This window comes from Mustela erminea, chromosome 6, assembly GCF_009829155.1.
Source record: "Mustela erminea isolate mMusErm1 chromosome 6, mMusErm1.Pri, whole genome shotgun sequence".
NCBI classification, from domain to species: Eukaryota; Metazoa; Chordata; class Mammalia; order Carnivora; family Mustelidae; genus Mustela; species Mustela erminea.
In genome coordinates this window covers 27,594,295-27,666,383 of record NC_045619.1, presented here as the reverse complement: position 1 = coordinate 27,666,383, position 72,089 = coordinate 27,594,295, and positions in this window count along the sequence as shown.

Here is a 72,089-nt window from a genome sequence, read left to right as displayed (position 1 = left end):
AATTACCTTATAAATATTCAAATCATGCATTGCTTTCATTGAGACGGTTTTAGTTTTCCTGGAATTCCAACAAATTTCAGTCAATCATTCATACTATAAAAATGTGGTTAGAAAACTTTGAATAATTTGTCTAAAATTTAGGTTCCTTATAACATTTGGCCTAATGTTGACTGAAGGGATGCCTGTCTACACAATGTCAAAACATGTAGGATTTCAATCTTTTCCATAAAAATTGTTGTCATTTTGTAAGACAGAAAAGGGAGGGATGTAAAACTGATTTTTGAGTTTTATACAGAGAAAACAACTGATTTATTAATGAAATATTTTCCTTTTCTCCACGTTACTTTTTTGTTGTGTAAATGTAAGCACAATCATAGAGAACATATTTACTTATGGTAAACAACATTAAAAAAAGAGAGATTCTCACAATCTTGATGTAGTCAATACATGTGCTGAATCACATACTAAGAGTAAATGTTAGGTGGGAGGAATAGAGCTTGTATACCAAAGGTTTATTATTTTCGAATTGAACTTGACTTCCAAGTAAAAGCCAGCACCAAGCTTTCAGTATGAAATACAGAGGATGGCAGTTGTGTGTAAATCTAATTACTAACCTATTCAAAATCCTTCTTACACAACTGGTTAAAGATGAAGCTGATCATTTGATCAAAGGGAACACTAGATCTCTAAATTATATAAGTAGGCAGAAGAGGTAATTGTTTTTTTAAAGATAAGGCTTTAAACACTAACTGATGCTACTTTTCTTGAAACAAATGCAGCCCAAGATAGATTAATAGTGGTTTCCAAAACATCCGCAAAGATTTATTATTCTAAAACTATTAATTTTGCTTCATTCTTTTTCCTTTCTATAATTATGATACAGTATATTATTGCTAAGGGGATGTTAAAAATGTCTGCTTTACTTACATCAACCATTATTCCTCACAGGTGGCAAGAACTATCTACAAATTGTACAACATGTTACCAAAATACTTATTTGAACTAAATTTTTTTTTAAAGATTTTATTTATTTATTTGACAGATAGATCACAAGTAGGCAGAGAGGCAGGCAGAGAGAGGAAGGGAAGCAGGCTCCCTGCTGAGCAGAGAGCCCGATGTGGGGCTCGATCCCAGGACCCTAGGACCATGACCTGAGCCGAAAGCAGAGGCTTAACCTACTGAGCCACCCAGGTGCCCCTGAACCAAATATTTTTAACTGAAAAATTGAACTAACATTGATGAGCTGAGCTTTAAGACTTCATGCAATTGATGGGACAGAATCCTTTTCAATTACTGGACAGCTCTCCTTGCACCCCTCACTGCCCTGTTCTGTTTCACCAAAATAACTGACTGCTTTAGAAGAGTTCAGATGGGATCAAAATTCATATGAAATGGGTATCTCAGGTATTGTTTAAACAAATAATTACACAAAAATGAGACCAGTGATTTTGGATGGATTTTTGGCAATAGGCAACACAAAATTATCCTAGTTTGCTAAGAAATGAACAGCTTAGCTCATTTATCACTACTGTTGATATATCAGGAATAATTGTACATTCATGTTTCCCATGGGTCATACAGTTATTTGCTCCTTGCCTTGCATAGTGCGGGGGTATATAAATAACCCAGTCAGCTGAAATGTGTTAAGCTACCTTAATATTCAATAGGAAAATTATGACTGTCCTTGACCTTTAAAATCTTTTGTCAAAACATTAACATTATATTGTTAAGGTTACCACTAATGTACCATTTATCTTACCATTTGTTATAAATGTGTAAGGAAATTTTTAAAAGCAGTAACACTAACAATTATCTAGTATACTATAATTTAAAATATTAGAACCTTGAGAAGTGAGTTGTTTTACTTCTTGGTAAAAATAACTTATCAAGGGATGCCTGGGTGGCTCTGTAGGTTAAGTGTCTGCCTTTGGCTCAAGTCATGATCCCAGAGGGTCCTGGGATCGAGTCCCAAATTGGGCTCTCTGCTCAACAGGGAGACACTTCTCCTTCTGCCTGTTGCCCCCCATGCTTGTGCGCTCTCTTTCTCTCTCTCTCTCTCTCTTTCTCTGACAAATGCATAAATAAAGTCTCTTTAAAAAATAACTTGTCAAGAGTAGTTTGAACAGCACCTCTCTCTTTCTCATCATACAACTTAGTGATCCAGAGCAACCACCGTTTCCATGCCCCGGCTCGCTGTCACACACCTTTCTAACTGGTTGACTCCAACATTTTCTCTTTCGCACTTTCAGTGTCATGAAATATCTTTGATAGTTCCTTCATTGTGAAGATTTTCATCTCTGCCTCTGGGGCATCTTCATCCCTTTTGTCAAACCAGTCTCCTCATTTAGGAAGTCAGCTTCACTAAGTGCTACCTCCACGTCTAGAGTCTCTCCACCTGCAGCGACATCAACCTTCTTACGGGCAGCCAATTTCTTCTATAACTCCATTGACATTAAGGTCAAGAATCACTTAAAGTGCTCCTACTTTTGTGTCTTTGCTGCTTTTTCACTTTTATTAGCTGGTTCTCTCTTTCAATGATCTATTCTTGCTAAAGGCTATAAGAGTCTGTCTGTGGGAGACAAGGAGGCCGGCCAACCACATGCTTTGCTGTCTAGACTTGAACTGAATAACAGATGTGTGGTGACCAAAAAAGTGATAGACTTTGAAAGAAACAATGGGATTAGTCCCTGACCATGAAGCAAATCTGTTACTGCCATAGTGACTGGAGACTGAAGAGCCAGCAGCAAAGTTCAGACTTGACACAGTTGCTAATATACTGTGGTAACTGAAATTTGGAGTGTTGTTGGAGGACTGGGATTGAACTAAATCATGGCAACTGAAATTTGTGTGTGTTAGAACCACAGAAAGCAAGGACTACCTGCATTTGATCCCTTAAAACAACTGTTGGGCCAGAGATCAAAACTGCCATTTCTGGTATTCCAATATGAGGACTTAAAAACACTTCTTTCTGTGTGTCACCAGAGCTTGTGTCTCGATTTTAAATCTTCAATAAAAATGTGATGTCATCCCTGATTTTTCTCCCCATTGTGGAAGATGAAGAAAAAAGCCAATCTAATTACCAGTCACTCCTTAGAATGAACAAATATAGATATTGATCAAACGCACAATTGAAATGTTTTGGGTTGACATGTAAATGTCCTATTTGTCCTAATAGGGCTTACTGTACATGAGCGTAGATAAACACACATGCGCATACACACAGTCTCTTATTGTCCGTTTATGCTTAATGTTCTATAGAAAACAATGATATCGAGCTCACAGGATAGACAAAGATCAGCTTTCAAATGTAGTAGTAACACTTATCTTTGGAATTTTTATATGCAACTATAACATTATACACACACGCACATAGAGTCAGCTCTGTGATAATGCTTGTTTGTATAATGCTTTCCATTAGGGAACAATCTGAGCATAATGCAAATTTTGCATTTGCTTATGCACAATTTCACATGAGAGAAATAGGATGTGAACGCAGAAAATCCAGAGGAACCAAGATGCATATGAACACGCAAAATGCACCGAGCACAGGCCTCAAGCACCCATCAGCTACGTTATTTCACCACAGGTTTCATGAGTGACATTCATCCACACCTAATGTTACAATGTTTTGTCATGTATCACATAACTCTCTTGCCTCACAATAACTCAAAAGCTATAGCCCTGATGTTCACTTCCACAAGTGAACTTCAGGTCCCTTTTGAGATAAAATGCCATGATTATTGTATTACCCATGCATTTATTAACCATTTAAGGTGGGGAAAGCTATGTTTCTGTTTTTATTAGGTTGATCTCTCTTTCTTTTTAATGTATCACTGACACACCAATTTCACCAGGCCTGCGGTTTTTATTGTGAGAATTTTCCTAGTGCAGTGATTTTTAAAACATGTATAAATATTACATATGTATATGTAGACTGTAACTAGAATGTATGTGACTCCCCCCTCCCCCAAGAAAACTCATTAGTTCGAAACCATATAAAATCTGGGTGGTTGGGTCCATTGTATGATGTTGTTTTTCCAGGCTTTAAATATCTTCTATGTGATAAAGCCAATTGGACCAATAGTCAAAAGGATGAGTGCTCTCTCTGACCTCTAAAATCAGATCCATAATAGTGAAGGTTATTTTCCTTATCTTGTTTGTAAAACCTGGAGCTGGTGAAGAGAATTTTAAGCTACCTAGCTAGCTTTGAATTGTCTAAACCAATTTTTGTCAAACTTGTATGTGGTTTGGAACCACCTGGAGGGTTTGTTAAAACACACATTGCTGACATTCTGGTTCATTAGGTCAAGGGTAGGACCCAAGCATTTGCATTTCCAAGTTCCCAGGCAATATCAGGACCAACTTATTCATTAAGCATAATAGGTATAGCCCCTATGGTATACTTCACTCTTAGTGGCCCATGAAAATGGTTTGATTTTAATCTCTCTTAAAATCAGAAGAAAATAGTTAATATAATAAGAGTGAATGTATAATGATGAATCCAATCTTTATAACAGTCCTGCCTAAAAATATTAATTCTAATTTTATTTGATTTTTTTAATGAAGGAAGGGACACACAAAAGCAAAAGTGGCCCTGGTCCACCAAAGTCAGGACGTGGCCTTACGCGGTGTGGCTCTTGCTGACAGGAAGTGTATGTTGAAAACTGCTGCTCTAAACTTATCCATCTTTGGGAATTTGTTAACATTCCAGGGTTCCAGTTTTTATTCTTCACTGTTTTGACTTTGTGCTGTTTTTAATCAGAAGAAACAATTTTTAGGCACTCTCTCCAGTGTGAAGGAAGTCAACTGAACTACAAGCTCATTTAAGTTCACAAGGTGATGTAGACCACCATAGTCAGAAATGTTGTATCCAGCAGGACTGTGTTATCCCTTGCTCAGCTGTAAGCTGTGCCTCCATGGTTACAAAAAGACCAGTTTAAAAATTCAACCAGTGAAGAATTCGGATGAGAAGACAATGCTTAACCAACAAGCGCCTTTGTAAAGAACTGTACTATAGGAGAAGGACTTTCTCATTTAGGACCTATTTGTTCTTCAGGACCACCTATTGAATAAGTGTTGCAAGAAGAATAAACAGAAGTCATCCCCACCCCATAAATCACTCACAGGATAAACAGGGTTGAATCAAATAGCCCTTTAGTAACACCAGGCAACTCAAGTTCAGCTCCAGCGCCCCTCCTTCTTCAGAGATCACTGGGGCCACAACTTCAGAAATGCAAAAGCTACAATGAGTGCATTAGAACTACACCACAACACCTTGAGCACTTTCAGTGCTCTTCCCCACTTAGTAGAATCACTCACAATAAGGAGGGCCTCATTAAAATTAAATTTTAATTTAAAATTTTTAATTTAAATTGAATTAAAATTTAAAATTTAAATTTCAATATTCAATTTTTAATTTAAATTTAAATTTAATTTGTTCATTAAAATGAACAAAATTCTTATTGAATTTTTATATTTAAAGCATTTCATAAGTTTATTTTGGAACATAGAGAACCTACTGACAAGCAAGAAGGAGGAAATAAAAATAAGCCATAAGCTCGCCCTTGAGAGGTATCCATTGATAATATTTTGGTCTATTTTGCAGGTATTTTCGGTTATTTCATGTGCATTACTTTAAAAAACAGATGATAGAATTTATACTCTCTGCAATTTTACTTTAAAGCTTAACAATATATCACAAATATAATAACATAATCATCAAGGTAACTTTATGCCTGATATTCAACATGGAATTTTTGTTCCTTTTTGTTGAAGATTTCCGTTATTCTTTTCTCTGGTACAAACAATGCTTAAATGAATTGTGTGTGTGTTTATGTGGTTAAATATTTATTTCTTTAATTTATTATAGAATTGAAGACCCTAGGTTAAAGAGACAGGTAATCTTAAGGTGTCTGACTCATATTTCAAATTGTGCTTTGGCTCTAAGACTTCTCTAATTCACACTGAGAGGGAGGTACTATGTAGTGAGATTGATTCCATTATCCAGTATTTTCTAAAAAAAGTAGTTCTAGAGGTACATTTAGGAATAATTGTGATCAGGACAACATGCACAAAATGCAGCCTTCAGTTAATAAGAGGTGTGCCAAGGCAGGCTGAGGAGTAGGGTAGGGGAGGCAGGAGAGGAGACAGGGTCCCCCGCCCCAGATAGCCTGCTCCTGATCTCTGTTCCTTAGCAGTTTCCATAGTCATCAACTACTGAAAAGGCTTCGCCTAGCCAGGGGAATCTAACTCAACTTGACAGCGGGAGGCGAGGCAGCGATGATAAAGGAAAAATTTCAGAAACTTTAAAAATGATTAAAATTTTACTCTCTTCTGTGTTGGGGCCTTGGGGCAAAGCCTCGACCAGCTCATCCACGTTCTAGCTCTGAGAGACTTTCCTTTGACTATTGACTTGTGGTCCTAGGCAAGTGGGGCCACCCGGCCTCAATATCAGATGACTCCACAAGAGATGCTTCGAGGACCACAAGAGTGATCAGTTTCACCCTTCATGCCAGTGAATAGTAGTGGCTGTCTGGGAGTGCTGTGTTGAGAAGGGTCCTGGAGCCGTAACCAGCATAGCTGGGGCAGGGTTGTGACCAGCTGGCAAGATCTGTTATGGGGACTGGCACCATACATATCCCGTATTTATCACACTTTTTCTAAAAAAAGTTCTCTTTTAATTAATTCCCTCCTATTGGTCACTGGAACAATACCCCATTCAGCTACCTACAGCCTGGTCCTTGTACACACCTTTTCCTCTTACAGTGATAGGAATTCATCTGGGCAAGGCAGCAGATTCCTTTCTTTTTCTTTTCAAAAAATAAGTGAAAAAAAAAAAAGAGAGAAAAGCACTTTAACTTTTTTGGATGTTTGCAGTGTTTTCCTAAATCTTCTGTTTATTTTCTCTTTAGATAAAGAAGGTAAAATGGGAAGAAGACTATTAAAATGTATTTCAAATCCATGTTATGACCATCAGGTATCAACTAGAAAAAGAGGGACATAGGGAAGGGGGTAATAAAAGGCGGGAGGCAGGAGAAAGACCAAAGGTGAGGGAGATACCCGCTGGACTTTGAGGAGGGGTGGAAAGGGTATCATTTATCCTGAAGAGGAAAAAATGAGGGTTAATATGAACATAAGCTGGGAAGCAACAGGGGATATAGCAGGGAGTGAGTGGGGGAGGAAGAGACGGGTCCCATGGTTCTTGAAAAAACTCTTCTAAAAATGAGCAGACTGACCCAGACAGAATGAAGTCACAACTTAATCTTATGGAAGTCACCTGAAGTAAACTTTGAGATGTCATGGAGGGACCCAGAGGAGCTTCGGTTGAAAATGCAATTACATGTTAAATGAGGAATCTAACAACTTGTATTGGTCAGTTTCTTCTAACAGGTTGCTTCAGGGCGTCCTTAGCTTCTATTAAGACTGAGAGATTGCTTGGTGTGCCTGGGTGGCCCAGTGGGTTAAAGCCTTTGCCTTCGGCTCAGGTCATGATCCCAGGGTCCTGGGTTTGAGCCCCGTATCGGGCTCTCTGCTCAGCAGGGAGCCTGCTTCCTCCTCTCTCTCTGCCTGCCTCTCTGCCTACTTGTAATCTCTGTCTGTCAAATAAATAAATAAAATCTTTTTTTTTTAAAAAAAAAAAAGACTGAAAGTTTGCTTAATGAATCACAATGCTGACATCTCATAATAGTCTCATGTACAAATTCCTTAAATTCAACAGAAGGAATAAATGCAAGTCCACTGTCAGAAGCTATAGCCTTAGCAAGACGTGTGATGTAAATAATCGGTGTGGGGCTGTCATTGTCACAGCCAGCATGAAAAATGGAACTCAGGCCACTGGGGCCATTTTGGCTCGTTTTAGCACTTAGAATAACTCTCTAACATCGAAAGGTAATTTTGACAAAAAAATGTCTCTAGTCATTTGCTATAAAAATACAGGTGTTTTGGAAGAATTACTTTTAATTTCTTGGCCGGTACTAGACCTCTATGTGGTCTTCTGTTTTCGGATTCTTCTTTGAAAAAATAAACCGGCTTAAAATGTTATAAGCCATACCTGTCTATATTAATAGTCAAACATTATATCAGTGCATAAAATTAAAACTGAATAGCCCTTCAAAAAAGGAATGTTCCTCATTCCCCAGGAATAAGTACTACTGAGTCTGATGGGTATTTTTCTAGACTTAGAAAAAATTCACACACCAGTATATAGAGTTAAATACCTTTCCAAATGCTTCTTCTATGCCTCTTTTCCTCACTCACTGCTCCAACCACACTACTACCTCACAGCTTCTCTCACACATCAGGCAAATTTCAACCTCAGGACCTTAACACTTTGTGTTTCCACCACCTGGAATGTTTCTTTCCCAGGTGTGCTGGTGGCTTAACCTCTCTTTTAGATCTTTATTCAATTGTCACTTTTTCAGTGAGGCTTTCTTTGACCACCCTGTGCAACATTGTTCCCCTTGTTCAATACTCTCTACACCATTTTCTGCCCATTTCACTTCTTAGCACACTCTATCTTTAAGTAATTTTATTTATCATCTGCCTTTCTCCAGTGGGATGCAAGTTTCATGAGGGCAGGGACTCCTTTTCTCTGTTTTGATTCTTACTGAATCCCCAGAGCCTAGAACAATGCCTGACACAAGCCGATACTCTGTATTTGTTAAATAAATAAATTCACATTTACCTTGGGAATATTGGAATATATTATATGCGCAGTTCGACACCCTTTTTTTTTCTCTTCAAAGCTATGTTATAGGGCGCCTGGGTGGCTCAGTGGGTTAAGCCGCTGCCTTCGGCTCAGGTCATGATCTCAGGGTCCTGGGATCGAGGCCCGCATCGGGCTCTCCGCTCGGCGGGGAGCCTGCTTCCTCCTCTCTCTCTCTCTGCCTGCCTCTCTGCCTACTTGTAATTTCTCTCTGTCAAATAAATAAATAAAATCTTTAAAAAAAAAAAAAGCTATGTTATAGACATCTTTTCATTCTGGTATTTAAAAATATTCCTCATTCTTATTAATGCCTACATAGTTTTCCTTATAAAACACGTACTTGTAATTTAGCCACATCTTTTCTGATGGACAGAGGACATGATTTGCTCCAACTTTTTTGTGCAGAAAATAATGTTGAAATGAATGTCCCTTTTTATATATTTTCTTTGGATCCTCTTAATATCAAAATTCAGGCCATCAGACATCACTTCTTGGCACAGATTTCCTGTATATAATTTGCAATGTGCTGCATTTTTTTTGTAGCTAAGAATATATGATAACGACTTTATGAAATACCATATTTCTTCTTTATTATTCATTCCTCAGAACTGATCATTTTTATTCTTTAAATTCTTTGATATTGCATCCATCTGAGTCCCCAGCAAGAAAGAAATGACACATTCAAAAGGAGAAGCAGAGGGAAGTTTAAATCATTGAATTATTTATGAAAGTGTGGGCAGGGCTAAGGGAAACTCACAAGAGTCAGGGAAGTACCCCAGAGCTGGCAAGAGTGGGAAGCTGTTATCAGTCCCAGCTGAATGGGAAAGGGAAGGGATATATACTGGAACCAGGTAAGACCTGCAGGCGGAGGCTAAAACGTCTCACTAGAATCTGTGGTCTCAGAATTGTGAGCCTCTGCTAAACAACGGCCAGGCAGAGAAAGAGCTGGGAGGGATAAAGACCTGTACCTCTTTCTCCTCTTACCCTTTAGGTTCCAACCAGAGGCTTCCATTGGCTGGATACGACCAGAAGCTGTGGTGCAAGGAAACCCAATAAGCAGTTCATAGATTGTCAGCACCTTGAGAGCAGAGAGTGGAGAAGAGCAGAAAGGAGATCCAGAGGGACAAACATTAAATATCTAGCACCAGTAATTTCTCTATTAGTCTTGTTTCCAACCTTCACATTTGGTTAGCTTGGTGGACGTAGCCAGGGAATTCTAATACCAAGGTATCCTTAGCAGGTGGCACTGCCTAAGCATAAAGAATTTTCAGTGACAGACTGCTCAAGGCACCCACACTGAGTGCTCTTCTAGATTCATAGACAAGAAAATTGCTCTAAGCATTAACCAAAAGGTGGTAATGGTGCAAACATGACAATATCCTTTAGGGGGTCCCAAAAGGTACTGATTTTTAAAACATGACTCTGGAGCCCGATAATCCCTGGATTGAATCCCATCTTCTGTTATTTACTAGCCTTTAGAACTTGGTCTTCATATTGTCCAATAGGATAGCCAACTAACCACATGTGGCTATTTTAAATTTATACTTACATAAACTAAAAATAAATGAAATTTAAAAATAAGCTCTTTATCTGCTCTTGCCACATTTCAAGAATTCAACAGCTAAGGTGGCCAGTGGTTTCCCTATTGGACAGCACAGATATAGACCATTTTCATTATTGTAGAAAGTTCTACTTGACCCTGATGGACTGGATGCTTAAACTCTTTGAACTCATCATATACTAGTACTTAACTTGTAGGCTTGCCTGAGGATTAAATAAGATAATACAGAGGAAGTTCCTAATAAACTGCAGGGCACAGAGTAGGAGCTCAATAAATGACAGTTCTAGTAATGGCAACAACAACAACAGAAGCGGAATCATGATTGTGTTGTATCATACCCCTGGTAGATACTTCTGGCAATATTGCTATGCAAGGCTCTTTGCCAAAGCTGTTGAGGCTGCCAGGCTTTAACAATGATCACACAGCTGCTGCTGCTGAGACCTGTGTGTCATTGAGCCGAGAGGCTCCTTGTTGTGAGATTCTCAGCGTGGCTAGGAGCTGGCTAGCAGGCTTCCATCTTGCAAGTGTGGTTATGCATGTCTCTTGCTGAAAACACTGTTCTATGGTGAGACATTTTGTCCTAAATCTTCCAAATATGCTGTGACTCCTAATTTTTTCAGGTGATTTGGAGTGGCATGGTCTGTAGTAGATGGTACTACATGGTTCATCATCCATTTTTTACAGAGAATCTGATTTTGTTTTCCTTGTATCTGCAGACAACATGTGGCTCAGTCCTCTGTAGGACTTCTAACTATCAGCCTGAGCTGATACCTAGTCATGCTATTGCCTCTCTGTATCATCAAATGACCCATCTGATTCATGTTTTCATGGCATTGTTTAGGCTCCATGGAGTCTGATCTACAGAATGTACTAGTTACTTGGAAGATTATAATCTCTAGAATGGACTTCTATTTCTTTCTCTTTTTAAAAAAGAAATACTGATTTGAGAGCAAGAGACTGAGTGAGAGACAGAGAGCACAAGCTGCGGGGAGACGCAGAGGGAGAGGGAGAAGCAGCCTCCGTGCTGAGCAAGGAGCCCAACGTGGGACTTGACCCTAGGACCCTGGGGTCATGACCTGAACTGAAGGCAGATGCTTCCCCAACTGAGACCCAGGTGCCCCGGATCTTCTATTTCTTTAGTGGAGCGAGGGGACTACTGATTAGCAAGCAAACATAATTCATTTCCTTCCATTTTTCTCCATTTTCATCTCCATCTCCCTATTCCAAACCATCATACCTCTTGTCCTCCGGCAATCAGTTGTCCATCCTGCTTAAGAAATTACATGGTTTCCCAGTACATCTAGAAAAGCCCACCCAAATGCCTGTCCATGCTCTTTTATTTTCTTCATAGAATGTACGTCTATTTGTAATTATTTATTTGGTCTCCTATTTTCTGTCTCCTCTCTCCTTACCTTATCCTTCTAGATGTAAGCCCCATGAGAGCTCATTGAACTGCTCCTTGCTTGTTCAGTGACCATCATCTTCTCTGCACCTGGCAAAATGCCTGGTACAGATTAGAAGCTTTCATGAGTTCAAGGCTATCTTTAGGCAGGATGTAAAGAAGAAGCTACAGATCTCTAAATTACGAGCTAGCATCATGTTTACTACATTCCCGTGTCTTTCTCCCAAACTCCAATAAACTTAAAGGGCTTCTTAACTTTGTTGTATTTGTGTCATGGCCCCACTGGGGGAACCTGATGAATTTTAGGAGTTCTTTTTCTGAAAAATGTTTAAATGCACAAAACTAAAAAACAAAAAACAAACAAACAAACAAAGACAACAAAAACACACACAAAGGAAGCCAATTATGCTTACATACAATTCTCAAAATACTTAGAAACTTCAAATCTGTGATACAGCAAGAGATGTGCTTCTTTATAACCATGTCGAAGAATAAGATCTAGTACACGATCGAAACGGACCTATTTTGAAGGTAGAGAAGTTCCTAAGAAATAGGAAATTTTGAGATGTCTGTAATGATTGCAATGAGATATGAAAATATCTGTGATGTATATTGGTGACAAAATTGCTGGTATAGACTTGTTGCCTGTAAATTTTAGAAACCGCTAAGTTCCAATTTAAGATTAATAAAAAGCAGGTGTAATTTTTTTTTCCTTTCAAGTTCCCTGAATTCTATACACAGCTCTTTGCAGGTCTCTAAGTCCCAGGTGAAGGGGCCTGAACTAGATTATGAGAGATAGCATGTGTTCAGGAGGGCATGCGTGTAGGTCTGTCTTGGCTACAAGTGTGTCCTCAGCTGTGGTGCTTGCCTTGGATATCATCTGTAGCCTCAGAAAAGACCGTAATCCTAGAATAGTCACTGGCAGGTTTTTGTTTGTTTATTTGTTTGTTTGTTTAATACTGAAAAACAAACAAACAAACAAACAAAAACAAAGGTCAACCATCGTCCTACCATTTACTAAAATACATAAAGCAAAAAGTAAGAATCACCTTCTTCCCTACCAATCCTACTTCCCCAAGATAACCACCATTAAGAATTTGGTGAGGGATGCCTGGGTGGCTCAGTGGGTGGCTCAGTGGCTCTGCCTTCACTTCAGGTCATGATCCCAGGGTCCTGGGATCGAGCCCCATGTCGGGCTCTCTGCTCTGCAGGGAGCCTGCTTCCTCTTCTCTCTCTCTGCTTGCCTCTCTGCCTACTTGTGATCTCTCTCTGTCAAATAAATAAAATCTTAAAAAAAAAAAAAAGAATTTGGTGAATATCATGCTTGATTTTTAGCAAGCTGCTGTGTGTGCATGTGTGGCTGGGGCAGGGGGTGGTGCGGGGCAGGAGGATTGCTGCCGAGGATGCTAAATATATATATATATATTCATAGCATTGGAAGGGTATTGAGCAAATTTGTTTGCTCCCGGCTTTTTTCACATAATACTGCATTTTAGACATGGTTTTTCAGATCACGTTTTATTTTTTATGACTATTTGATATTCCACTGTGTGAACGCACCGCATTTACTGAAGTGTTCTATTAAGCTTTTTTATTTGCTACTGCAATTAATGCTATAATAAGCGTCATGTACGTATATTTTTATGTATCCTTCGTAGTATTGCACAAAATAGACCCTAAATATGGAATTGTAAGGTCAAGGAGTATTCTTACTTTATTTTACTTTAAAGATTTTTATTGATTTTTTTTAACAGGGAGAGACACAGCAAGAGAGAGAACACAAGCACGGGGTTTGTGAGAGGGAGAAGCAGGCTTCCAGCAAGCAGGGAGCCCGATGTGAGTCTTGATCCCAGAATCTTGGGATCATGACTTAAGTGGAAGGCAGACACTTAACAAATGAGCCACCCAGGCGCCCCGAGTGTGTTTATTTTAGATTTTAATATAGATTATAGATTAGTTAGCAAAAAGGAACATAATTTTTATACTCTATCGAGAGTGCCCATTTCATCAGACTCTTTTCAAAAGATAAACATATATCCATTTTGCCAATATGATGGGTGAAACTGTTAGCTTGTTGTTCTAACTTACTTTTCCTTAAATACTAGTGAAGTTAGATATCTCTTCATAGCTTTATATACCATTTATATTTCTTCTTCTCAATTAATAACCTGTCTTCATAATCTTGTCTCTTGTATACATGAGACAGACATGCAGATATAATACACAACTATTTATGAATGGCGGTCTCCAAGGAGAGTTGATACAAGATGCCGACTTTTAGCGACTCCACTTTAACAATGGACTAAATTGTCCTAGTAAATATTTTTTAAATGATTTTGTCTTTATATTGAAATAAAATGAAGATATGGATTTAATTTTATCTTATGTTAACTGTAATTTTAAACATTAACTAACCCTTAAAACATTCAAACACAATTATACTTGTGCCGGCTTTGGCAGCATATATAAAAGCACAATTGTTTTATTTTGATAGTGGATATGGTGTAAGTCAAATCTGTATTCTAGCACTTTGAAAAGCCTTCCACAATATAAGTGCTTTCCCAGGATGATTACAAAGAGGACTTGCTTTGCAAAACTATTAGAGGACTTTATTCTCTTGCCTAAGGACTGCTGAGATGGTTTTTAACTCACCCAGCTCTTTTGGTTCCTCATTTGTCATTGACTTTGCTTATGATTCAGATAATTCTCCAACATCACTGTAATCAACCTCACAAAATCCTGAAACATTTCTAAGATTTGTCATTAACTTCTACAGAATTGAAATTGTTTATTCATTGTTGGTAACATGAGATAATCATTCATTCATTGACACAATGGATGGAAATAGATATTAGTATGAATCATGGAAGAAGTAAAGGTGCACATATTTATTAATAGGTATTTTTATATTATTACAACTGAGCTTTCTGGAGAAACTGGAGGGATTTGGATAATGAATACTCTGGGAAGTGAGGCCCTTAAGAGCACATCTGTTCCTTCATAACTTTTACCCATTATGGCTTCTGGATTTCCTGTCTTGCTTAGAATTTTTTCCCCAACCTTATGGTCATATCTCCCTATTTACTTTTTCCAGTGGTTTTTATTGTTCTGCCTTTTGTGATTACACATTTACTGGATCTGGGGTTTATCTGTGAAATATCTGTGAAACTTTGTTAAATGACTTTTGTCTCTTTATCCCCAGAACAGCCAGTTTTCTCGACCATTTTTGAATACAATTTTTGGTAGCAAACTTTGGATTTTACAGATCAACCATGTCTAAATCATTGTGGAGCTGCAGAGAGCTGTCAATCCTTAGTTTTTCTAAGAAGAGTACTCAAAACGAACATAGTACCATCTACTACATAATTTTGTACCAATGATACCATACAGTAGAATTTCAGAATTAAAATGTAATAATGAGGATGTATTAAAACCTCCCGACCTTAATGTTATTTTTTTCTTGTTTCACAGTGGGTGGGTAAGAATTTAGTCACAGAGTAGAATCAGTGGGGGGACTAGAACCAAAGGCTTTAAAAAATAACTGAACTCTTCCATGTAATTTAAATGCACAAATGTTAATCCTTAGCCAGGAAGGCCACATTAACCTCCCCATCTCTGCATCTCGAGCAGACAGATCCCGCCTCCCAGAACTGACCCATGCTCTTATATATGATAATGGCAACACTCCAACGCTTTTCACATTGTAAAGATTCTGAAGCTCAGAGCATGACCACATTTACTGGAAGAAATGAAAAGCTGAAATGGATGGGACTCATGAGGAATCACGTAGAAGACACTTTCAATAGAAAGCACCTAATACTCAGCACAGTTCACAAAACCCAATTATGAACAATTGGTTGTGCTGAATGAGGTCAGTCCCACTTCAGTCTGATGCGATGAGAAGGTCATTAGAGATCTCTAGTTGCTCAAATAAAGGAAACGGGTGAAACGTGACAAGAAGAATCAGGTATCGTTAGCATTTATTGTAGAGGATCATATTGCTGGGTGATAAACTGTTGAAAATGTGTATTTGGTTAATTCATTTTTCTGTTCTTCTATACACATTTATATAAATTATTTCTTCCCATACCCAAGAAGATTACATTAATGCAGTAATGAGATTTGAATGTCAGTTGACATGTTCCTTTGTTTATGCCTATGTCTGGCTGTGTACGCCACTTATTTACATAGTAGTTTTGAAGAGCACTTGTAAAGCTATCATTTTATTCATCTTGAGTTCTCTGTTATCCAAATAAAAACAAATCTCCTCAGGCATCAGTTTGGGGTTGTTGCCTTTGAAATCTAATAGTAAACTGGCTGCCTCAGCATCTGTGGAGCTCAGCTCATTCCATCACCTTCCAGAATTATAATTCTCCATTTGGAGTCTGAGGAACGTAGAGATGGGGAGGGCGGGGGAAGGCTATGAGGAAAGAAACAAGCGATCAAAGAATTCACGGTGCTACATAATGAATTTTTCTCTTTGCTCCTTTTCTTCTCGGTCTGAGCAGGTCCTGCGTTTTGCAGAATAGCATGTTTTTTAAAAAGTCACCCAGAAGGTGAATTTCTATACAGCAAATCACAGTCGTCTGTTGATGTGTGTAAAATTAAAGGTATGTTTTTCAGGGGGAAAATATTGATCTCCCATATTAAAACTTTCGCATGTAGCACGAGTGCTTTTTAAAAGCAAATGCCAAAAATTTTAAATAAAACATGAGGAATAACTCCAGGAATAAATTACAGAATGAAAACACAAAGGAGCTTAGGTCATTTTTGCATTTGGAACAAGAAGCCTGAAGATTTAAAAGAAAAATAACAACAACACTGTACTGAACGGAACATGCCAGGGGCAGAGCTAACGATGGTCTTATGAAAGACATTTTTCATCCTTAACCAGAGCATGCCTGTGTGTACAAGATGACAAAATAATCAAGGGAAGAGTGAATAATTCAGCTCATCACCAGGTTGTTTCGTGTTGAACTGATGCAATGCCAAGCAGTTAGTTTGGATATTTTTCCCTTCGGAATATTTGTCTAAACAAATACTCCTAAAGGAAGAAAGCAGCTGAACTTCAACAAAATAAGCCCCAAACCTCAATTCGGGAAGCCTGGATTCTGTGCCTGGCTTTGTCTCTCTAAGCCAATTACTTGAGATTTCTGAACCTCCATTTCCTGATCTGGAAATGGAGGGCATGACGGCCTCACAGGGCTGGAGGGGTAAAATGAGATAAAGGACATAAAAGTCTTTGGCAAATAATACACATTCCACCCACGGCTCAGGGATGGACCCTGCCTTTGTCTTTTATGGCATGCTGTGTGTTTTAGAAAATATTTTATAGTGTGGTTTCTGTATTAAGCTAATAGCTTACGTATGACACACAAGGAGAACCATAATAGAGACAGAGTTCCTGTCTTTCCAGTGAAGAGCCTGCGTGTGTCCTCAGACCAAAAAGGGAGCTTGGATACCATTAGTCTAGATCCAAATCACAAATAATTTTTATTTATTCACTAATTCATTCACTAAAGCATGCTTTTGTTGTCTGCCACATGCCACATACCACGGGCATGCTAGGGCTGCCTGGACAGGCCTCTGTCTTCTGGGCCCTTATTCTGCTGAGGAAAATAGATGATATGCAACAAACTATAATAAAATGTCATAAATGCTATAGCAGAGACTAGAAAAAAGTATAAAAGGGAGCAATCTCTATCATCCTGAGAAATGTCACATACAAGCTGATATTTAATACATGCTTTTGGTAAAGATAAAAAAATTTAAAAAATAAATAGATTGAACGATTATGGATTATGAAATTATTTCACTATTCCCGCAGCGATGTGTATATGCACCTATGTATATGTATGTGTGTGTAAGTCGTTCCATTTTTTTTCCTGCAATTTAATTTTTACATCTGATAATCTAGAAAGTCTTCCTTGATGCTTGGTGTTCACTGTCTTAACTCCACATGAGCACTGATACTAGGTTTTGTATCAAAAACTAGATTCTGAAGATTCTCCTATGTGTTTTTATAAAAGTTTTTAAACTTTATGTTATGTATCAAAACATAAAAACACAAAGGGTAGAAAAGCAGCTAATGCAATCCTTTCTATGTTGATGTGACTAATTTTGCTGTTCTGTCAAATGACAGCGACTCTGTGCTGAGTGCAATGATTAATTTACACAGTTTAGATGACTGCTTTTTAAGGTAAAGGAGAACTAAAAAACAAAATCAACCGTGGTGTATAATCTATATATGATCTCTATCCTTATATTTTTATTGCTTGACATTCAGAATAAACCACAACCATCAATTCCCCAGATCCCTAGATTATAATTACCTGGAATTTTTTTTTTGAAAGATGTGAGAATTTTGAAGCTTATCTGCTTTTATGCAAGTTTACTTGCTAAGGAGATTTCATGAAAAGCAATTTAATTCTGGGCCTCTTAAGGATGTATAAAATGAAAGAAGGGCATTAGATTTTCAGTTTTATTCCCTCCACCAACTTTACTCATCTGGTTTCACTTTTTTATCCCCAGAAGATTCTAAAGGCAGTGTTCTGTAGAAATGATTTTGTTGTACCATTGCACAGTTTGCATCTAGGCTTTCCCTAAACCCGGGTGTGAGATAATATGTGTATAAAGGGACAGAGGGTAAATGGAGACAGGGGCTATTGAGAACCAGAATCATTAGGAGGACAAAATGTACATCCTTATTTACCTACTTATTTACCTACCACCTAGAACAGTGGTAGACTTAGTGGTCAAATGAGCTAAAATTGTCAGTGTGTTCTTACAGAGAATAGGGCTTAAGCCATTCAGGTATAGACATTACACATCTTGCCAAGGATCAGGTGTTTACAGGGGGCAGAAGGGAAGTTCAAGAATATAAAAGAACAGCTATGAATTTATAACTATAGTTTTTTATCATCAAAGAAAGATTTTAGTTACTATTTGCATAAGAACCATTAACCAACAGTTAGGAGACTTCTGACCCAACTTATCTTACTTAGCAGCTAATTGAAGTTCCCTTCTGAATCTGAAACAAATAAGTTCACACAAATATGTTGGTAATGCATTCCAGAGGGCTGTCTATCCACAAGTTTTAAAATAAAACCACTGTTGAAGCCAAATCAACTGATCAAGAAACCAAATAAACTTGATTCATCCTTGTACACAATGATATAGACATGTGGGATGTAAAACTCTGTTAAACTTCAGTAAATGCACTAATTCAGACTCATTGATAGGTAGAGTCAGCCTGGGTTTCTCCAGAAGCAAATCTTGTTTGCGCGTGGATAGTTACTTCAGAAACGGATCCCCCAAAACAGGCGGGGAAGTGAAATAAGGAAGAAAGGAATGGATACAAGGGTGGTTTATCCAGTGGACCATTGCTGTGGTTAACAGGCACTCATTTCTACAGATTCTTCTGAGGAGGGTTAGCAAATGTCTTGGGGAACTGTCCGCTGGGTGATGTGAGGGGGAAGTGGTTCGTTGTCTCCTACCCAACACTGGTCAAGGGTGAAATCCAGGGCATGAGCTCTCTGGTGTTTCTGGATTGTGCAAGCATGAGTGATACGACTTCCCATGAATGTCCTAAGCTGTGCACAGACAGCTGAAGCTGTGTACCAGACAGCCATCTTGCCCCCACTAAAGCTAGTCAAAGCTTCATGGAACATTGAAGAATATAACATCTTTTAAAATTAAAACAGCTTTTTCACATGTGTGTATTCAGGACCCAGACCAATACTGGGAATGTTTAATAAACAGAAAGCATGAGAAATTGATTTGGAGTAAAAACATGTCCTAAATCTGATACTTTCTGGCAGTGTGAACTTAGAGTATCTACCTTCAATTTTCATGAGCCTCAGTCAGTTTCCTGATCTTCAAAGATGGGGATAACTGATATCCTCCTTGTGGGATTCCTAAATGTTAAAGGAGATGGTGAATGTAATAGCACGATTAGCATTTCAGCAAATGGGCACTCAAGGTAATAATGATTAGCATTCAATCAAAGCCAGTACACAAGCCAGCATTCAATCAAAGCCAGTACACAAGGGGCCACACCATTGTTAGTGGCTGCAGATTTCAGTTGGCCACAACCTGGACAGCGAGAACAAAGGAACTAGTGAAAGGGCTTTTCTGGACCCTGGGGGACTATAGATTGGGCACTACAACAAAAACCAAGTTAGGATTCAGAAATCACACTGAAGCCAGAGGTCAAGTGTGGTGACCTCTGAACCAAGGCTAGGAAACAGAATGCTCAGAAGCTGGAGGTCAAGTGGTATCAAGGGTCAAAGGCAGGCAAATGGTCATTCAAGCATGTGTGTTGCTCCATTGGTGGACTTCTTTGTCAGAAAGTCTTGTCATTGCATTTCCTGCCACACTGAAAATGAGTAGCTGATTTCCTAGTTGTGCTCAGCCAGAAGTCTGAGCGATCAAGAATACAGAGCCCTGCACATGATCAGAGCATGCAGCTGGTAACAGGAAAAATGCAAAACAAAATGTCTTTATTTTGTACTTACTGAAAAAAAATTATGCACTATTTCCAAAGACGCCTAGTACCTAAGGAGTTCTTGTTTGTAGTTTACAGGGTGTGATTCATTTTTCTGTTTTTCTTTGAACTTCCTGCATTTTACCGCCCTGGCCTAAGGCCTTTAAATTGGTCTTATGACCCAAATTCATTTAAAATAAACTACTTGACTTCATGCTTGTAAATGCCCCATGCTTTCATATTTTTTTAAAAGATTTTATTTATGTATTTGACAGAGAGATCACAAGTAGACAGAGAGGTAGGCAGAGACAGAGGAGGAAGCAGGCTCCCTGCTGAGCAGAGAGTCTGATGTGGGACCCGATCCCAGGACCCTGAGATCATGACCTGAGCCGAAGGCAGAGACTTAACCCACTGAGCCACCCAGATGCCCCTATTTTACATGTTCCACACTTCACTGATTCCAAACATCCATCATCCATCCATCTATCTTAGTTCGTTTGGGCTACTATAAAAGAATATGGAATATAATACCATAGACCTGTTGGCTTAAACAATAGACATCTATTTCTCACATTTCTGGGGACTGGGAAGTCCAAGATCAGGATACTAACAGATTCCAGGTCTGGTGAGGTTTCCTGGTTCATAGATGACCCTTCTCTTGATGTGTCCTCACAGGGTAGAAATCGTTGAGGGAGGGAGCTCTCTGGGATCTCTTATATAGGCATTAATCTCATTTACGAGGACTTCATCCTCATGACCTGAGCACCTCCCAAAGGCTTACCTCCATATATAATCACAGTAGGGATTAGGTTTCAATGTATGAATTTTAGGGGGAAACACAAGCTCAGTCCATAGTGCCATTCATTCATTCCTGCATTAATTTATTCATTCAACTATTCAACTATTCAATAATCTAATAATTTAATCATTTAGCCAGAAAATAATGACTATGTGTTTTCTACATTACTGCTGCAAAGGGTTATGCGAGCAAAATAAGATAATTCACATAAAAATATCTGGCAAGGGGTTCCTGGGTGGTTCAGTGGGTTAAGCCTCTGTATTCGGGTCAGGTCATGATCCCGAGGTCCTCAGATCGAGCCCCATATCGGGCTCTCTGCTCAGCGGGGAGCCTGTATCTGCTTCTCTCTCTGCCTACTTGTGATCTGTCAAATAAATAAATAAAATTGAAAAAAAAATCTGGCAAATAGTACAAAGCCCAGGGATGGCCCAAGATTTTTTCTTTTTTTCCAAAGATTTTATTTATTCATTTGACAGACAGAGATCACAGTAGGCAGAGAGACAAACAGAGAGAGAGGGGGAATCAGGCTCTCCACTGAGCAAAGAGCCCAATGCGGGGCTCGATCCCAGGACCCTGAGATCATGACCTGAGCCAAAAGCAGAGGCTTTAACCCACTGAGCCACCCAGTCGCTCCCTCCCAAGATTTTTTCTTTTATAATATTCTGTATATTTTATAATTCTCCATACTTTGGTCTCTATATTAAGCTCATAGTACTGTTGACCTTTGAAAATTCTTCATAGAGTCTAGATATTAGTCCTTTGAAGATGTGGGTCACAATATTTTCCGCCAGTGTACAGTTTGTCTTTTCACCGTTTTAGCAGGATTTTTCACAAAGCAAACGGTATAATTTTGATTAAGTCCAATTAAGCTTAACTTTAAAAATTTTTTTGAGTTTTGCTTTTGTATCAATTTTTTTAATGAATTTTGCTTTTGATTTCAAATCTAAGAACTCCACCTAGCTCCAGATTCTAAAGATTCTCCTATGTGTTTTTATAAAAGTTTTTAAGCTTTGTGTTGTATTTAAGCCTACAATCCACGTTGAGTTAGTTTTTATATAAAGTATAAGATTTAGGTAGAGTTTCAATTTTTGCCTATAGATACAACTGTTGCAGTACCATTTGTTGAAAATGCTATCTTTCTTTCACGAAATTGCCGTTGTACTTTACTCAAAAATCAGTTGGGCGTATTTGTGTAGGTCAGTTTCTGGGTTTTTTTATTCTGTTCCTTGATGTATGTGTCTGTCTCTCTGCCAATATCATACATTTGTAACTACAGAAGCTTTATGATATCTTAAAATCAGATAGATGATTCCTCCCACTTTATTCTCCTTTCTCAAAATTGGTTTGTCTATCTTAGTTTCTATGCCTTTCCATATAAATTTGAGAAATAGTTGTGTTTTTTTGTTTTGTTTTGTTTTGTTTTATTGAGTATCTATAAAACTCTTGCTGGGATTTTGATAGGAACTGAGTTAAACCTGTATATCAGTTTGGAGAGAAATGATATCTCTACCATGTCAAATCTTTCAATGCATGAATATAGTATGTCTCACCATGTAAATTGGTCTTTTTTTATTTCTTTCATCAGCATTTTGTCATTTTCAGCACCTATGTCCCACACATTTTCTGTTAATGCATAATTTTTTATTGATTATAAATGGTATTGCATTTTTTATTTTGATATTTATTGCTAGTGCATAGAAATACAATTTTTGGTATGCTTTTTGTACTCTGCAACCTTGATAAATTTATTTATTAGTTCTAGGAGATTTTGTTTTCTTTTTACTTCATGGGACTTTCTACATAGAAAATCATGTCATTTGGAAATAGAGAAAGTTTTATTTCCTCCTTTTTGATCAGTGTGCTCTTATTACCTATTTAAAATCTAATTTTGCTTATATATTTCCTCAATATACATTTAGAAGCACATAAGATAGTATTATACTTTTGGCTTCAAGCATCAAATATAATTTAGAAACCTCAAGAGAATTAAAATCAATTGTATTTAAGCTTATTTTTCTTATCATGTTCTTTCTTCCTTCCTAACATTCCAAGGTCAATTTTTAAAAAATCATTTCCTTTCTTTTTAGAGAACTTCTATCTATCTATTCTTTTATGGAAGTTCTGCTGGTGATATTCTCCTGTTTTTTCTTCATCTGAAAATTTCTTGATTTCCCTTTCATTTCTAAAAGATATTTTCACTCAATATAGGATTCTCCACTAACAGGTTTTTTTTTTTTTTTTTTTTTTTTTTCCCTTGCAGCACTTGAAAAAATGTTGTACTGCTTCCTTCTGTCATGATTTCTGATGAGAAATCCACTGTCATTCAAGTTACTTTCCCCTATGGGTAAGATATTATTTCCCTTTCACTGCTTTCAAGATTTTTTTTTCTTTAGTATTTAGTAATTTGACTATGCTTTTCTTAATGTAGATTATTTCTTTGCATTTATCCTTTTCGGGGTTAGCTCAGCTTCTTGAATCTATAGGTTATATATTTTGGCAAATATTGGAATTTTTAAGCCATTGTACTTTTTCAGTTCTAAGCTCTTTTTCCTCTCCTTCAGGGACTCCAAAGACATTGTATTAGTTCTGGTGTTAATCTTACATATTCCTGAGGTTCTGTTTGTGTTGTTCCTAGTCCATTGTTTCTTCTTTATACAATTCATTTTTTCCTTTTTCTCTTCTTTCTTTCTTTCTTCCTTCCTTCCTTTCTTTTCTTTCTTTCTTTCATAGAAAGAGCATGTAGGTGTGCATGTGTGAGTGGGGTAGGCAGAGGCAGAGGGAGAGGGAGGGAGAGAATTTTAAGCAGATTCCACACTCAGTGCAGAGTCTGATGTGAAGCTTGATCTCACGACCCCGATATCATGACCCAAGCTGAGATCAAGAGTCAGATGCTTAACCAACTGAGCCACCTAGACACCCCATTCATTTTTTAAAAGGTAAACATATTCAAAAATCAAAAGGTAAAATATTTTGAATGAGTGAGATTAGAAAACAGTGCTCATTAGCCTAGGAAATCTGTGAATTTTAGCCCTGACTTCACCTCTGTCAGAGGTCAACCCATAGGATGGGTCTGGGTCACCTATTTTATGGAAGAAGTTGGTGCTTGCAGGCCCAAGAGTCTCAGAGGAAAATAATAATATACTCATCTCATTTAATGCACACAATAGAAAAGGCACTGCTATGATCAGCATTTTATCAATGAGGGAGATGAGGCTTAGAAAGAGGCAGAGTAATTTGCTAAAATAACAGCTAATTAATGGTGGAACTAGGATTTGAACCATGGGGTAACTATGATCTCAAACTACAGGATGCATAATTGACCAAGGTGCTCAGCTGCAGTTCCCTGAAATCCTTTGCAGGGATGCTATGACAGGTCCATTTCTGGATGATATGGGGTTCTCTGACACTCACTTTGCCCTAAGTATGCCTCAAGATTCTTGCCAAATCTCTGTTAGACTTCACAAAAATCTGGGATGCTTCCACCCAACTCTCCAAACAGTCTAGGATGCTTCCATCCAACCCTCCCTCATTCCCTACTTCACTTAGGGTCAGACAAGCATCACTGATGATGGCTCCCCCATTCTTACGTGTTTAATCCAATTTGACATCTGTTTTCCAGGGGACCCAAACTAACACAATCAGGCAATTTGATTTAAGAGTCCAAAGTATACCATTCCAGAAGTGCTAGAAAAAAATGTTTTTGTGAAATTCCTTAAGATTCCACTAGGAAGATCAAATAAAATACGTGGGAGTATTTTATAATCTCTTAAACTGAATTCAAGTGTAAGTAGTCCTTATTACTCAGGGTTCACACAGCATGTTTTGCCTTGGGATCTGCCTGCTCTCAGCCACCTGCTTAGGTGTGGATGATTTCCAATTTATCATTTAATCTCATGATTGCCTCTTTGTGAGAATTGTTGTCTTATCACTTTAATCTTTACTTAGCATAGCCATGATTTATGAGACATGTTAGTGACATTAAAACTCTAAGTTGCCTTTTATCCAAATAAAGTAAGATTTGGCAACAACTTTGTAAAAACTGATATCATTTGCACCCAGCAATGATCCCATTCATTACCATCCCAATTTTCTAAATTGCCTTTAAATAAGGGTGTGGTGATTTGTTGGAGAACTGATAATAAACTTCATAATCTGCCCTGTCCAAACTGCATAATCTGTCCTATCTGTCCCATATCAGTCATAATTGAAAGCCTACCTATTATTATCTGGCTTCCTCCCCTGGGAAACAAGAGCCTGAGTGTGAGAAGCTCTTTATTCATTTAGGCCACACAAAATAATTTGAATGAATCACTTAGCTATTTAAAATAGCTCATGTAAAATGACTCTGTTAGTGTTTTTAAACAGACTTCTGACATTGAATAGCATCAGGATGAATTAACTTTACTAAAATGCCAAGAACGTTCAATAGAATATTTCAAAGTATGCTTAGAATAGGAAGAAAAACATGAAAAGGATAAGCTATGTGAGGTAGATGGTACATGATTAATGTATGACAAGAACAAGTAAAAGTTCCCCATTTCTACATGCTTTCATCTTCACTGTCAAAAAGTGGTAAACAAAAATATGGAGATTCATATTTCAGTTGAAGAGAGAATGAAAGCCCAAGACAGGTGAGCATATGATAAGAAAGCACATAACAGTTATATGAGCTCTAGTGTGGATGAATTATATTCCAAGGTGGCAATAGTGGCAAATACTAGTGATCAAATTCAGAGTACTGCTCTAAGTGCCTGATATATATATTCCCTAACTTAATTCCCACAAAACCCTAGAAAGCCAGTGCTGTTATCATTCTTAATTTTCAGATGGAAAAAACTGAATCCCAGGAGGTTAAAAGGTTTGCCTATGGCAGGACTTGGATTTGAACCCAGATAGCTTGACTCTAGAGCCTTCCAGTCAGCATATGGTTCCACAGACCAGCAGCATTGTTATTACCTGCTTCCATGTTAGAATCATGGAATTTCGGAACTATGGAATCAGAGTTGGCATTTTAACAAGAACTCTAAGTCATTGTTCTACATGTTGCAGTTTGAGAAGCACTTCTCAGGAGGCTAAACACTGATGCTCAACAATACGGTCTATACCTCCCATGACACTAAAGACCAAACCAACAATGAATGAAAGTTTCTGTTGTTCCACATCCTTGCTGGCCTTTGGTGCTATCAGGGTTCTAGATTATGGCCATTCTAGTAGATGTACAGTGGTATCTCATTGTTTTGTTTTGTTTTGTTTTATTTTAAGTAGATTCCATGCCCAACATGGGGCTTGAACTCACGACCTTGAGAACAAGAGTTGCATGCTCTACCAACTGAGCCAGCCAGGTGCCCTGATTTTAATTTTAATTTTCATTTCCTCGATGTGTGTGTTTTCTTTGGTGAGGTGTCCATTAAGGTCTTCCAGCCATTTTTAAATCAGGTTGTTTATTTTCTTATTGTTGAGTTTTAAGGATTCTTTGCATATTCTAGATAACAGGTTTTTGTTAGCTGTGTCATTTGTAGATATTTTTGCCCAGTCTGTGGCTTGTCCTTCTCATTCTTTTGAATTAGATGCTTATTTTCACTTTTCATATGTGTTTGGGGGTATATTTAGTCTCAATCTCGTGGATATTTTTGAGATGAAAGGAAAAGAAAACACTCCCTCCCACTGAGGGCTTTACAGTATAGTGTGGGAGATGGACACAGGCAGGAACATCAGGACAGACAGTGGGAGCAGGAAGCATGGGAATTTATGACAGTGTCCGAACAGGTCCTAACAGAGACTGGTAGGGAAAGGGTAGGATTTAACCAGAAGGAGGGGAAAACATTCCTGGGAGCAAGTGCAAAGCAATGTGAGAATAATGCAGTAGGGGAATTTCATGTTCAATATGGCTGGAGTACAATGACAAATACAGACAGAAAAATGGACAAGTCGTACATCATCTAACAGTAGTTAAACTTTTTTGAATAATTATTACGTGCCAGGCACTCTTCTAGGTTCTTGCCATGCCTTTTTATTGTCATATCACTTCATGAGTAGGCACTGTTCTTATTTTATTATTCCCATTTTACAGGTAAGGTAATTGAAATGGATAGTTATATACTTAGCAAGTATCTGGGAGAGGATATCAATACAGTCCAATGCTGGTACACACACACTCTGTCTTCCATGCCATAATGTCTTTTAGGGATGTTATATCACAAGGAGTTTGATCCTGAATGTAATCAAGGGAGATAGGAAGAATTTTAAAGCAAAACCATAACATGATATATACATATTTGGATTATGCATTCAAGAACATTTTCATGTTTAAATTCCTTGCCTTGACTACTGCATTCCAAGCCTCTTATAGATGGGGGTTGATTTCTTAATCCCAATTACATCTATCCTGTGATATATCCAGCAGGTGGACACAAAGATTTAACTGAGATAATGAAATGCCAGATACTCTTTTTTAACTATTAGACAAGCTTGCAGAGGGTCCCTTCCCGATCTCAGATAGTCTCTAGAGATTTTTTATGTTCCAGCAGTGTCTGTGTTGTGTCCCTGACACAATCTAAGATGTTATTTTGCTAGTTTGTTTTGCTCATTTGATGTTCTGATGATTGTTTGTGGAACCCCAGAACTGCAGCCAAGAGAATAAGTCATTTTAGTCAATAGGAAATGTCAGTCATGTTGGAAACATACTTGTTTCCAATCCATACTCAAGAGAGACACTTGATTCGAAAGTCACTTTTCAAGAACATCAGTGGAATTGAAGAATTAGATATTGTGGGTTAGAGGGAAGATGTGGAGATATTAAAGACCCTTGGAGATCTTTAGACAGGGATGTTCCATGTACAATAAGCTCTGATATGATGACATTTTAACACATTGAAGGAATTTGATGGTAGAATTAGTAATATTTTGAGGATGGAGTCTAAAAACACAAAGATATTAAATGCAAAATGAATTTTTTTCCATGCCCATTGGCATTCTATTCTAGGAAATCTGAGAGTAAAGATTTTTTAAAAGGGTCCCAAAAATTCAGTGAGAGAAATGGACAAGTGGGGTAATAACAGAGATGTATCTACAGAGTGTTATGGGGAATAATAGAGAGGAATGGTACTTGTTCCATTCGGAGAGTTCACAAGAGGTTTCCAGGAAGAGCTAATGCTTTAGTTGAGTATTAAAGATGAGTCAGGCATAATTAGCCTGTGAAGGACGGTGGGATGAGTGATCCAGATTGAAGGAATAGCTCCCGCAGAGGCATAGAGCAGGGAAGCTGCTTGGTCCATGTGGGGCATTAAAAGGGTATTACAAGAGTGAAAAAGAACAAGGGAAGTTATTGGAGATAATACTGGAGAGAGTAGTCAAAGAGGACCTGGATAAGTAGCTCACTGCTTAGTTTGGTGCTTACTAAATGATGGGGAGTTTTTAAAGATTGAAAGCATTTGAGATCAATTATTTAAACTGTTGTATACAGAATTAAACAAACTTAGGCAGGAGGAGACCAGTTATAAGAAAATCAGGATAATTCAAAGAGTTTGGATTTTGGTAACAGTTGTAGGAATGGGAAGAAAGAGATACATTTAGAAAAAATACCTCTTCAGAAAAAAAACCTCCAAATAATTTGGTGATAAATTGGATGTGTGTGACAATGGGTAGACGTGGAGAAGTAAAAGGTAACTAGTTCCAGTGACTGGTGAAGTGGGATGCCACTAATGGAGCTAAGAAATAAAAGAGAACACATTTGGGGTGAGTTCATTTTTGAGCACATTTGAAGTGTCCATTTTACATTCAGGTTGAGAAATCCAGGCTGAAGTTCTGAAGAGAGTTTGGGTCTCCGAAGAGAACCATGGATTTGGAGGTCATCAGACCATTGGTGGTGGCTGAATCCACAAGACTAGAGAAGGTTATCCAGGGACAGTGAGGAGAGGCATGATGAAATTTGCTTCCTCCAGATTTTCCAAGCAGAAGTCTGGTGCCAAGATAGAACAGAGTCACAGTGGACTTAAGCTATTTGGGTCTAGATCGGGGAGAATGTCATCACACGCTCCCTGCTGAGGGGCTCAGGAAATTGGTTTAGGGAAATGGCAAGTGGCTCCAGCACTAAGGAAGAGAAATCAAAAGGCCTAAGCCAAAAGACTGAAGCTAGTTGTTTAATGAAATCCCTGAGCTCCTCCTCTGAGGGATATAGCTGATTCACACACCTACAGGGTGTTTACCTTTGGTTTGTCCTTGTTTCACAGAAGTTATAATGACTTAGACATGAAGGTACAAGATCACACCCTTTCTCAATGGTGAACAATTTGTCGTGCACAGGGTGCCCACAGACCATATGTTGAGAAGCCTCTCCCGACCCAGATCATTAGGAAGGATTTTCCAGGTGCCAAATAGTTGCTGCTGCTGTTGCTTGTTTCGAGCTCTTTAGAGAAGTGAAAATGATCCCAAAGCCACTGGGCAAATGCCATCTTGCCCGCAGGAGTAGCCTAAGTCTGGAGAAGAGTCACTTCGGAGACATCAAATTCCCTAAGCTTGTCCACACATGGCAGCTTGTGAGGGCCCCTGAGGCAATCAAGGCTATTGAAGACAGTATCAGGATCGGTTGGCATGCGGGTCTGTCCTTCCCACCTCCTATGCCTTTTGCTACGAAGCAGATGGTGCTATGGCACTTGTTAGAAGCCTGGGCCTAATTCAAGAGCATATTTTTGCTTTCACTGAAGCTACTGAATTTGAGGGGGCCTGGGGAGAATTAATATACCTCAGTATTCCTCTAACATCTTTTCCCTGTGTGATACATCCATTCTCACCTGCTGTTTTCATATTGTACTCCTTTCATCCCTCTGTCTCACACTGAAAGCCTGCTGTGCTGGAACACAACCTCTATCATTCTTAACAGGCTGCACACACCGTCAGAGCTTGGCAAATGGCAGCGCCCTTCTAGTGGAAATCTTTTTCCAGGGCCTTCTTTGCAGATGCTCCAGTCTAGCAGGGGTTAACTAGAGGCCCGCTCATGAGCCCATCTCCGGGAAGCTGACTTGCTCCTACTTGCCTGGTGTGGAACTTCTGCAACCTGTTTCAATACCTTATTGAATTGGGCCAGATTGCTATGGGATAGCTGTAGGACCATTGCTAGGGAGAAAGTCAAAGCAAGAGTAGCAATTAGATAATTAAATTGGAAGGTGATTTTAATAAACAATTCACTACAGTTCCCAATTATATGTATACTCTGCCTCTCCTCCAAACTCACTTACAGATCCCCTTCTGCCCCCGGAATAATTACTCCCCTTAATTCAAGGGTCTGGAAGGAGTCAGGATGGAAGGCAGGACTCAACTCCCCTCTTCAATGGAACTGCTGCATTATCCCACACTCTCAGAAGAATCTTAATAGCCTAAGTCAAAGACTCGTCACTAGGTAAAACCCCAATTTAGCACCTTTATTTTTGGGTCACAAGTCTTTTTGTAATTCGTTGGTCTAGATATATATGTAGATGATAGTTAATTTTGTATGTCACATTGGCCGGGCCATGGTGCCCAGATATTTTGTCAAACATTTTTCTGAATGTTTCTAGGAAAGTGTTTTTTGGATGAGATTAATATTTAAATCAGTGGATTGTGTGTAAGGCAGCTGACCCTTCACAATGTGGATGGGCCTCATCCAATGAATTGGAGGTCTTACTAGACCAAAGACTCACCTTTGCTGAATGAAATCTTAGCAAAATGCTTTTGAATTGGGATTGCAATTCTTCCCTGAGTCTCAAGCTTGCTGGTTTACCCGGTATTCTAAGCCGCCATAATAATGTGAGCCAAGTCCTTAAAATCTCTCTCTCTCTTTCCCCACACTTTTTGCTGGTTCTGTTTATTTGAAAAACCCTGACTAACAAGGATAGAGAGGTACATACATACATATATGTGTAGATACACAGACAGAGAGATGATAGTGAATGTGTCTTATAAATAACATCCTAACAAGGTTGCCCCAGGTAGATGGAGAGCTGGATACAAGGGTGAAGGCATGTGAGGGAACAGTTTGCAGTGAGCTATCTTTTTAGTGTAGACCCAAGGAAAGCCCTGCTTTCTTCCTGGCAGATGAAGCTAAGGTTACAATGGCCTCAGCACTGGTTTGATAGCTTAAATGAAACCTTGTATTTTGGTCAGTTCCTATAATAACAAACTGAGTACCTTAGATAAGCTGTTCCACCCAGCACTGCAAGGTAGTCTCTGACTGAGGAACAAGAACCTCCTTCCCCTTCAAAAAAAATTACCTCCGGCACCTGGGTGGCTCAGTCAGTTAAGTGTCTGACTCTTGATTTCAGCTCAAGGCATGATCTCAGGGTCCTGGGACCAAGCCCCACATCGGGCTCTGCACTCAGTGCAGAGTCTGCCTGTCCCTTTCTCTCTCTGAGCCTCCCAGTGCTCTCTGTCTGTTTCTCTCTAAAATAAATAAATAAAATCTTAAAAAGGAAAGAAAAGAAATTACCTCCCTGCCTTTCTGGGACACAATAGCTTCACATTTGTCTTTCTTGGCTTCCATATATCTGTTTGAATAATTATTATTCATCGGCCAGGCCCTTCACAGAATTCCAGCTGTAAATAGCACTCATCATCACCCCCATCACCACAGCTGGTAATGAAGAGAAATGTGCGGGGTCATGAGGAGAGTGGCCACCATTACAGTAATGAAGAAAAATGGACAGAAACGCTGCAGGAATGGCACCTCCACTATTTCCTGGTATAATTGGCATGAGGTAATTGCTTTTTTATCCTCCCTGCCTTCATCTTCGCAAACTATGTCCAAATTCCTTACATTCATCACAAAAGAGAAAATTGAAGTAGTGTAATAAATTAAAAAGGCAAAAGAGCTCAGCTTCGTGGTGCCAGTCTTAAAAGACGGAAGAAAGAACATTTACAGGATTGATAAAAGGGGTACTCTTGGGGGTAAGGGGTTATTTCTTCTTGTTGTTATTTTTGTCGTTATAGTCTAAGCCTTCTTTGAACTACATACAAAGACGGACGCCAAACGGAATAACTCTGAGTACGTTCTGAATACACATGCCTCAGCCACTACCGCCACGGAAACTTGCCCCCTCACATTCAGTAGAATGAAACACGGCGCAGGTCTACTCTCATTCTTTCTGCTGGTAAATCCAGGCCTGAAAGCAGCGTATCCATATTGCCTCAGGTACCGAAAAAGACCTTGTTCGGATATTTATCAGGCATGTCATTTTTCCGGTTTGCCTATTTTCATTCTGTGCTCTGGTTGGGGCTGCTCCAGGTACAGTCCCTAGAAAGATTCTTAAACTCAGGATTTCATCAAACCTACAAGAGAATTAAGGACCACAAGCAAGCCCCATGTAAAGCATCATGTGCAACTGGTAAAATTAACTGAAATATTTTCTCTTCTCTTAGAAATGCACCCACAGATTTTTTGATATTTCTCTCCTTCCTTTCCCTTGAGTGTGGGCTCAGTTTAATGACTTGCTTCCAATGAACAGATTACACTTCCAGACTAGGCTATAAAAAGACTGCAGCAAAGGTTGGAACAACCCAAAAGTTCACTGACAGATGAATGGCTAAAGAAAATGTGTATATACATGCAATGGAATGTTATTCAGTCATCAAAAGGAATGAAATTCTGATACATGCCACAACTTGGATGAATCTTAAAAACACTGTGCTAAGTGAAATAAGCCAGACACAAAGGGGTAAATATTATGATTCCGCTTATGTGAGGTATTCAGGGTAGGCAGACTCACAGAGACAGAAAATAGAGAATACCAGAGTTTGGGAATAGGAGGATGGGGAGTTATTCCTTCATGAATACAGAGCTTCTGTTTGGGATGATGGAAATGGATAGTTGTGATGGTTGTGTAGCAGTGTGGACGTAATTAGTACCACTGAAGTGTACACTTGAGTACTGGCTAAAATGGTAAATTGATATGATATATATTTTATCACAATAAAAAAATGTTAAAAAAAAAAAAGATCCAGCTTCCATGTTAAGTGTTGTGTCTCTCTCTTCCTGTCCCTTGGACCACTTACTCTGGGAGAATCCAGCTACCATGTCCTGAAGCCCCCTAGGTGGCTGTATGAAGATGTCCATGTGGCAAAGAACCAAGGCTTCTGGACAGCAATAGTAAGGAGCCTTCTTGGAAGTAGAGCCTCCAGGCATAGCCAAGGCTTGGATGATGCAGCCATGGTCGGTAACTTGACTGGAATCTCACAAGAGACCCGGAACGAGAACACCCACCTTAATCCCCACTCTGATATTTCTGGCTCTCAGAAACTGTAAAATAATAAATGTGTGTTGTTTCAAGCCACTAAGTCCTGGGATAACTTGTTACACAGTAATAGATAGTGAACACAGTATGAGTATATATACACAAATTCACAATCACATTGAATCATACAAATTCATAATAATATTCATTTTTAAAAACTTTCTACTTCTTCCTACTCAGCAATTGGAAAATCCTAAGCACTGAGGTCTAGAAAAATGTCTCTGTCCTGATCCTATTTTGTATCTCTTCCTTGCATTCATTTGGTTCTTTAAAATATGGCCCTCTCCTCTCTCGTTCCATATGGTTCCCTTTCCCACATTTTTCTGTGTGGGAATGGGTATTTTTATATCAACTGCAGAACATTCTTTGTTTCTGTCTGGAGTAATTCAAAATTCATAGTTCAAGTATAGAATCTGTATTTCAACTTTTATATCTAGAACTCCAGATACTACTTGGTTGTTGCAAAGATACACACCAAATGGAAATTCCATAAAAGAATCCGTACTGTCTTCTCTCTCTCACTCTTCCTAAACTCAGCCTATCTTTATTACAGTGATGATGAAGGTAATTTGTACATAACTCTGGGGTTTATTATAATAACTATTACCAGAAACATTCTTTCTCACTCACCAAGGTCTGGTACAGACTGAATGGGGCCCTCTACGAGCAGCATATAGGAGATAAGGCCTGGGAACCTGGTTGAACCAGCAATGGTATTACCTATCTGACTTTTTGAGGAATCATTCAACCTTTGGGAAAGATCTCAACAGCAGCAAACCAAAGTCATGGGGCAAAGAAGAGAATGCTAGGAGGAGGCTCTAACAGAGAACCATGTATGGAATAAAGTTGACAAAAATGGAGTAAGAAACAACATGCTATGCTATAAAGACAGGAATCTAAACCATTAACCTATAAATATGACTATGCTGCAGGGCATAACTTTAATTGAGTTTGGGTCAGATTCTTAAAGAAGCTAAATTATGCTAGTAATGAGAAGGAATTGCTATCACAGGACTTCCTATGCTGCATTACTAAGTATCCCATTCTTTTTCTCTCCTTGGAAGACACCACATTTGCATATGTCATTATGTTTTGGCATCATACATTTCTGTATGTATTTGTAAAGTAGCATAAAGTAGGAGGTAAGAGATAAGAGCCCTGGGACGCCTGGGTGGCTCAGTTGGTTAAGCGGCTGCCTCTGGCTCAGGTCATGATCCCAGCGTGCTGGGATCAAGTCCTGCATCGGGCTCTTTGCTCAGCAGAGAGCCTACTTCTCCCCCTGCCTCTGCTGCCACTCTGCCTGCCTGTGCTCTCTCTCTCTCTGACAAATAAATAAATAAATAAAATCTGAGTGAAATAAGTCAAGCAGAGAGAGTCAACTATCATATGGTTTCACTTATTTGTGGAGCATAACAAATAGCATGGAGGACAAGGGGAGATGGAGAGGAGAAGGGAGTTGGGGTAAATTGGATGGGGAGGTGAACCATGAGAGACTATGGACTCTGAAAAACAACTGAGGGGTTTGAAGTGGCAGGGGGGTGGGAGGTTGGGGTACCAGGTGGTATAGAGGGCATGGATTGCATGGAGCACTGGGTGTGGTGAAAAAAATAATGAATACTGTTATGCTGAAAATAAGTAAATTAATTTAATTTAAAAAAAAATTTAAAAAAGAGATAAGAACCCTTACTCCCCCACCTTTCAGTCTTAAAGACAACCAGATAACCCTAGATATGGCCTTTAGTCTTTCTGAGCCTCTATTGTGTCATCTGTGAAATGGGGTCATTCTACACAAGATGTTTGAACTGTATCAAATGATCCATTGACATTTCCTCAAACTCTAAACTCTGCAATTCTGTGGCTGAATTCTGATGCCCATATTCTCCTCCATAGGTTACATTGAGGGAAACATTCTAGCATGCCTACTTGGACATTTCAACCAGTTTCTCCATCTGCATATTACATGTCCTCAAGCTCAGAGAAGAAGCAGAGTTTTTATCCTGAAAACTCAAGAAATATGAATGGTGTAAGAATAAACAGTGGGACTGGGAGCACCTTAGAACTTTATTTCCAGGGAGGTTCTTACCTAGCAAGAAGATGGCACTCTGAGAGGTAAAAGCTAGCTGAATGTCCCATTCAATCAGGACAGCAAGCCAGGAAACTGACAACAAGGGCAACAAGGGTACAAACACTACCTGCCAGACATTGCATTAAAATTGGGCTGGCATGCGCACAAGGATGATACAAAACTAAGAAGAAAGAATTCCAGAGCCTAAGCTGTGTTAGCTTCACTGTTTTGACCAACTCTGGTGGCAAATAAGTTTAGCTGGTACTCGGAACACGTTCTGGGAAGTGAAAAAGTAATTGCCCCCTTCCCTTCCCTTCCCTTTTCTCTTTTTTCCTTCCCTCCTTCCTCCCTCCCTCCCTCCCTTTCTTTTCTTTTCTTTTCTTTTTTCTTTTCTCTTTTCTTTCTTTCTTTCTTTCTTTCTTTCTTTCTTTCTTTCTTTCTTTCTTTCTCTTTCTTCTCTCTCTCTCTCTCTCTTTCTTTTTCTTTCTCTCTCTTCCCTCCTTCTTAAGTTTTTCCACGTCTCATCAAACGAAGGAGTCCTTATACATGAGTCCTCAACCAGTTGGTGAAAGTCTGCTGGTAGACCTCAAAGGCTTATCTGATAATGCTCCAGTGAGTGGTTTGAGGATTGATAGCTTACCCAGGGAGGAATGAAACATCTGCTGGAAACTCCCCACTCCCACTCCTTGACCTTAAAGCTTTAGGGGAAATAAAAAGCAGCTTCTCTCTCTGCAGAAATATTGGGAATTTCTGCTGCAGTGTCTTGCTGTTTAATTAAGGCTTCCATGGAAATGAAAGATATTCCCAAGCAAAGATAGGACAAATCTGTTAAGAGAGGAGAAGAGGCATTTCCCTCCTAAAAGCTGGAGAATAACAGAAAAAACCTTCTCGATGAAACAAGAGTATCATTTTGTTTGATTTGATTTTGTTTGCTTGTTTCACATTTATTTACTGGAAGTTGGGAGAAATGATTTAATTTGGGTATGAAAATATCTAATTAGGGACACCTGGGTGGCTCAGTTGGTTAAGCCGCTGCCTTCGGCTCAGGTCATGGTCCCAGCGTCCTGGGATCAAGTCCCACATCAGGCTGCTTGCTCAGCGGGGAGCCTGCTTCTCCCTCTGCCTCTGCCTGCCACTCTTTCTGCCTGTGCTCACTCTGACAAATAAATAAATAAAATCTTAAAAAGAAAAGAAAAGAAAATAGCTAATTATTAGAGAAAAGAGGAAGGGATTTCCAAGATGGAGCCCCTGTAGTTTACACATCATGTAAACCCTGTTCCTTCTCTCAGCCTTTCCTACCTCCCTTCCCTCAGCAATTCTGTTTCCATCCTCTCAACTCTTAGAGAATCATCAAGAAGTTGGTTACAGGAGCACTGGCCTCAAAGATGTTTTATTCTTCTCTCCAGCCCCCAAATGGACCATCTTACCAGAATTTGTTCCATCATTACGGGGACTGGGGACGCACTGAGCAAGCCTTTCTCCAAACTACAGTTTTATATTAATCTGACACCTGTCATCTGCTTTATTTCTAGGGACGTTCATCTTAGCAAGAAGGTAGCACTCCAGGGGTGAAAACCTGCCTAAATGTCAATGGGGATTCATTAGATAATATCCTGAAATCCCTTTGGAGCGCCTCCCAAAATACAACTAAAAGTGGTGCAGTGATTTCCCAAATCCAAGATTTCAGGTTTATCTTTGGTGTTCCCTGGGCACTAGCAGTGTTTGGTTATAGAGAGGAAAAAGAAATATTAAACAATTTTTATTTCAACTGACCTTTTACAGAGAGCAGAAGTAATTTTGTCTAGATTCTCCATTTCAGTGTGGAACAGTAACAGCTGGATAGGGATTCTGCCCAACACTTTGTGAGGTTTGTCCTCGACTGTCTTTGTCAGATCAGCATTTGATATTAAATCAATAGAGCACTGTTATGAAGACACCAGACTACTATAACTTTAGAAAGACCCTAAACTGAGACACTTTTTCTGGACCACTACAGTCTCCGTGACTATAAAAGTCATGATGTACTTGAAAGATTCATTGCAGCCCGAGAAGCATCAGAGTGGGATGATCCAGAATCAGACTATTTGGATTTGAAGATGAACCTCACCATTTGCTTACAAATGCTGTGATTTTGAAAGACAGTAGATCACAGGGGTTAAGAATATAGGCTTTAGAACCAGACCGCTTGGGTTGGAACTCTGATTCCACCATTTACCTGCTCGATGATTTTAGGGAAGTTCTTCAAACCTCTGGTCCTCAATTTCATCATCTATGAAAGGGGATATTAATGGCATCTAATCTCCAAATGTTACAGGTAGGATAAAATAAGTTGATGCATGGAGAATGTTTTGAGCAATGTCTGGCAGGTAGTGAATGCTCAATAAATGTTAGCTAAGAGATTGGTATTATTTTTTCCCTGAATTTTCAGCATTTTAGCCAATGCCAGGCAAGATCAATAAAGAAAGGGGGTTAACTGAGAACAACATAGGAAAATGCTGCTGAACATAGGAAAATTGCCTAATTCCCATAGACAAGACTGGGAATTAGGCAAAACTTACCTTTTGGCACCTTCTGTTCCTTTTACTTTCTCCAGGTTCCTTCTAGAACACGGCACTCAATCTCGAGATTTTTTTCTCTGCTCTCCACCACACTCACCCTTAATCAATCCACTTTTACCCACACTAATTCTGTTCCCTCAGGACTTTGCTCTGAGCCAGATGAAAGAAAGAAAGAAAGAAATGAAATGAAATGAAATCTAATTTAAAGTATTATTGGATACTGATAGGTTAATGTTATGCTTTTGGGATATCACATTTTTTACAAAATAAAGATTGCCATATCACCAGGAGGAATAACTAAAACTAAGAACTTCGTGTAATGTGGGAGGTGGGTAAGGATGATATCTGGGGGCAGATGGAGCCTTTGATCTTCCTTGAATCACAGAGAAGCTTCTGTATGAGTAACCCATAGAACTTGTCCCAAAGTTGTTTTGTTGTTGTTGTTGTTTTTGTTTTTTAAAAGATTTTATTTATTTATTTGACAGAGAGGGAGAGATCACAAGTAGTCAGAGAGGCAGGCAGAGAGAGAGAGGAGGAAGCAGACTCCCTGCTGAGCAGAGAGCCCGATACGGGGCTTGATCCCAGGTCTCTGGGATCATGACCTGAGCCGAAGGCAGAGGCTTTAACCCACTGAGCCACCCAGGTGCCCCCCAAAGTTGTTTAATATAAAGTATCATAGACAGACTTTGAGGCTAAAGCAGAACACATTGTGCTTAAACACCATGTTATTAGGTTGACAGGCATGGCATCAAGGCCCCAGTGTTACTGGTCCCACAGCTCCCAGGGCTGCTGTCAACAAGTCATGACTAATTGGCCTAGCCAAATTTTTTAGTCACATCCGATTTTCCTAAAGATGTAGATGCACCTGCTGAAGATATTCAGAACAAAGGAAAGCAGAATGAAGTTAACAAACCGAGAAACATGGCAAAAGCCCCACATTAACTTCTATCACCCATTATTATGGCCCTAGGATATGCAGTGATCTGAATTAGAAAAGGGGTCAAGGGTAAGGGGATTTAGTTCTAGACCCATCTTTGTCACTGATTGTGTCTTCAAGCGAATCCACTTTAGCTTGGAGGGTTCTATTTGCAAGACTAGGGGGGAAATGGTCTAGAGGGATATCTCCTCATCCCTTCATCCTCCCTCAATCAGAGGTCCCAGAGTCTCTGGGGTACCCCTAAAGCCCCACAGAGGAATTTAAGTGACTCTACAGACAGACAATGAATGTCAATGGGGTTTCCTAATCAAAGAAAGAGAGGAGAACGTTAAGATGCTGAGAAGATTAATCTGGGAGAAGAAAATATGGAACAAGATAGTGAGTAGCAAGATTGGATATAAGATCACCAACTAGGAGGCTCTTATAGTAAAATATATATACAGACACATCCATACAGCAGGGTGTCTAAGAGAATGGAGAGGTCATGAAACCATAGTAGAAGGGAAATGGTTTTGGAGGGAAGATGGGTTTGAACTGAAGTAGGTAGTAGGATGGGCAAGTGATTCCATATCTTTACAACATCTGCAGTCATAGGCAGCCCTGTATCTGCTCTGACCAGAAGACGTAACTTGAATTAAATACTCATTCGCTTTATCAAAATCCCTGCTGAAACAAAACAGCAGCGCAAGAAAGATAGACTAAGAGGGGTGTCATATATTTTTTCAGTGTTTGTGTGTTTGGCTTAACTTCTTTTGAACAGTGGTAAGTTCTTTGCACACTTATGAAAACTATGGACCCAGTTCTCAGAAAAAAGTACCATTAGAAATATATATGTAAAGTTTTGAATGGAGGTCAGGTGAGGAATCTCTTTTTTAGGTAGGGCTTGACAGAGGCACCAAGCCAAACAAAGTTTCTCATTTTTGCTATTATTAACATTATTATTATTATTTTAAGACTGAAAACTGAAGACAGAAGAGAAATATATATGTAGAGAAGAGAGTTAGAAAAGGGATAGAGAGTAGCATTTTTTTTTTTTTTTTTAAACAATGAGGTCACTGCTGATTCTCAAGAGGAGGCATTATCTCTCCTAAATGCTTTGGAACATTTCAGGGCTTCTCTGTCTTTATTCTTCGATTAAAATGTTGATGTGTTATGTGCACCTGTCTTCAGCTTCGTTGTTAAAACATTCTGGCAACCGCAGGAAAACATGCCAGCTCGTGATGACTATCTGCATTTTTAATAATGCTTAGCATTTCCTACAAATAGGATTTCAGTATCTAGAACTTTTGATTTGGAAAATGAAACAGCTCTTGTTAGTTCTAATAGAAAAAGGCAGCTTGATTTCCAATGCTCTGTTTTAATTTGGGTTTTACCAGCCAGTGATTTTATTGAAAGTGAAATCCATATTCCTGCTTAGCTTTAGCATCTCAACTCTAAAATGGGAAAATCACAGCTTCAGTAACAGAATTGAGAATGAGGTCCTGGCATCTTTCTTAAGAGAAATTTGGATAAGAGTTCTTGGTAAATGCTCACAAATCACTCATGCTGTATGTCTAAACACACACAAACAGGATTAGAAAACCAGGTTGAATCCAATGGAATAATTGGGTATGAAGGAAATAATGGGTTTCTTTTGCCATTATTTCTATCAACATGGGCCATACCTGTTCCAAGGTAGTGAAGAGGGGAGAGGACATCGAGGTCATGACCAAGAAGAAATGCTTATGCCCAAGTTCTCTTTATCTCCATGAAGAGGTTTTGTGCTCCCCCACACTACCCAGAGTGGGATCCATGTGGCATTGTTCTGGTTTCCCCTTGTAGCAGTAACTGGAAGACTAACTCTCAGACATTCCATTTATTCTCTTTCTCTATTTTACTTTCTCCTGCCTTTTATGGTACAGCCACTGTTCCCTTGGCATTTGTAAATTTCCTTTTTTTATTTCTACGGGTGTAGGTAGATTGGTTCAAGAAGGGAATCAAGTAATACAAGAGAGAAGATTTTTAACCAAAGGTAGAAATCATTTCAGAAAGGGAGAGTCTCTTTCATGATTAGCTAACATTTAAATGTTTGCCTAAATGCCAGACACTCTACTATCTACCTCACACATGCCAATCCATTTCATCCTCACAACACCTATAGTAATAGATAAGGAACAAAGGCACAGAGAGTTTGAGTGAATGATGCAAGGTCACACAGCTCATAAGTGCTTGAACCAAGATCTGAACTCAGGCAAATTGAGTTTCAGAATACATGCTTTCTCCCATTTCAATGGCATATTCATCTTTTTTTCCCAGGAGCTCAATACCCAGAAAATTAAAGAAGATGGATGGGGAAAACACAGATCAAAAGAAAATGAATCATGAAGACCATTTGAAATACTTATTGAGCTTCTGTAATTGAAATCGGATGCTGTTTTCAAATATTCGTAATAGAAATACTCATGTTTTATATATGGGCAGGTAACATTCTGATCAGCCTTGTTGTTTGAAGTAATGATGTCAGAAAGCCAACTGAGACTCCTGAGAAAGCGTTTGTGGTTTGCTGTATTTCCCTGTGCTAATATTCTTTGACCGACAACAATCTCAAGGTTTCTAAGCGTGGCCAGAATATCCAGCCTGCTTTCTTCAAAGGGGGAACTATTTCCATTTTGAGAAGATGAAGTGGACATTTTCTTGGCTGCATAATTGATAATGTTTCTTTACTGGAAATACCTACATTTCTACTTCCTAAACCAGATGTCTATAGATTTGTTGTTGTTTTTTTTTCCCTCCTATAAGAGACCATTGATACGATTTACCTCCCCTCCTTTTTATACAATGAAAAAAAGAGAGGTCAAACAGTCTCAGCTGTTCACTTATCTAGAAGCCAATCTAGGATCCAAGTCCAGCCCCCTTGAGTCCTCATTCAGTTCTGCTACTCAACCACGTGTGTTTCTTTCTCTTACACATGGGCTCTGTTTGGCCACCAGTAAACACACTGACCTTTGAAATATGGAAAGAAAAGTGCTTTGAAATAAAACTGGCACAAACAGCGGTTAGACAGCCGTCATCTGGAGGCCGAAACAAAGAGGGGCATAGTGTTCAAGCTGTCTTCATAATTACATGAAGCAGTTATCACTCAGGCCCCAGTCTGAGCATTACCCCTCAAACAAACAGCCGAGGTTTGAGAAAGCACATAGGCGACTTTGTTGCTCTAGCATACTGAGGGGGGGGAAGCCCCCCACCCCCAGCTGAAAAATCACGTGTGGCTAGGGCTGTTTTCCAGAGCTCCGGGCTTTTTCCTTTCTTCCTTCCCCATTAAACCCCTCTGCTCTCCTTGGCAAAGGCCCTCAGGTGAGGTAAGTGCCAATTAACAACAAAGAGCTTGATGTATTTCAAGTTTATGACTTAGAGCTTGGTTCTCATGAAATAGCTTCTTCTCTGGTCCGGGAGCCTGCATAGGCCGAGAGCAAGGATTCTAAGTCTGGCTTCAATTTGGTTCATTTTTGCTACTGCCCTAAAAGTGTTTTCTCTTTGGGGGGTTTGCTCCAATAGAAAACCAGGTAAACAAACCCCAGAAAGAGGCAAATCGGACTCTGAAAACTTTATCTCCGAGGACAACTGGAGCAGAAGGCTTGGTGAATTGGGGTTTTGGCAACGGTGGTCTTAAATTTCTCATGGGTCCATTGGATGAGAAATTCATTCATTGGACGGGGAGAATATAAAGACAGCCAGCTTCAGAATAAACAGGAGAGGTGAGAATATCTAATCTGAAGTATCCCTGAAGCCTTTTCCAGCTTTCAAATTTAGATTTGATTTTTCTATCCTAGAAATGGTGTTAGTCATGTTCGATTAATCATTTGAGTATTATCGCATCAATTTATTAAAAATATCTTTGTGAATTGTTCTGAGGCCACAGAGATCTGAAATCTAACCAAAAAATGATCTGTTTCGACATCTTAGAGGCCTGAAAAACCAAGAATTTTGGCAATAGAGACATAGATGGGTTAAAATACATTTTAAAACAATTCCTCTAATTATTAATTGTACTCAGTTGTTTAATATTTTCAGCGCCTACCGAATTTAGTGAAGGGAATGACAGATGCATATTAAAATGCATGCAAATACTACACACAAGCCACATTTTAATATATTGTTTTGCATTCATAATTTTAGTCTCGTGATTTGTATTTTCATTTGCTTGGGAACAAAGACTTTCTTCTTTCCCCACTTGGAAAACAAGGCAAGACTTGTTCCTGCCAGCATCCTAATAGTATTCCTGAAAAAGCAGCAAACTTAATGGTTCAGGAACTGCTCTCCACCACCTGCTTATGGGCCCCTTAAATAGGGGCTGCATTTACAATGCATTGAGAAGGTGAAAATACGCAATCAATCAGTTGCTTTGTCGTGTAGTGGCAAGCAATCATATTTTTTTGTTGTTGTATTAAAACTGAACAGACTGCTTTTAAAAAAATAAGCTGTTTAAATGTACAATCTCTTTTCAAGTAGAAAAGAGATTCACCAAATCCCATTCCTTTTTAATCCAAAGTCACAGATAAAACACACTTCCCAGCCTCCCCTGCAATTAGGTGGTTTCTGGCCAGTGGAATGTGGGCCAAAGGAATGTATACAAGGTCCAAGCCTGGCTACCCGAAACTACTGGGCAGCTCCTACACTATTGCTCTACACTGTGCTCCCGATCTCCTGGCAAGATGCAGATGAAAGCTGAAGAATGCCAGCGTATAAGGAGAGTCCTCTGGATGGAAGGAGGTTGGGAGCTGGAATAAAACGCTGAGCTGACAGACTGCCTCTTTCTGTTTCTCCGACCAGTGCGTCACAGTAGACTGTGACCCACGTTCATTTTGTGGTCACCTGTCCAATGGTCACATCTGACTTCCATACCTGTGTGCATTTACCTCCCACAGGATGCCAGCTTCGGTCGATGAGACTAATAGCATAGGGAGGAAGTGAGGCATGCCACTTCTAAGGTTGTTATTAAAGACTATAGCTTCTGCGTTGGCGCTCTCTTGCTGATTATCTCTCTCTCCCTCTCTCACCGCTCTCTCTCAAGGAAGCCAGTTTCTGTATCTTGGGGTTGGTTGCTTAGGTGGCCCATGGAGATGCCCACATGGTAAAGAATGGTGACTTCCCTCCAACAGCCAGCAAGGAGTTGAGGCCTGTCAGTTTAGAAGCTGCTAATCTACACCTGCAGCAGATAGTTTGAATAGGACTTGGGAGGCATACCAAGCTAGAATCACCCAGCTAAGCTGCTCCTGGATTCTTGATTCTCGGAAACTGAGAGAGATAATAAATGTCTGTTGTTTTATGTTGTAGGGCCATTTGCTACACAGTAATGGATAGCCAATACAACATGAATAGAAATAAAACTCAATTGCCTCAGGGAGACATGGAGACTGTTTGTTACAGAGCATAAATGCTGACTAATACAGAGGAGCAATGCTCATAGTAATTATGTACATGATCTGAGCACAGCGGAAGGTTTTGAAGAGTAGACTTTGGCTTGTTCTTTCAGACTTCACTGCCTAATACAGTGCCTAGATGAAAGCAAGCATTGAATAAATGATAAATAAGAAATACAGCTTTCTGTAAGGTGCACAGTGAACTCCTCCACCTACAAAATTGATCCTGCTCAAGCAGATCAACCTTCTTCAAAGCTGGGTGAGTTCAACTGCAGCTTATGTCAGGTCAGAGAAATTCTGGAATTGTACTCTCAGCAAATGCATGGATTGTAGTATGTCAGATGTTCCTGTGAAGGGAAGACCTGGGTTATCTAGTTACGTTTGTGCTTCCAGATTCTCATACTTACATTTCTATGGACCAGGTGCTCTTTCTAATAGACACATGTGTTAATTTATTTAATCCTTGTAACAACTTGAGAAAGAGTATGCTGTTGCTCTTCTAACTTTACAGGCAAGGAAAGAGGCTCAGTAAAGTTAAGCACCTTGTCCCAGGTCACAAATTGAATACAGAGTTTCTACTTCATCTCAGGGCTTACAGACTCCAAGGATCACAGGCTTACCCATGATACCAAATCTCTTTCTCAACAGAATTCTGAAAAGACACAGAACAGAGCTGCAAAGTCCAGGAACATGCTGCTAAATCAATGGAATGGATTAAAAGATATTCCTGTGAGGACAGAATAGGATAATCGTGACTTTTAGGCCTTGTGGGATTCATGTTACAAAGGGCTCTGGTCAAAGTTTGTAAAATCCTGAAAGATGTGAATTTATTCACCCAGACTGACCCCCACCACAGCAACACAGCCTCCCTTGAAGCATCTCAGCTTTGGTTCTAGCAGAACTGGAACAAAGGCATTGGTGGATGTCGGGATGTACCCCCATCCGCCTGCCTGTCAGCTGCAGAGACTAGGCCCACCACCCCGAAAGCTGTGATGGAGAGAAAGAAAATAATCCTGAACCACAGGACAACTGGCTTCATGGGGAGCAGCCAAGAAGGGGAGGCTTGGTTGACCTCCCCACTAATAGACAAGACCTTCATAATGAATTCCTTCCAATTCTTGCAAATCGGCACTAGTCTCACAGAAATCGGGAATGAGCCAAAGCAGCACTGGGAATGGACAGCCACTCTGTATCTGCCTCTCCTGCCAGGCCCATTTTTGCTTGTTTTTCATGAGAACGTGTGTGTGGTGAGAACTCTAGGTGAGTATTTGCGGCAGGCAGCTCCCCGGGTTCTCTCAGTCCAGCACTGGGGGAAGGGAGGGCAAGTTGCTGTTTACTAGGAGCACTGCCAATGGGCTAATGAGAATTTTTCATGACTTTTGGATGTTTGCAAAACTCAAGGCTTTGGAAACCTGATTCCAAGGCTGACCTGGAGTCTTGAAGACAAGAATGATAACCTGTGGAAACAAGCTGGGACTAACACAGAAAAACATCACTTAATCTGACTTTTACAAATTTTGCTTGCCGAATTATGCTTCTTGCACTCTTAGATGGTGAGACAGATTTTTAAAAACTGTAACAATTGAGGGCGCCTGGGTGGCTCTGTTGGTTGAGCAACTGCCTTCGGCTCAGGTCATGATCCTGGACTTCCAGGATCGAGTCCCGGGCTCCCAACTCCATGGGGAGTCTGCGTCTCCCTCTGACCTTCTCCTCTCTCATGCTCTCTCACACTCATTCTCCCTCAAATAAATAAGTAAAATCTTTAAAAAAAAAAAAAAACTATAACAGTTGATGCTAGGGCAGAGTGAAAATTTATCCTTCACTTCCTATAGCAATGGGTTTGCTGAAGGAATGAATGATGCATTCACCTCTTGCAGAGAGAATGTTAAAGTTGTACAGAATAATAAGTCATTTTAAAAATGGGGAAGGACTGTTTACATAAAAAGAAATTGATATGTCCATCATAGATCACTCTAAATAATTTATTTCAGCAGGCCCTCAAGGATCTAATTCTAACAGGAACTAAGTGTGAGTTCTTACACTTGAAAATAAGACTGAAGGCTTTAAGATGGTCCACAATTCAGAATATTCATATCTTTATGCTGGTAATTGTTTTCTCGTTCTGAATTGAAGATGTCTTTTTTTTTTAAATAAAGATTTTTATTTATTTACTTGAGAGAGAGTGAGAGAGAGTGCCTGAGAGGAGGAGGTCAGCGGGAGAAGCAGACTCCTCGCCAAGCAGGGAGCCCGATGCAGGACTCGATCCCAGGCCTCCAGGATCATGACCTGAGCCGAAGGCAGTCGTCTAACCAGCTGAGCCACGCAGGTGCCCCGAACTGATGATGTCTTGCCAAAGAAATAAAGAGGCCATATTTATGCATCTTTCCAGCTGTGGCTCCCCAAATCAATTACTTGGCATTAATTCATCACTTTTAGACTTTTCCACGAGTAAAAAGGTATTTTTTTTTTTTTTTAGAAAGAGCTGATACCTGTAATGATATAAAGAAATTTAGGGTTCACACCAACAAATGAATCACTAATGTGCAAAAGGCCTTGTTCAAGGCCACCCTCTAAGTGGAGGCACAGGCTTCATGAGCTGTCAGGGATCCTCAGTATTTACCACATTATGTCATGTATATTTGAGCCACATCTTTTCCTTTAGTTATTCCTAAAGGAGTGGGAATTCAGGGTTGGAAGAAGATGAGAGGTGGATACAAGAGATTTGGGAAGCCAGTGAATAGAGAGGAAGGTGAGAAGCAGGTGCAGGGAGAATGCCTGCCTAATGCTAACGATGCGCTCCAGGGAGAAGGTTCTAGCCGCCCAGTGACGCCATGACTCCTGCTCCTCCTGGAGCTGGAGGATCAGCTTTCTTATGTGCCCATCTTTCCAACTAAGGAACACTGTGCATGTACATTCTCATAACAAACCTCCGATTTTCACAGGTGACATGGATAAACTCCCAACTGTTCCCTTCTTCCTTTCTTCTTTGTTTCCAGTCCCCCACTGCACCACCACCCGAATCATCTGTCTAAAATGCAAATTTGATCACTCCATTCTCCTCCTATAGAATGGTTTCTCACCAATGGCTTCTCAGTCCTACGCTGGCTTTCGAGATCATCCGCGCCCTGCCTCCAGCCTGCGTTAGCCCCTGTGGTTTCTGCGGCTCTCCCTCTCAGCTCTGCACTCACAGGGGACCTCAACGGGTACGCTCTCTCCACCCTGGTGTTTTACCCACCGTCCTCTCTGCCTGGAATTCTCTCTCCTCTCCCGCATTCCGCCTGCAGTATGGTCTGCCTGTGGAAACTCTTTATCATCCTGGAAGACCTAGGTCTTTATCTAGGAAGACTTCCAAACAGAGATGAGCTCTTTTCCCCTGTGTGCCTTCACGGGGACACGTGTGGCCTTCCTTATACTATTGTAGCAACCGTTTGTTCTGATCAATTCTACTTTTATCATTCTTTCTCAAAGTATGGCCCGAAGAACAATGGCCTCAACAATGTCTGCCTATGAAAAGCACCAATGCCTTGCTCTCATTTTCAACAGGCTTCTTCAGGGACTAAGGTTTGACAACCACTGGCCTCAAGGGCTGGTATCACCGATTGGTACGTGGTAGGTAAGGAATGAATACAAATATCTAATTGCTTTAGAACCACGGGCTGGGCTTCTATAGCTCCTTGTCTAGGTGAGTAGGGTTGCAGCTCAGGGTCTGTTCAGGCTTGTTCACCATAATGTCTACTACCCCAGAGCCTAGCCTAGAGCCCTGGGGCATGTTAGGTACTAAATGAATGCTTTTCCACTGGAAGAAGCTAGGGCTTGCAGAAACTCTGAGGACCATGCAGCAGCGCAGAGATGCAGCCAAAGCATCAACAAGATTAACACAAGGCCTGTTCAGTTCCTCAGGAGGCAGTAAGTAAGAGCAAGATCATAGCTGGCAACACTCTGATGTTCCTTTGTAGAAATCCTTGATGTGGGCTGTGAAATGTCAAATCCAGATTTGATTAAGCCCAACTCCAAATCCCCAAGGCAAGTGTGTATCCACGGTCTTAATGTAATTATTGGAGCCACCTCCGTCTGCTGCTTTCAAAAGGGCTGAGCTAGCACCCCATCCATTGATACTGACTCCTACAAAATGAAGCCTGCGATTAATTCAGCACGTTCCAGGCAGATAACGCCTAAAAAGCTTGAGCTGGTTCCTTCCCAAAAATTGAAGTATTAAATTAACCCCCCTCCCCCCAAAATAAATAAAAGCCCTCTGATCCGCAGTCAAGCCAAGAGACAGGGTGGGTCTCCAAAGCTACAGTAGAAATCAAAGTTTTGGTTTCTTTTGCTTAAGGCTAGACTGTTGTCTGTTTGGAGCTTTCCACTTCCTCGCTGAAATGATAACCTATCAATTTTCAGTTAACCCGTACTTTGAATTTCTAAAGGCAGAAGCCAGTAAACGGTGCAAGCTGATGCGAGGGCAGCGGACCCGTTCTGCGTTCAGTAGATACAAGGGGAAACTTGGCTTGCTCTGTTTATATACACTTGAAGGATGGACCAAAAAAAAAAAAAAAAAAAAAAAAAGTCCGGTCAGAACCAAGTCCCAAACCAAAGTAGGCAACACTGGGATTTATCAAATTAAACCCAAATGCCACAGCTTCACTGGAGCAGACCAGATTTCACCACCGCATTCTCAGAGGGAAGATGGGTAGGCGGGGCCGCGACTCCCAAGCCCAACCACAAGCCCTAGCTCCACTGTGTTCTGTGAAATTCAGAACACATTTGTTCTTTTTATTTCCCCCCCTTCAAAATGTACTCCTGCCCTTCCTTAGGGTCTGCCTGGAACAAAAATACTGAGAGCCAAAAACCCCAGCAGAAAGGCTGCTTTATTGTGAAATCCAATCTGAGTAAAAGCAAGAGGACCAGCAATCTTTTGACCTGGCCCAGTGGTGAAGTCCAGCTGATCCACAGGTTTAGAAAATCAGGAAAAGGTCTGATGAGCTGTCAAACCACTGAGATTTTAGAGTTTTGCTTGTCGCTCTATATAGAAATGATTCAGAAATTTCCTTAATTCCAGAAGCTTCTCAGAGCAATAAGGCTGAGAAGAGAAGTCTCTGGGAGACCCTAGAACCAATCTCACGTTTCTGGAACATTTGAAATGAGGCCAAGCCAGATAGCCAGAGGTTATAATGGATTCTATTGAAGCAGTCTATCCCAACCATACCACAAATGATAGATCAGTTCCAAACTAACCTCTGGTATGGAGGGGTGGGAAAAGCAAATGATTTTTCACCATTTTTTGGTTCCTACAGCAACAGCTAATCCCAGACATGGCCGTGACATTAAGGCTGGAGTCCCGGCAGCAGCTGCTCCTGGGATGACTCGTTTAAATATCAAACACTCTTTTATGCACAAATGATATTAGACATAGTCCTGCCTTTCAGGGGCTCCCTTGCCTCAAAGCATCCATTGTCTATTCTCTCTTGGCTTACATATGACATCCAAACTCATGTAAATCGTTTCCAGCTTGCTCTCACCTACTCTTCCCTCTTCCCACCCTCTCTGCCATGCATTCTACCCTCCAGACCAAGGGTTGGCAAACTTTTTCTGGAAATAGTCACATCATAAATATTTTAGGCTTGCAGGCCATGTGTTCTTTTGTCACAACCATTCAATTCTGCTGTTGTAGAACAGAAGCACTCATCATTAAGACATAAATGAATGAGCATGGCTACGTTTCAATAAAATCTCACTTAAAACCAGAACAACAACAAAAGAACGAAAAACAAGTAGCAGGCTAGATTTGTCCCCGGACTGTGGTTTGCCAACCCCTGTTTTATATAGACCAATTTATTCCTCTAAAGGTGGTGGCTTCTTCTGCCTTGGAGCTTTTGTCCTTTTCCCCCACCTCAAATAAATTAACTTATTATTTTTTGGAAGACTATGATGTGTCAGATCTTGTGTCTCAAGATCTAGAGATGTAGCAGTGAAAAAAGACAACATTTTCTAATGTATAGAATTTAGATTCTTGTGGAAGCAAATACATCATAAATAAGTAGCAGACAAAAGTATAATGCCATGTGGAACCAGGAGGAAGAAAAATAAGGCAAAGTCAAGGCGTGAGAATGTTACTTTAAATAGGGTGGTCAGGGGCGACTGGGTGGCTCTCAGAGGGTTAAGCCTCCACATTTGCCTTTATTTGGCTTAGGTCATGATCTCAGGGTCCTGGGATTGAGCCCCACATTAGGCTCTCTGCTCAGCAGGGAGCCTGCTTTACCCCCCTCTCTGCCTGCCTCTCTGCCTACTTGTGATCTCTCTCTCTCTCTCTCTCTCTGTCAAATCAGTTAATAAAATCTTTAAAAAAAATAGAATGGTGGGGGAAGATCACTTTGACCAGGTGAGACAGGAACAAAGGTGAAGATAGAGTAGGAGTTCAATCAATATGAATGAGGGAGTGGGGGGTGGGGAGGGGGTGGTTTGAGGGGGAAGTGTTCCAGGGAGAGGGAGTAGCAAGGACAAAGCACCCAAGGCAGAGCATTCTTCGTATATTGGAGGAAGCAAAAGGAGGCCAGTGTGGTTGTAGCATAGTGAATGAGTGAAGGATGAGATCAGAGAAGAACCTGTGGGCAAGGTTTTTTAGAGCTTTATAGGCCAAGGAAATTACACCCCGGATTACATTTGATTTTTATTGTAATTAAGATAGGAACCCACTGCAAGGTTGAGAGCAGAAGGTAGTATGATCTGCCTTATATTTTCATAGGATCACTCTGCTGGCCCTGTGTAAGATAAAGGGTGGGAGGAAGAATAAAAGCAGAGAGACCCTCTAAGGAGGCTACTGCAATAATCCAGGTCACAAATGCTGTTCAGGGTGATTACAGTGAAGGCAGGATGAGTTGTCAGATTCTGAATATATCTTGACTGCAAAGCAGAAAGGTAAGGTGTGAAGGAAATACTCGAGGATCACGTCAAGAATTTTGACCTGAGCCACTGGAAGGATGAAATCTGATTTATTGAGAGAGCAAAAACTGTCGGAAGAACAGATGGGGGTGGGAATAATCAAGATATTTTAAAAATTATGTTACGTTTAAGATGCCTATTGGGTCTCCAAGTGAAAAAGTTTAAGTAGACAGTTGAATAAATGCTTTTGAGTTCAGTGGAAATAACATGGATAGAGGTAGCTATCTGGGAGTGATCTGTGATGGATGGTATTTATTTATTTATTTATGTGTGTAATTTTTAAATTTAAATTGAATTAGCCAACAAATAATACATTCCTAGTTTTTTAAAACTAATCTTTTTTATTACATTATGTTAGTCACCATACAGCACATCATTAGTTTTTGATGTAGTGTTCCATGATTCATTGTTTGTGTATAACACCCAGTGCTCCATGCAATATGGGTGGGGCTGGTGATGGGTAATAAGGAAGGCACATATTGGATGGATGGTATTTAAAATCTGGAAATGAGGTATAATCCATTAAGGAGAAGTGAGAAGAGAATAGAGGTCAGGGACTGAGTTCTGAAGCACTCCAACATTTGGAGGCTGGGAAGAGGAAGAAGAGCCAACAAAGGACTTAAAAGGAGTAACCCATGAGATAGGAAGTGAAGTAAGAGTGGCTTCCCAGGAGCGAAGTGAAGAAAGTCTTTTAAGAAGGAGGAAATGAACAACTCTGTGAAATATTGCTAACATATTGAGCAAGATGAGGACTAAGGCATGACCCAGATTTGGCAACATGGGAGCTATTTTTTGTTTGATGAGTAGTGAGGATAAAAGCCTGTACAGAGTGAATATGACAGAGAATGGGGGAGACCCAAATACCACCTTCTTTCCCCTGGGATCCTATAATACCTTATGCTCTTAAAACATTTCTCACAATTATAATTATTGGCTTCTATTTCTATCTCCTCAGCTAATCTGTGAGAAATCTGGATGCTGAGACATGTTTCATTCATCCTTTCTACAACACAACACAGGCACAAACTGAGTACTCATTAAATGTTTGTTGAATGAATATGAAATTGTAATCTAAGAAGGAGAGTTTTCACGTGAATGAGTATGAGTACCATTTAGACTAGAAAAAGTAATACTCATAAGCAGAGCTTGAAAAGAGGGAGAATGAGTACTATATGCTATGGTATGGTGTTATGACAATAGAGATGTTTGGGTTTCTTTGAACATTTTAATCTTCTTGTCTTGAACTTACACTTAAATTGCTCTCCATAGTGTATGGTGAGATCACTTTAGTAGAACTAGTCCAATTTTGCTGAAAAAGATATTGAAGCTCTGGAAGATTTAGGAAATGTGCCCTCACCCTGTAGACTGTGTGTACTTGGTATAAGATTCTATAAAATGTGTTCCTCTCCTTTGTGTTTCCAAAGTTACAAATACACTTCCGTTAGAAGAAACCTCCCCAAATCCCTATTACACTATCCCTTTTTTTTTAAGATTACATTTTTTTTAAGATTTTATTTATTTATTTGACAGAGAGAGAGATCACAAGTAGGCAGAGAGGCAAGCAGAGAGAGAGAGGGGGAAGCAGGCTCCCTGCTGAGCAGAGAGCTCGATGTGGGCCTCAATCCCAGGACCCTGAGATCATGACCTGAGCTGAAGGCAGAGGCTTAACCCACTGAGCCACCCAGGCACCCCAGATTACATTTTTTAAAATGAGAATTGCCACAGGAAGTTACCTTGGGGTCTGAATAACATTGGTTTGATTAATTCTCTCTTGGTTGGAATGATTATTTGAGCATTCAGGCCTTAGTGCCATGACTATTAAGGTCCAGAAGCAAAAATTATTACATGATGATTCAAGTGACTTTCTGATTATACTGCTTAATAAAATTAACACTGAAGTCTGAAACACTGTGTCCAGAAGTCAAATGGTGATTTTCCATGGGTCTATTAAAAAAAAAAAGTTCTATTTCAAAGGATAAAATGTTGTAGTGCTTCTATCTCCAAGTGAGTAAGGATTAGTAAGTAGTTCAGTTAGTTCCTGCAAATTAGGGATTCAGTTATATTTTATTTATTCAATATGGGGGAAGTTTTTGTGAGTGTTGGATGAGTCATTTCTTAAGACCAAAGCCAAGCTAAATTAGAGTACTCCCTGGCTGAAGATATTTTTATTGCAATGAGTAGGTCTCTCTCTGGGTTTTGGATACACAGGTGTGGTCAACCTTTGGCATGGAAAGTAAGCAGAATCATGCATTCTAAAGCAATGACTCCTAATGTCTTGAATATGTAATGCTACAGAGACATCTACACACTTTTGTTATAAGAAACCAAAACCATGTGACAGAGAAAATTAGGTAGAAGTCGTTGAATTTGTTTTCCCTTTATCTTCTGCTTATCAGTGACCCCAAGGATGCAAATATCTCCTTTTTACAAAGAGGACTCAATATATATAGTTTACAGAGGAATAACCTTCTAGAAAACTGTTCTTGTGAACTACTCTTTTGTGCCTATCAAGCTTTCTATTTTGTGGGTCGTGGATTTAATAGGTTGTAATGCTGTTTAAACACCATAGATACTTAATGCACCATGAAAAGCCCGTAAGCTATGGGAAATTACAAAAATGCCTCAGTGCCATGGTCACAAATGTGAATGATCTTCTCAACATAAACTTCAAAGGTAAAATGAAATTACATTTCCCATAGATTTCCGAGTGTTCATTGTCCAGTGACCATGGCCCCCCAGATTGCACCCATGACTCTCTTAAGATTCTGTTCCAGCCAGCCAGCCAACCGTCAGCTACGGTCGCTCTGAAAACTCATTTCTTGGTAATATTGGGAACTTTTTCAAGGTTACAGCCAAGAGGTGGCAACCATACTTATCTTTTGGGCATATAAAATAATGACTTTGTGCGGGTCAGGGAGTAGTTTCCTGGTGGTGTAGTGCCAGTATAAGAGGTGGTTGAATCAGGAGTCTCTGGTCTAAACAGAGTCTCTATCAATAAAGCAGTCATATGGCAAGTGCTTGTTTTTCATAATCAATTTTGGCAAACTAATAGAAATCAACAGATAATTTAAAATTAGTATCTAAAGATTATAATTACATAGATATTATATATACAATTATATATATAATAATTTCAGAATTTGAGAAACTCATGGAAGGGAATAAAATATTATGGCCTTAGCACACAGCATGGGGTGTGCAAACATGATGAAGGAGGCTTCTGTGTTTACGTTTCTTCTCATTTTTATTATTATTATTATTATTATTTTTTTAAGATTTATTTATTTATTTGACAGAGAGAAATTACAAGTACACTGAGAGGCAGGCAGAGAGAGAGAGAGAAGGAAGCAGGCTCCCTGCTGAGCAGAGAGCCCGATGGGGGACTCGATCCCAGGACCCTGAGATCACGACCTGAGCTGAAGGCAGCGGCCCAACCCACTGAGCCACCCAGGCGCCCTATGCTTATTATTTTTTAAAAAAGATTTATCTATCTATTTGAAAGAGGGAGAGCATGAGTGGAAGGAACAGAGGGAGAGGGAGAGAGAATCTTAATCAGACTCCACACTGAGCCCAGAGCCCAACATGGGACTTGATCTCAGCGTCACAAGATCATGACCTGAGCCGAACCCCAGAGTCTGATGCTCAACCTACTGCTCTACCCAGGCACCCCTCATTTTTATACTTACTAAAGAGCAAGAGAAAGTTTATGAGATTTTATTTTTTAAGAGAGTAGAACTTTATGCTTTCTTTACTAAAAGGGAGAAGTCAGTATCTTCTCCAAACCAGTAATAACCTCTAGTTGATAAAGGGGATTGCGTGTCAGCCCAGTGAGTTCTTGGTGATTAGAGACCGAGTATACACCAAGTTCAATAACTGATTTTTATTTTTTTTAATTTCCTTAAATATTTATTTATTTATGAGAAAGAGAGAGAGTGCACACACAGGTGTGGTAGCGAGAGTGAGGAGGAGAAGCAGAGGGAGAGAGAATCTCGAGCAAACTCCCCGCCAAACACAGACCCTGATGTAAGGCTCCATCTCATGACCCTGAGACCATGACCTGAGCTGAAATCCAGAGTCGGAGGCTTAACAACTGAGCCACCCAGGCACCCCAATCACTAATTTTTGAACATGGCAGTACCTGTAAACATTCTTGGAAACAGGACAACCAGGTAACAAGCTTTCTTGTATTAATTAGTTCTCTGCAAACTAGGGTGTTCTCTGCCTTCCCTAGGTTTTAGTAGTTCTGAACATCCCCCCTCCTAGTCCCCCACCATCTCCTGCAGGCTACACACAAATAGAAAACTTACTCCTTTTTGTCTCTCTTTCCTTTTTTTCAAAGAAAAAAAAAAATTCTCCCTCGTTCTCTTCCTCCTCAACAATTTGCAAGTGGGCTGTACCTGTTTTTCAAAGGTAGCATAGTGGTTTATAGAAAGACTCGGTGTGCAGAGCCCTGGGTGTGAGTGCTCCCCTTAGGCCAGTTATTATACTTAACCAAGCTTTAGATTTTTCATTTGTAAAATGGGGCTACCCATTACTGCCTTCAGGGTTGGTTTAGAGATGAGTTGAGATAATATCGTTAAAAGGTTCAACAGTGCACAGTATGCATGACTCGTAGTTATTATTACTGAAAAAAATTGACAAATTGACTTAGAAAAAACATAGGAAACATTATAATTTTTCCACAGAAATAATATTTGTGAGGACCTAATAGGCCCATTAACTGTGAAATCTGCTCAAACTGACGCTGATAGGAATAAAATGCAGACATTTGCCATCCAACTCCAGGCAAGTTTCATTTTGTACAGACACAAAGAAAAGGGTGAGCTAGGAAAAAAACAAAACAAAACAAAACAAACCCACAACATAGAAAGCTGCTAACTTGACACTTAAAATTGTATATTTCTGCTCTTCATTTGGTCCAAGAAAAGTGTATTAGAAAGTGTATTTGGCGTAACAAGCTGACAATGTGTGGTATGGGTCAATTAGGGTTATAACGTAACACAAAGACCAGGCCCTCATCGGAGTTTGGTGCTTTACAATAGATGAAAAAGCAAAAGGAGATTTCATCAGCTTACATGGGCTTGGGATTCTCTTCCCTCCTCTTAGGAGAAGGAATCTTGCTTTCTTCTGCTTATTTCCTGAGGAGAGCCCTCCTCCCTCCCTCAAGCATTCAGGCTAATTACAACTGGTGAGGTAGTTTCCAGGCTGAATAAGAAATCAAAAGGGAAGGGAGGGGAGGCCGTGTGGATTTCAGAGAAAAAAATAACTTAAGAAAAAGTATGTTCTCAGAGGGGGAAAAAACTAGAGAATCAGGTCACTGAGTTGGAGCCAGGAAAAATCCACACGAGTGGAAATTGGATCGATGCGAGTATTTTATATGAACACATCCAAAGGCTGAACGTGCCTGGCTCAGAGGATGCTCTTCCCCCTCCTGGAAAGTGGCTGGGGGCTGAAAGACCTCTAGGCTTTTCTATGTCATATTCATTCACTAATCAGCGCTATTCATCCCATTGCACACGTGGTCTCATATTAGGTGCCCTGGAAAACAGGAGGACCACATAGCAACGATTATAATCAAAACCACTGCAGACTCTTATTTCAGCTTCTGAAATACGAAGGAAGCTTCAAAGCAGACATGCCTCCAATGAAAACCAGCACTCTTTTCTTTTCTTTTTTATCTTTCCTTTTCTTTTCTTCTCTCTTTTTTTTCTTGCTTCCGCTAAGTCCACAGTTTTAGATTCAAGTACTTGACAATTATATATCAATAGAGACAGAATGCATTTTGCCTAAAACAAAGATATAAATGGTTTAAAGGGCAAGCAAAGTGTCATGTGTCAGTAGACATTAGTTGAGGTTAAACTCTGCAGATGTGACTAGAATGTCGACATCTCTGTTAGCGTCAATATCTTGAAATTGGTGATGTGGCTTGGCATACGTATTTCCTTAATGACCTCCAGGGAGAGATGAGAATATCCAACAGTACTCCACACATCTGAGGGTCCTAAACTCATTTCTCTCATTTACAGCAAAAATTGTCAAACCTCCTTTTATCCAAATTTCAACTGAAGATCCGACATGAAGCACAAAATACAATCCTGAAAATCTTGGCCAAAAAAAAAAAAAAAAAAATCAATATTTTCTTTTTGATTGTATGGTTAAGTATGTTGCAACTGAGGTAATACTGGGCCTGAATTTGAGGGTGAGGACCTAATGGGTCCGGCAACACACTACAAAATCCACTCAAGGCGACATTAACAAGAATGAAATGCAGACCTTTGTCACCCAACTCCAGGCAAGTTTCATTTAGTACAAACACACAGAAAAGGCTGAGATACAGAAAACAGAAAACAAATCTTACATGGCTCAGAAAACAAAAAACAAAAAACAAGAGGCGTTTTCTTTTGTTTACCGGTTTAATCATACATCCCTAATTGCTATTTGCTGTGTTCTTTTTTGTTTGCCCCTCTCAACTTACCTCACCTAATGTGTCATATTTTAGTTGACTTAGGAGGAGTTTTTGTTTTGTTTTATTTTATCTGGCTAATCCCAGATTTTAATGACTTGTTGAAGTCTTATCCCTGTGTTATAGTTCAGTTTAACTTTCTAAATTAGTGTGTAGTACTTATGATCCCAGCTGGACCAGTGGTTCAGATCCATATGGTTCTAGAACCATAGTTCTAGATGAGAGTCCTCTGCAGGAGAACTTTTGATGTATACCAATCCCTGGCCCATTGAATCAGATTAGATGGAATTGGGGCCTGGAAGCTAGCCAGTTCTCTCTAAATTAGAAATGGCAAAACTCTGTCTCATTACTATGCTCACTGTATCTACTGCTGTGTAATAAACTATCCCAATACCTAAAGCCTTAAAACAATGAGTTACTGTTTTTGGTGATTCTGTGGGTCAGGAATTTGGGCAGGACTCAGCGGGCTGGCTCTTCAGCTCCACATGATGTCACCTGGGACCATTCAGCTGCAGTTAAAGCCCAAAGACCCAAATAAGGTTTGATTCATGTGACTGACACCTCAGTGTCAAGACGCCTCTCTCTCCACATGGCCAGCATGGGCTTCTTGACAATATGGTGGTCTTGTTAGGCAGACTTCTTGAATGCTTTAAATTTGCTTTAAAAGAGAGGAGGCAAAACTGCTAGTCCCTCTCAAGGCATAGCTTCAGAAGTCCCAAATCACTTCTTCCAAATTCTGTTTGTCAAAGCAAGCTACAAGCCTAGCCCAGATTTAGGGAGAGGGGAAATCACCTCTACCTCTTGATCTGAGGAGCAGCATACAAGGGCTGAGAAGTTGCTGGTGGCCATATTTTGAGACTATACATTTATACACCATCAGTTCCTGATCCTAAAGTCATGGCAAATATTTCTAGCTTATTATGGTGGCTTCTCCCACTGGATGTGGAATCAGAATTGTTCTCAACACCTCACCTCAGAGGTCAGAGGTCAATAGATTGTAGCTACCATGCAGATCAAAATGTGCTGACATACCTCTTTATTGGGAAGAGAGGAAGTTCTAATCTACCCCTTCTGTGGAATAGGAAGCAGAAATATTGGCGTTCCCTGGGAAGACTAGGAAAGCCGTGCCTAAGGGGAAAGTCAGGCTCATAAGTTCTCACAACAATCTTGTAAAGTAGAAATTGCAGGTTTTGTTATTCTTCTCTAGTTAATAAATGGGAAAACTGGGGCTGACCAAACATGAGGTGCCATTTTAGGTGCTACAGAGGGCATAGAACTTCTTAGACATTGTTACAGTTCTTAGACCTTCCTGGCAGAGGAAAAGTACTTAAACAACTAATTCCAATACCCAACAGAATGAAATGTAGATTATTAGAGAAGCAGGAACAAAATGATACTGGGAGTCAGAGGCAGGAAAGATTCACTGGAGGGATCTGGCTGGACTTTATGGGGCTCAAGGATGATAATAAGATAATTTCTTCAGAGGAGAATGATGTGAACATTAGAGAATTAAGAGAATATTAAGAAAATTAAATAAGTCAGTTTTGTAAAAACATCCTCTTGAAGATCATGCTATAGAGAAAAAGATGCCATTTCATGACATCATACATTTTGGTTGCAGAACTTACACCAAAACAAATCCGAATTCATTTGGTCCTTGTTAATTCTAAGAATTCCTGTATAAATATGCATCCATACAATAAAGTGTTTAAATGTATATTTCAATAAAGTTAGTTTCATAATTTTAGTTTTCTTTTTCAAAATGGGTATCCAGTCAAACCCATTTTTTTCTCACTACTTACTATGAAATTTAAGACCTAATTTTTGGTTGCTTTATTATAAGACATATTTTTCTGTTATCAGTTATTTTTGGGTTATAAAGTTAATACACAAAAAGTACATACTTATCGTATAATGAGTGCTTCATAGATGTTAGTCATTTATTTTCAGTAAGTTTTTCATTTTATAACAGTTTTAGATTTGCGGAAAAGTTGTGAGGATAGTATGAATTTCTTATATGCCCTGCATTCAGTTTCCCCAATAGCATCTTGCATTTGTGTGCTACATTGTATGGTGTATTTGTAAAGACTAATGAACCACTGGTGATATATTATTATCATCTAAGGCCCATACTTCACTCAGATTGTAATAGTTTTTACCTAATGACTTTTTCTGTTCCTGGATCCCACTCAGAATACATATTAAATTTAGCAGTCATGTCTTTTTAGGCTACTCTTGGCTGGGACAGTTTCTCAGACTTTCCTAGATTTTAATGACCTTTACAGTTTTGGGGAGTACTAGTCGGATGTTTTGTAGGATGCCTCTGCACTGGGATGTGTCTCATGATTAACACTGGGATTATGGGTTTTACAGAGGAAGACCAGATAGGTTAAGTTCCATTTTCATCACATCGTATCAAGAGTGTATGTATCAGCATGACTTATCCCTATTGATGTTAACCTTAGTTACCCAGCTAAGGTAGTGTTCATCAGTTTTTTCATCCATAAAATTACTTTCCCTTCCTCCTTCCAAACTGTACTTTTTGGAAAGAAGTTAGTACACACAGTCCATGCTTAAGGAGTTGGGGGATATGCTCTGCTTCCTATCTATAAATAATTGAGAAATATGCATGGGAGCTTTGTCTATTTCCTTCCTCCTGCCCCCCAATTATTTTATGTATTTATTCAATTCTTTATATCAATATAGACTCGTGGATTTTTTTTTTTAAATTTTGGGTTATAATCCAATACTACTTTATTTTATTGCTCAAATCATTCCAGCTTTGGTCATTAGGAACTCTTTCAATCAAGTCTTGGGTCTCTTTGAAACACTCCAGTTGATGTGAACTTGTTTTTTGTTGTGGGAGTGTTTTTGATTTTGTTTGTTCTTCTGAGCAGTTCCTTACTTCTTGGCCCTACAGGATGCTCCCATTTCAGCTTTTGTACTTCCTGTCTCAGTCCTACAATTAGCCATTTCTTCAGGAATCCTGGGTAATTTTATGGGAAAATGGTGTTAGAATCCAAGATCTGGATGCTAGATGTGCTCATTGTTAGTGGGTGTTACTGTTTCTAGGTCTTCTCAACTGACAGAATAAGAAAATTTTTATGTGCATACCAGTTTATGTATGTACACAAATCTATAAATATTTCTATACATAACTGTCTGTGTATTAAGCTTAATATTAGTTCATTCTGAAGTCTCCAACTCTAGTCCATTTCCACATCAATTATTCTAGCCTCTTCCCCTTGCTCCTCTTTAACTTCCTACTCTGACAGGTGAGAAGCTTGGTTCCAACACCTCCATCCATTTATTTAATTGTTCCATTCCTATGAACAGAGAAAGTGTTATCAAATATTCTAACCAATATTTAACTCTATCAGCTACAGTACAGAGCCCATATGCAGTTTTTTTTTTTTTTTTTTTTTGCCTTTAATCTCACAGAATCCACTCTTTCTCAAAGTTGCTTAGGTTGGTCTCTTTCCCTCCACTGTCTTCTGTGAGCTTGGTTCATACACTTGTCACATAGCTAGATTGTTTTCTCATATTCTGCTTTCCACTCAATCTCCTGAAAGATCTTTTAAAATTTTGCACACATTAAGGTTCATCCTTTGTGCCGTACATTTCCATGGGTTCCTTTTTTTTTTTTTTTTTTAGATTTTATTTATTTATTTTGACAGAGACAGAGAGATCACAAGCGGGCAGAGCAGCAGAGGCAGAGGGAGAAGCAGACTCTCCACTGAGCAGGGAGCCTGATGAAGGGGCTCATTCCCAGGAGCCTCAGATCATGACTTGAGCTGAAGCCAGATGCTTATCCGGCTAAGCCACCCAGGTGTCCCTCCATGGGTTTCAACAAATATGTCACTTCATGTATACATGCCATTATTATTTTTATTTAACATAGATTTGTATGATGTTTTCAATATGATAGCCATTAACTCACTTAATCCTTTTAGCAACATTATTAGACAGATACCATTAGTACATCATCTCTGGTATGGGAAAGGAAGTTAAGACAGAGCAATTAAAGTAATTTCCTTAAAATCACAAAGCTAACATGGGTAGATCTAGGATAAAAAACTAGAACATCTATGCTCCTAACTGCTATACTATCCTGTATCCTTGGTATCATAATCATTTCTTCCACTTTATTTTTATGGCTTTTTTTCTCTCCTTTCTCTTCATCCTAAAACAATTTCCTTTTAACCACACACTGAATTTAACTCAGACCTGTTACACCTCTATACCAGACCTTTCAAATGTTTTTTTATTTCAATATGTTTATTTTCCATATAAAAGCTAATCTTCATTCCAATAAAAGTTTTTAAAGTAATTATGTTAAAATATAATTTATTCTGTAAGTTGAATAGAGGTCAGAAAACTATATAAGGTAGAGAGAAAAACACATTACGGGGGTGTTTTGAGATATAATTGATATATAACATATTACGTTATATAACATAAATTGATATATAACATATAAATTTCAGCTGTGAAACATAAAGATTTAATATTTGCATACATTGTGAAATGATCACCACAGTAAGTCTAATTAACATCCAGTAAGTTGTTCCTGATTTCAGAAGTTTGAGGGGTGCAGACAGATAGGAGAACCATGCTAAAATCATTGCACAAGAGCTGACACATACTCTGACAGTTCCCTTGACAGTTACTCTAACAGTTATTCTGAAAGATACTCTGACAGAACTAACTTGCTGTCCATGTGAGTCACAGCAGCTGACCAATCCTTTTCAGCTTTGGAAACAAAGGTGCTCACATATTAAACATGAGATTTTCAAGGAAGGGCAGTATGAAAAGTTACTTGTCAGTCGGTTATAAATAATCTCTCTTTCCCTGTCATCCTCCAAAAGATACAAAAGCAGCCTTTCTGTCACTTTCAGAAATTCTAGGAACTGCTGAAAGAAAAGGAGAGTGTTTTGGAGGAGTTGATTCCAATCATATCTGGAAAAAGAGGATAGGTATGTTGGAGATATTCATAAAACTTTTAAGGAGACACAAGACCTGGATCAAGGTGCTTTTACTATTCTCCCTCTCCTCACTAGATTTAGAATAAAAATACTGGCAGAAAGAGTGGGCAAATCTATTCAAGCAAATATCATATGGGTGTTAAGAAAGAAGGTCATCAAATTAACTAATTACTTCCTATCTATCCTTGGTGTAATAATCAAAATCAAGTGCTGTCAGAGATAGCTCAGAGAGAGTATACACTCCATTCAATGTTCACTTGGCTTTTAAAATCTCAAAAGGTTATGTTTCTGGAAATTCTAAGATGTTTTATTTTTCATTGTGCTATGAGCAAGTCCAAAATTCAGGCCAATGGCAGTAGAAATTATGCTGCCAATGCCTGGATATTAAAGGTCTCCAGGGGTGCCTGGCAAACTCAGATGGTAGAGCATGTGACTCTTGATCTCAGGGTCGTGAGTTCAATCCCCATGCTGGGTGTAGGAAGAAGAGTTTATTTAAATTTTTTTTTTTAATATTTAAAAAAATTTAAAAATTAAGTTCTCCAGTGGACAGAAAGGGAAAGGTAATTAATGTCTACTGAGTACATACAAGGTACTCGACACTTCTAATATATGTTCCATCTAAACCTCACGACAACCCCATGTGGCTCCTGTAGGTCACTTAGGGAATTTGGTGTTGGTTTTAATGCAAAGGGAGCTCTTGAACATGAGAAAATAGAGACTGTGGGAGACATTCAGACTCTCTCACACAAGCAGGTAGTGGAGGTGGCACCAGAACTCAAGTCTGGAGCCTCTGAGCTGCACGTTCCTTTGTTCCACATCATCGTTCACTAGCTTCTGAGCACCTGGCTGGGAGGGGGGGTGGACTGGGGGAGATGGGGTAGACTGGGAGAGATGGGAGTGAGCAGTGAGAAGACAGTCAGACAGAGGAATGCTTGGGGAAGAAGGTGGGTGGGGCTGAGGTGATGAGGGGAAAACAGAGCCCTGGCAGGCCAGGGAAGACTTGAAAAGAAGCTCTACCTGGATAGGTTGGCTCAAAGTCCCCAGTGTGATCCCAGTCTCTCTTCACCTGTTAGATCCAGTTCATTGGCAGTTTCCAATAGCCCCTTAGGAGGGACCTCCTTTTCATTGGTGGCCCAGTGCTAACCAGAGAGCTGAGGCATTATAAGCCTTCTTCAACATTGCAGTATTTCCTGTCATGAGCTTAATTTTCCTCAGGACCTAGCTCCTGAGAGATCTTGGCTTCTCAGTCAAAAGGACCTGGGATCATCGGGCAGTGATTCTCCAATTTATTGCCCCTGTTCTACATTCCTGACCTATGAATATTTGCAGACATAGGGACCAGCTTTCCAAAGCCCAGCATAAGCTGCTTTAATTCTGTCATTGTCCTATAATTTCATGGAAATGGCTGCTATGAAGCCAACAAATGACTAATAGAATCCCTCTGCCCACTCATTTTTAATGTCATTCTGGAACTCCAGAACAGGGACCATCTGCTCCCAGTGCTTACTTTAATATAAAAGAGTGCCTGAGTTGGAAATCATATTTCTGAGAGAAGGCTGGAACAAGTCTTCTGTTTGTGAACCCAAAGCACAGCAAAACAAGTCTAGCATTTCATTTGGGCAGTGATGAGATACAGCTGAGGGCTGCATATTCAGCTCTGCCTGCGGGCATGTTAAATTTTACACACATGTGATACATAGATATCAATCAATACTACTCATAACCATCACATATATTGAACACTCTCCGTGTGCCAGTGGCAATGTGCAAAGCATGCAGGTGATTTTGTAAAGGGTAAGTGTTGTTCATGTACCAACTTTATATGGGAAGTAAATAGAGACTTACAGAAGTGACGTAAACTGGCTCCAAGTCACACAGCTAGTAAATAAAAGAGCCGGGCTTGGAAACCAGAATCATCAGTTTCGACATATGTGCCCTGAGCAATTGCGTTATTAGCAGGAAGGACTTTTTGAAGAAAAGTCCTCCTCAGCCATGACTAATCTTCCAACGAGGTAAATTGTAGAACCAGGAAGCTATGTGGAGATTTTTTGTTTTTGCTTTAGCCTCTTTATTTCAGAATAAATTTAGATTTTATAGAGAAGTCTCCAAGATAGTACAGAGAGTTCCCATCTACCCTTCATCTCTCTTCTTCTCATGTTAACATCTTACATAAGCATGCTACATTTGTCGGAACTAAGAAACTATCTTTGGTACAGTACTATTTACTAAACTACAGACTTTATTCAGATTGTGGTACAATTTTTCTTTGCAAGTTTTTCTTGTATCTTCCAATTTTATCATCCTTTTTATGTTCTTTTCCTTTCTTTTCTTTTAGTGAATGGTTTTTAAAAAGTTATTAAGACTTTCTGTAAGAGCAGTTTTAGGTTCACAGTAAAACTGAGAGGAAGGTACAGAGATTTCCTGTATACTCTCTGTCCGCACACATGCACAACCTGTCCCACTATCAACACCACCCCACCAGAGTGCTACCCTTGCTACAACTGAAGAAGCTACACGGATACCTCGTTATCACCCAATGTCCACCATTTACGTTAGGGTTCATTCTTGGTACTGTCCATTCTATGGGTTTAGACAAATGTGTAATGACATGTATCCACTATTAGAGTATCATGCAGAATAGTTTCACTGCCCTAATATTCCTCTGTGCTCCCCATGTTCATCCCCCCAAGCCCCCTGCCCCTCGCCTAGCAACCACTGAGCTTTTCTTACTGTCTCCACAAGTTTGTGTTTTCCAGAATGTCATATAGTTGGAATCACACAGGATATGGCTTTTTCAGATTGGCTTCTTTCACTTTTAAGAAAAATGAATATGCATTTAAGGTTTCTCCTTATCTTTTTATGGCTTGATAGCTCATTTCTTTTTAGCTCTGAATAATATTCCCTTGTCTGCGTGTACCGCAGCTTCCTTAAGATGAGAGATGAGAGACATCTTGGTTGCTTCCACATTTTGGCAATTATGATTAAATCTGCTGTCAACATCCATGTGCAGATTTTGGTGGGAATGTTAAGTTTTCAACACCTTTGAGTAAACACCAAGGAGCATGACGGCTGGTATGGTAAGAGTGTGTTTAATTTTGTAAGGAACTGCCAAACCGTCTTCCAAAGTAGCTGGGCCATTTTGCATTCCTATCAACAATGAATGAGAGTTTCTGTTGTCAGCATTTGGTGTTGTCAGTCCTGGATTTTGGCCATTCTAGTAGGTGTGTAATGGTGGAACTGTTGTTTTATGCCCCAGGGAGTTGAGTATCGTTTTCATTTGTTAAGTTGTGTACTTAACCAGCTCTGCCCTTGTCTGACATTAGGGGCTCCAAATATTACTGGGTTTGGGGTGAGTGTTCACTTACCGGTTGCTCACAAGCAGATAAGACCCAGACACCCTCCCTTCCACTAGGGCTCTGCAATGTCCACTGCACCTGGCTTTTTCTATATGTGAGTCTCAACCATGTGACTTGACTTAGTCTTCCTGGCTCTGCTCTCAGATGTTTCTTACCAAGATTTGGCAACTCAACTCAGCTCAGAACTTGCAAGTTCCTGACCTCAATTTCTATGTACCACATTCATTTTCTTTTGGGACACATATTAGGATTAGAATTCAATTTCAGTTGTCTCTCCGGATTGACATTAAGGTTTTGTGTCCTTTCATTGGACTGTACCCTAACTGTCATCTCAGTAATCACAGTTCATAAAGAAGGACCCAAATTCCCTGCGCTGACAATTAAATTGTTTTGTTTTATGAAGGTGAGGTGAACTTAAAGAAATTGGTTCAGAATCACATAGCACGTGACTAGAAAATGTAAAAATACAGGGAAAGTGAGGGAAGTTCCTAAGTGTTCTTAGTTGTTAGGAGAAGTGGAGCTTAAAAGAAAAAAATTAAACAGAGATCAAACATCATGGAAAGGTATATTTGGGTAAAGAACTTAAAAGTCTTTTTCCTGGAAAAGTGGCAGAAACATTTTAATTCCGTTTTGGAAAGGAATGCTTTATAAGTCACAGTACTTCAACTTGGGATTTACCAGGCAAAACAAGAATTAAAATCAGACTTAACATGTCTGAAACACATTTTTTTTTTCCCTGAAGTCATTCTCTCCTCTTGCCTCTCCTGGTTTTTTTTCTCCTGGGTCTGCATGTTCCCAGACACCAGGCTAGAGAGGTCAGTGTCATCTTTTAGTCTGTCCACGTTGACATGCAATCCATTGCCAGTTGCTGCCAATTTTGCCTTGGTCATTCTCATGTTTGCCCCTGTCTTTCCATTTCATGGTCACTGTTCTTTGCTTAGGTCATTTTGCAAAACTCTTAATCTATGTACTTCAAGTACACGTGTGGGCAGACTCCTCTCTAATATACAGTCACCACAGGTCATCAGTATGCTCAAAAAGTTCAGTGACAATTCCATACCTGCTGGATTTAGAATAGATTCCTTCATTCCCTCCAGCACCAGCCCTACTGGTTTTGGTTTTCCCTGAATATATACTGCCACAGAACATTGACCCAAGCTGTTTCTGCTGCTTGGAAGGCCTTCTTTACCCCATTCCTTTTTTTTTTTTTTTTTTTTTTTTAAGATTTATTTATCTAGGGGTGCCTGGATGGCTCAGTCAGTTAAGTGCCTACCTTTGGCTTGGGTTATAATACCAGGGTCCTGGGATGGAGCCCCATGTCAGGCTCCCTGCTCAGCAGGGTGCCTATTTCTCCCTTTCCCTTTGCCAATGGCCCCTGCTTGTGCTCTCTCTCTCTCTCTCTCTCTGTCTCAGAAAGAGAGAGAGAGAGTACAGCAGGGTAAAGGGAGGGGATGTAGCTTGGGGAGTGAAGGGGAGGGGTGGAAGGAGAGGGAAAGAAGCTCAAGCAGACTACCCACTGAGCATGGAGCTCTACTTGGGGCTTGATCTCGAGACCAACACCTGAACCAAAACCAAGTCAGACACTCAACTGACTGAACCACCCAGCTACCCTTATTCCCATTTTTTTTTAAGATTTTATTTATTTGACAGAGAGAGAGAGAGATCACAAGTAGGCAGAGAGGCAGGCAGAGAGAGAGAGGGGAAGCAGTCTCTCCGCTGAGCAGAGAGCCCGATGTGGGACTTGATCCCAGGACCCCGAGACCATGACCTGAGCCAAAGGCAGAGGCTTAACCCACTGAGCCACCCAGGTGCCCCCCTTATTCCCATTTTTATTATCAGTTTGTTGGTATATACTACATTAGGAGTTGGCAAACTGCACCCTGAGGTCCAAACCTGGCCCTCCGGCCTGTTTTTATAGGTAAATTTTTATTGGAGCAGGGTCACACCGATTCAGGTACATTTTTTATGGCATCTTTTGCACTGAAACACCCATGAGTAATTGCAACAAAGACCCTATGGTCTGTAAAACCTAAGATATTTACTTCCTAGTCCTTTACAAAAAATTGTTTGCAGAGTCCTGCAATACATCCTTAGCAATTATAAATTTCCCTGACTGAATATCCAATTCAATGTGTTTTTGAAAAAACTTGTTGAGGGGCACCTGGGTGGCTCAGTTTGTTAAGCCACTGCCTTAGGCTCAGGTCATGATCCCGGAGCCCTGGGATTGAGTCCCACATCAGGCTCCAGCTCCACAAGGAGTCGCTTCTCCCTCTGACCTTCTTCCTTCTCATGCTCGCTCCCTCTGTCTCTTTTTCAAATAAATAAATAAAATCTTAAAAAAAAAAAGAAAAAACTTTTTGAGTCCCTACCATTGCTAAATATACAAAACCAGAAAAGATATGGACCATCCCTTAAGGAGCTATAACTGCGTGAGATCTATAACAAAACTATAAATGAATTATTTCTCTAAACCATGATTTGTAAAATAATATCACACATAGGTAATACCTAGAAGCATCAAATAGGGAGTCATGAATCTTTTTGATAGGGAAGCAAAGTGGTAGGAAAGGAGTTTAATAGGTTACATTTTTGAAAAGATGTACAGGAATTTATCATGGAGACCAGGGGTCAAAGTCATTCCAGATAGAGGAACAACATATATGAAGCTGGAGGAACATAGCAGTGTGGTCCCTTTGGGGAACATCAGGTACGCCCTTATGGAAGCAAAATGTAAAGAGAATGGACTTTGGGGTCAGATTAATCTGGGTTCAAATCTTGATTCTGCTACTCATTAGCCATATGACCTTGAGCAAGTTCTGAGCTTCTATTAGTCCATTCTTTCATCTAGCAGTATTAATGGAGATTAACTAATGTGGTGTAGGTAAATGTGTCTGGCACAATGTTTGACACAGAATGTATGTGCCTCCCCCCAAAAATAAAATAAATAAATGTAGCTCTTATTACAAAAAAAAAGAAAGAAAGAAAGAAAGAAAGAAAGAAAGAAAGAAAGAAAAAATTCATGTAGGTTGGCATGGGATAGGAATAGTAAAGAAAGACTCTCATCAGCTCAAAATAAAATATCTCAGTCTCTATTCTTTCAATAATTGTTATTCTTCCCTGTATAATATATGGTGCGTGTTGTATATGTTGATCTAATCCTTCTTTCCAAATTGTAATCTCCTTGAGGGCAGGGATCTTTCCTTATTCTTTTCATGTTAGAACTGTGTCATATCTAAAACATGCCTCTGATGAATACTTGTTGAATTTCTAAGTTTTAGATTGCGAAGATATTTTCACAATAGTCAACCCTGTATTTTATATGAAACTGAGACCAATGGGTTGTAAAATGTTTGACTTTTTTCAAGTTTTCCCAGGTTGATGATTGCCAGTCTCACTTGTAGCTTCCAAGAAGATAAAATTCATTTCTATTCTTCTTTCCCCTCTTCCTTCATACTCTCATTCAGGTGAAATTTTGCCTTTTAGAGACATTCTTCACCCCACCTTTCAGGTATCCACTCCTCTGGCAGATATGGTCTGTATTTGCTGTTACACTCACAATGAAATACTCAAGATTTGTATCATACCTCTTTCCAGTGGGCCATGAAAATAGAATAATCAGGAGTGGCTTGTTGGAGGAGTTTTAGACATCAGGAAAAAATCAGTATGTCTTCAGATCCTTTCACAAAAGCAAACACAGCTCGCCAGAGATAAGGCAGTCCCATGGTCCTAGAAATAACAGGACCTTTGATTATAGCAATATTAATAGCTATCATATATATAGTCAGAGCCCACCACGTGGTAGACACTTTGTATGAGTAGTGTCTATCCCTCTCAACACCCATGCATGTTACTAGTCCACTTTCACAGATGGGAAAACTGAGGCTCAGAAAAGTTAGGCAACTTTTACATGGTCACACAGCTAAGAGGAAAACCCAGATCTGCCTACCTCATCAGAGCACCTGACAGTGCCCTTTGATTGCCCTGTAACAGGGAAGAAGGTTAGATAATATTTCAGGTTTTAGTTCCCTGCTGTGCATTCCTCTTTTCCAGAATTTTCCAAGAAGATGATCCTTGGAGTATTTGCCTGAGAGAAAGACTAGCTATTTAATATGCAAAGTTCTGTGCAAAACAAAAACACACAGTTCCCTGTTGAAAAAGCAGAAGTTGGGGTGGGGGAGTGTCATTAAAAGTATTAAAAGATAACTTTTTTCTTTGTTCTGTGGTTTATCTCTTGACTTGTCATAGTATGTTTTGTTTATTATTAAATGTCATTCTCAATAGACAAAAATTAAAATTTTAAGTTACTAGCATGAATTTCACTGTTCATTTTTACACTGTACAATGTCAGGGTTTTTTTTTGTAATTTTATTTTTTCAGTGTTTCAAGATTCATTGTTTATACACCACACCCAGTGCTCCATGCAATATGTGCCCTCCTTAATACCCACCACTAGGCTCACCCTCCCTTCTAAAACTCTTAGTTTGTTTCCCCGAGTCCATAGTCTCTCATGGTTTGTCTCCCACTCTGATTTTGCCCCCTTCATTTTTCCCTTCCTTCTCTTAATGTCATCCATGCTATTCCTTATGTTCCATAAATAAGTGAAACCATATGGTAATTGACTTCTCTGTTTGACTTATTTCACTTAACATAGTCTCCTCCAGTCCTATCCAAGTTGATACAAAAGTTGGGTATTTATCCTTTCTCATGGCTGAGTAATATTCCATTGGGTATATGGACCACATCTTCTTTTTGTTTTGATTCAACATTCAACAAACATTGACCAAGTAGCTGTCCTGAGCCAGAGCCCTTTTAGGAGTGGGAGGGTGCAAAGGTAAGGAGACCATAGTCACTATCCTCAAAACAATCATGGTCTAGTGCCTTCTAAGCCTAGAACATTGTTACTGAATGTATCATTAAAATAAAGAAATGTCTTAGGCGGCTCCCTCTTTTTGCTCCTTCCTACAGAAGAAGAAGTGTGGTTTATTGAGATAAATATAAGGGCAAGTGCACTGGGGTCATTTTCCCAGATCAGCTCTCTGTACTCTCTTTAAGGGGTGATGTTTCTAACACAAACTGCACCCTACATTCAAATAAGTAAGGTATTTACCTTAATCCTGAATGCTTGGTCAAAATTTTTGAAACCCTCTAACTACAGTTTTCTAACTGATTTCCAGACTTAACCTCAAAGAATTATACAAAGTTTCTGGTGTCTGTGGCTTCTCCAATTTCCCTCAATTCTTAGTTGACCACTTCACTGCATTGAAGTTCTCTCATCTTGCATTTTTAACTTCTTCTCTTAAGAGCATTCTTGATCTCAATGCCAAGGGTACAGAGTGGTTCCAGTTCTAAATTTGAACAAGCAAAAGATCTGGCTTGAGTGGTTATAAAGTGGTAGACATACTTGAATATCATTCCTGAGGTGATAGTTCAACTGTAAAGAATTGTAGTTAAAAGGACACTTCTCTGCAGTGGTGGCAGCCTGAGGGGTAGCTGAGGGAAGGATTTACCCTTTATTTAAAATCAGGTTAGTTTGTGATTTGGGGGATTGGATGATCATCAACAATCCTGCTTCATCATGGCTAAAGTTCTGTGTTATACTAATCAGTCACTCATTTATTCAACAAATAGTTTCTTATATTTTTGCCACATCTAAATTACTGGGCTAAAGCCTGAGAATACAATGGACAACAAAACACAGCCTCTGCCCTCAGGGTAGGAATTATAACAGAAGGGTAATCCGAAGAAAGAAGAAAATAAGAATATGGGAAAAGCTGGCAAATCTGGTTTTGAGGTGGAACTGACCACTTTCTGAAATAAGGAACAGTGAAGTATCTCAATCAGTGGTTTTCAAATTTTAAAGAATCCTCAGATTCTGTAGGTCTGAGGCTAGCCAAGAATTTGCACTGTATTTTTTTGAGGGGAGAAGGGGCAGAGGAAGAGGGATAGTCTCAAGCAGACTCCCCACTGAGTACGGAACCCAAAGTGGGGCTCGATCCCATTACCCTGAGTCAAAATCAAGAGTCAGATGTTTAACTGATTGAACCACCCATGCCTGTCCTCCCCACCCAAGAATCTGCATCTTAAACAAGTGCTATAGGTGATTCTAATACAGAGTTCTTCAGGCTACTGTTCAAAAAGATAGTTATTTGAGCCACATTATATTTCCATTTCCATTTGTG